The 72,089-nt window shown below is 40.9% G+C and overlaps 2 protein-coding genes, 1 long non-coding RNA gene and 2 pseudogenes across 5 annotated transcripts; 4 read left to right on the forward strand and 1 right to left on the reverse strand.

Moving 5' to 3' along the window:
• Nucleotides 1-19,715: 19,715 nt before the first annotated feature.
• LOC100714780 (HLA class II histocompatibility antigen, DP beta 1 chain-like) lies at nt 19,716-30,491 on the reverse strand. Its single transcript, XM_003473712.5, is given in 7 exon segments — nt 19,716-19,968; nt 20,257-20,280; nt 20,570-20,680; nt 21,140-21,280; nt 21,283-21,420; nt 26,876-27,139; nt 30,298-30,491. Coding segments are annotated over 6 exon segments (771 nt in total). The 5' UTR covers nt 30,395-30,491; the 3' UTR covers nt 19,716-19,968; nt 20,257-20,260.
• Nucleotides 27,138-32,494, forward strand: LOC134473734 (uncharacterized). Its single transcript, XR_010044149.1, has 2 exons — nt 27,138-27,996; nt 32,161-32,494. It is a non-coding gene; the product is annotated as an uncharacterized LOC134473734 (long non-coding RNA).
• Nucleotides 30,496-31,936, forward strand: LOC100715333 (L-lactate dehydrogenase A chain-like; annotated as a pseudogene).
• A 1,805-nt stretch (nt 32,495-34,299) lies between the features above and the next one.
• On the forward strand, nt 34,300-40,437 carry LOC100715615 (HLA class II histocompatibility antigen, DP alpha 1 chain). 3 transcript variants are annotated; one of them, XM_063239084.1, is made up of 5 exons: nt 34,300-34,510; nt 37,282-37,527; nt 37,801-38,082; nt 38,259-38,409; nt 39,165-40,088. In XM_063239084.1, exons 1-5 carry the CDS (start codon nt 34,429-34,431, stop codon nt 39,181-39,183), a joined length of 780 nt encoding a protein of 259 aa, XP_063095154.1. In that variant the 5' UTR covers nt 34,300-34,428; the 3' UTR covers nt 39,184-40,088. The 3 variants fall into 3 exon arrangements, with proteins under 3 accessions (XP_063095154.1, XP_063095156.1, XP_063095155.1); XM_063239085.1 differs by having other exon boundaries at nt 34,301-34,510; nt 40,056-40,437; XM_063239086.1 differs by lacking the exon at nt 39,165-40,088 and having other exon boundaries at nt 38,259-38,413.
• Nucleotides 40,438-50,272: 9,835 nt separating this feature from the next.
• On the forward strand, nt 50,273-50,467 carry LOC111758007 (small nucleolar RNA U3; annotated as a pseudogene).
• Nucleotides 50,468-72,089: the final 21,622 nt, after the last annotated feature.

Raw genomic sequence — 72,089 nt, forward strand, 5'->3', positions numbered from 1 at the left:
ATGGGTAGTGTGGGTGGAGTTGAAGGTGTCCCAAACTATGGGATTGACCAGAGAACAAGGGAGAGGAGGGGATGACTTTGTGGTGCACTGATGGTATTTAGAGGATGAGACTTGATGGTATTTGGGGAGCGAGAGAGTAAAGAAGTTAAGCTTTTGGTGGAGATTCTTACCTAAGAGGGGTACAGGACACATTGGTATTACCAGAAATTTATGGGTGAAGAAGAGATTCTGGAACCTGCATGGAATGGGCCCTGTTTGAAAAGGCTGTGTAGGTTTGCTGTCAACACCTACTATAGAGACTAAAGACTTAATATAATGGCCTGAAAACTCAGGAAGAACACTATACATGGCCTCTGTGTCTACAAGTACAGAGAATGTCTTACCTGAGACCTCCAGTGAGATATAAGGCTCTGAGAAGGATACCTTAATGGGAGCTGTGCGCACTGAGCTCCCTCAGTCTTCAACAGCAAGTCCAAGTAGACCAGTCAGTGACGAATCCGGTGGTGGCAAGAATTCCTGTGAAGGCAATGAATTAGAGGATAGCTTATCTCCTCTCTGGTGACTAGGATAGTTGCTCTTTCAGTGGCCCTTGAGATTGCAGAAAGGGCATTCACTTGCCCAATGTCCTTCCTTGTTACACTTGAAGCATGGTGCAGGAGGAGCTCAGGCAGCTCTACCTTGTGTCAGTTTACCTGTCTTAGAGCCCCAAATGCCACTGCTAAAGGATCAGTTTGTTATTTTTCCTCCTTTTTAGTTTTATCTCTGTTGTTGAAAACATGAAAAGCCATATTAAGAAGGCCTCCCTGTGAGGCTTGAGGGCCAAGTTTAGCCTTTTGTCTTGGGATCTGGCTCACAATGGGAAGTATCTGTCTCCTCCACAGTCACAGGACATCTAGTCCTCTGTGCTGGCCCCTTTGAGGCCCTTGCCCAGTCCAACTACCTATAATATTTTAAAATGACTCAGCTACCCTTACCATTTTTCCCTCTGAAGAAGTAACCCCAACTGCCATGAGGGCTGATGGGCAATGACTGATGTGGCTTCTTCAGGCTCAATGGGGTTGAAGTTGTTGAATGACAGTCAGGGATACTCGGCAGTTTTTAACTAGTGGCCCTCAGTAGATAGCAGGCATTTTCATCTTGGGTAGATGTACAGCTTTAGTCTAGAGGGGACAAAGGCAAAGACTTGACTAAGTATGCATGGGAAAACAGTAGAATCAATGGGATAACTATGAGTACAGTTCTGGCAATGGTTTCACATAAAGAGGATAAAGATGAAGTCCAGGGAATTTTAGAAACTGACATGTCATTGATTTCTCCTTCACACATTTAGTTTTTACAATTGCATAAGTACTTTCTGTGCTGTTAAAATGCCTAATCTCATCTGATTTTGGAGGATGGCCTGTTTTAGTAATTTTACCTTTTTTATTTAGCAGAGACATCAGCTGTGGGGTCATTTAAGGCCTGCAGGGTATAGTTAATTATGACCCCAATATGCATCATATAATCTTTTTCTGGAAAAAATCTGGTGGATTCCAGTAAATGGAATCTAAAAGGAATTTATAATTATCTACAAATTTTAGTTGTTGGGCATCCAGAAGAAAAGATTGATAACAATACATGTCTTAGTTACTTTTTACTCATCGCTGAGACAAAATACCTGAAGCTCAAAGTTGGGAAAGGAAAGGTTCATTTCTTACAGTTTTTGGAGGTTTCAATCACACTCAGTTGGCTCCAAGGCAGGTGGGCATGGCTGGGCCACAATTCATGGTGGCTGCAAAGAGCAAACAGGAACCAGCAAAGAGCAAGACACACCTTCTTCCTGCCATTACATCATATCCTGTCTCCATCCCTTTGTGGGTGCAGCACTGACACCATCAACCCAAGCACTAGGCAATGAACCAATCACAAATGCACAATGAAAACTCATGAGGCCTGGGGAACACAGACAAACCATGACAATACAGTCCTGGTTTGTCTGTATAGTAGAGACAGTAAGCTTAACATAGAACATTAAAGGAATTGCTATTTTTTGTTAACCTTGGGTGTTTTAACATTTGAGATGAAATTTTGTAACACATTTCCTTTTTTAGTATGTTGTTGAAGAAATTTGTGACATTGCTTGAATTGCTCAATATTTAAGCATCTCTAAGTATAGTAGCATATATGTACATACATATATACACACAAACACACACACATACATATATATATACATATATATATACATACATATATATATATATATATATATATATATATAAAACATATACATTACATAAATTTTTGTTTAAGAATTATTTTTTGACTGGTGACCTCATGTTGGTTTGACTTGAATCTCCTGTTTGGAGCACAAGAAAAAGGCAGATGTGTGGATCTGAAAGAAAATGTTTAACGTCATAAACAATCCCAATTTTATATTTGAAGCTGTGAATATACCATCAGCAACAATGGATTGTCTTAACCATATGAACTTTAGTTGGGGTGTCTCCCATAAGGCTATGGAGATTATTGGTGCCTCCAATTAATGATAAGAACTGGTTACAGTCACCAGGTGATCACTTTCTTATTGATCAATTGAAGTCTTGTCAAATCTCTGTTCACCCCAAAAGATTTTGTTTAACCAGTTTTAGCAACATTTTAACCAGCTGGCAACCTAGGTAGAAGCATGCTTTTCAATCTATAAGCCAAATAAATCTTGATTAAATGATCTGAAATGCAAAATGAAAAGGAAGAGAGAAAATATTGTTGAGTTCAAATAAAAAAGGAGAGCTATTTACAGAGCTGACAAATAGACAAACATGGACAGATGTTCTGTACAGTATAAGCTGGACAAACAGAAAACAGATATACAGAATGACAAACATCTTACAAAATCAGAGTGCACTTAAGCATATTTGGAAAATTTGAACTATAATAAGTAAACTAGTGTAAACCTTTTTGTAGGTCAGTCAACAGAGATCTCTTGATATAAGAACGGCAGGCCCATGCTCACTTTTAGTAGTATTAGCTTTATGCATATGATCAGCTTTTTTTTTAATTACTTGGGATACCTGAACCCACTCTTGTGAGCTAAGGGTAGTGGTTAGAATCATATAAACGTCCTTGAAATGTAAAATGCAACACTTAGTTATAAATTTAAACTATCTAAAATAATTTTGTGGGTCAACAGAAAAGGAATCTAATTTATCATTAATCTGAGAGAGGTTGGTGAGGGAAAAAGGGACATGAATATAAACTAGTCCCTCAGAATCAGCCTGTTTCTGAAAGGGAAAAGGGACTGAGGCTGAGAAGGCTGTGGAATGGGAAGTGTAGATGACCACTGAGCAGCCAACCACCCAGCAGGCGTCTGTGGCAGTTATAGAGTGATGCACCATAAAATGACTGCTTGTCACCATGTGACAGGAGAGCACAAGATGGTGACTGGTTACCATGAGACCCATAATGAGATGGCTGCTGCCAGTTACATGGTGAGGGAGCACAAGAGAGCATCTGGTCATCATGTGACCAGCAACAAGATGGCTGTTGCCAATCCCATGATGAGGGACTGCAAGATTACAGCCATTTATCCTCTGACCTATCACAAGATGATGGTACACTGTTACATGACAGAGGACCACAAGATAGTAGCTGTCCTCTATGTGAGCTGCAGCAAGATGGCTGCTGATGACCATGTGGTATGGGATTGCAAGATGGCAGTTGAATACTATGTGGCCTACTGGTGGTTGAAGTGCATGAGACCAAATGTGGTAAGCTGGCAGGGAGAATGGCAACACAGGAGCAGAGGGGAAAGAAGATGAGGGACCTTCTGATGGGATAAATGGCTTGGGTTGGGGAGTCTTAAGATTGTGGAGAGGAAGTAAAGGAAGCGTTAGAGACTGGTGGATGTGAAAAAAAGAAAAAGAATGAAACAGGGGGCTCAGAGACCTGTGGCTGAAAACGACGAGGGGTTAGGATTAGGAAGGAACAGTAAAGATAGGAGGTACATCATCTAAGGGATCTGGTGGGGAGGAAGGGAGAGTTCCTGGTGGAACAGAGTGAACCAGAAGTATCTGGGCCGCTGTAGAAGACGGAATGAGAGAAGAACACGTACTCAAAGTGAAAAATTCCTGAAAATAAGGGGTCTCTGCCAACTTGCCACCATTGTGACAAAAGTATTATTAAAAGATAAGCGTTTTGGTTTTTATAGCATTCTAGGGGCCAAGAGCACCAACGCTATGAAGCAGCAACTCCAGAGGTGTGTCTTTTGGGGAACAGGAAATGGTCCCCATGACCAAATTATAAGTGACCTGAGAGAATAACTTTGCCTTGGGACATAAGAACTCTAGTTCCATCTCCCAAGGAAAGTGAAAGCTGTCCTGGATCACAGATCAAAAGAAGTTGTCACCTGTTTTTAAAGTGTGACACAGAAAGTCCCAACACTTGTTCTCACTGGCAGTCCCTGAGAGTGTGGGGTTGGGTCCCAGAGAACAAGAAGGTAGCAGTTTTGCCTTGGGCTATTTTGCCCAAGGAATATGAAAACTGCTATCTCTGTCCAGGGGCAGCAATGGATAGGTTTTCTGATGCAAGCATGTAAATTTTCAATGTTGCAAACAGCTTTGATTCATCAGTGCAAGAAACGGAAAAGCTGTTATGCACTGAGGAACAGAAGCAGAAAATCTGAGACATCAGCTCACTTGTGATGAAGGAGGGTCGGTGTTGGATGCAGGCTAGCAGCAGCAAATAAGCAGGTCCAGGAGGCGGGAAAATTGATTTGTAGGCAGGGGAGCTTGAACTGGGAGTGACTCTCAGGAACCAAGGCACTCTGTCAGTCTAGGTCACAAGGCACCAAAATGTTACAGTTTTCTGGTGCAATAGAGAAGCAAAAAAGTAAAAAATGAAAAGAACAGGTTTATTGAGGACATGGAAAGGAGCACACAACCTGGGGCAGTTGGGCTATCTCCTGTGACTGGATACAGAGAGACAGAGTGTTATAATGGCTTCTGATCAGAAGTGGTGCATGGGACAGACATTCATGGTCTGTGAGGAACTGATTGAAACAGGAAAGGGAGTTGCAATTAGGGCTGAAGAAAAAGGAGAAAGGGATATGCATTACCACTTTGGCCTTCCACCATGTTAGACCATGCCATAATTGTACAGTAATATATACTAGGGCAAGAATCTTTCAATATATATATACATATTCAGTTCTAGCTCCCACACTGATCTGCAGCTTCTCTATCAAAATTCTAATGACAGTTTTCAAAGAAATAAAATTTCCCAAAAATTCATAGAAAACCACAAAAGGCCCTATATAGCAAAAGCAATCTTGAGCAATAAAAAAAAGCTTTCAGGATAATACCACCAACTTCTAAATATGCTACAAATCTATCATTACCCAAACAGAATGGTACTGTATAGAAACTTTCGTGTCAACCATTGGAATACAATAGAGAGCCTAGAAATAAATCCACTCATTTACATTCACTTGTTTTCTAACAATGCCAAAAACGAATGATAGAGAAAAGGCAGTCTCTTCAATAGAACCACTATCTCCATAAGCAGAAAAAGAAAAAATTTAATCTAATTCCATCCACTCAAAACAATACAAAATGGATTAAAATTAACACCTGAAGCATCTGATAGGCTGGTTTTACGGAAGCAATTTACCAAGGCACAGGGATGATAAGATGCTAGCTAATCAAGGACCGCAAGGAACCTAGAGTGTGTCTTAAAGTGTATGTACTCTTTTTGGGTTTTCTTTTGAAACTGCAGTAGCAGCTGGGAAGCTGATAACATTATTCTATGTCTGCATAGAATAATGTTTGTGAAACCTTTTTCACCTCTTCTGTAATTTGTTAACTTGTGGGGAACTATAGAGATAACTCTCCTTGGAAAGAAGAGCAACTATCTCCATTTTGGATAAACTTGGCCCTCTCTCCATGTATTGATATGCACAGAGCTGGCTGGGCTATTTCTTTGTCCTGTCAACTGGCTTTAAGCAATGTAATTTGGGCTGGCTGAAGAGCTGATGTGTAATCTCTGAAGAAAAGTGACAGGTCACTGTTAACCCACCCAGTGACTTCCCAAATATGTGATTGAGTCTAGTGGGCTGGAGAGACATGCTCCACAGCTTGAGAAAGAAGCTATGATTTCCCAGGGCAAAAAGGGTTACTCTACATGAGAACTGAAGTACCAGCCCCAGTTTATTAGATATTATCACAGTTGTTATGCATATTTCTCTCTCTCTGAATTTCTTGCCCTCTGGTTATCACTGAGGTGAACTCAGACCTGTTACCTAGCCCAGCTCACAGTAGTCATGGCAGTCGTTTATTTCCTGCCACTCTGACTATCACTCATCCCTGAGCCAAACGACTCATGAAGAATTAATGAAACCCTGGTTGGGCTATGGTTTATGCCTTTGTTCTGGTGAATGTCCATCTTGTCTGGACTTAGAGTCCCGTGGCTCCCCATAGCTGCATATATGTTTTAGTATCTTTCTTCTTGCCATGGGTTGCCCTGGAAGTGGTAGATTAGAATTAACTAATTATAGTTCAAATAAGTTCTTCTTGGGATTATAATTATAAACCTTCTGGACTGTGATGAGGATGGGAAACCATTCTCTATATTAACTTGATTGTGGACCAATGTGCTTTTGTGATGCTTAAAGCAAATCATCAGTGACTGGACAGTTAATGTCTATTCATCCTGGCTTCTCAAAATCTTTTTGCTTTCAATGTTTTTTCCAAATCTTTTTCACTATTTCAGTTTTCTAGCACTTTCTCTTGCAGGCATTTGGCCTCTTAAAATATAATCAGAGAAAGCCTGCATATTTTTAAAGACAAATTTGTAAATTTTGCCCATGTAATATGGTAACCACAAATCACATGTGGCTCCAATTGCTTAAATTTAAATAATTTAAGATAGTGCTAAAGTAATGCTTCAGTCTTTTAGTTGCTGCAACCATAGACCAATAAGGGCCCAAGAGTCACTTAAGATCAGCAGTTGCTCTACTGGACAGCCTGATAGAATGTTTCCATGACAGCAGGAATTTCTGTTGGACAGCAGCTAGCAGAACTGGCAGTCACACTCCCTGTATACAGACCAGACTCTTACCTGCAGATTCTTCTTAGGTATCACAGTATATTTCATTATCTTTACCATAGTTGTTCTTTCAATCATGTATATCAAAATAAAATGAAATACAGAAAATTATAGAACTTATCAAAACAGAATATTGGATAGAGCAGTACCATTAATCAGAATAAAGCAAAACAGTAATAAAAATATTTGCCTTCAAAGAGATGGTAGAAGGAAATCCCCCTTATTTGCCATAGTCAACCTCCCAAGATATGCTCAGATTTCTGGTTCCCACTTGCTAGTGGGGGGACAGAGGAAGAGGGGTAGGGGAATTGGATGATTGACTCTAAGCCTTGGACAAGTAGGCTCACTATTTCTTAGCAGGGAGGCTGGCTGGTTGCTTGGTTTCCCAGTGTCCTAAGTTCCAACATGGTGGAGATCTCAGAAGACAGAGGTGGTTCTCCCCCTAGAAGAGCTGCAGTCTGCCACACTGCCACCACTTATGAGGGAGGCGAGCTGCTTGCTTGGTTTCCCAGGGTCCTATGTTCCAACATGGTGTGGATCTCAGGAGACACTGGTGGTTCTCCCCCTGGAAGGGCCGCAGTTTACCTGCAGATTCTTACCCACAGTGATATTTATGGCTGAATGTCTGTCTGCTAGTGCACTTTTTAATGTTTTTATTTTATTAAATAAGATAAAATTTCATAGTCAATAATAAAAGAATAACTTTAGTTACTGCACTATGTATCATTATCTTCAAAGTAGTTACTCGAGTAGAATACAGAAGCCAGAAAAGATTCTTATAAAAATGAAATAAACAGATGATAATGCAAATCGTTCTTTTCAGCAAATGAACCTAAACTAGAAGTATAAATGAAATCATTTAGTATTATGCTGAAATTCTTTTAAAAGTATGGAAGTTGTAATTTGGGAAAATATAACATTTGATCTTTTCTCTACTTTCTATTTAATCCTCTACTGTTTGGCTCTACCGTTTGGTACAAACACGTGTTGTGTTTCTTGTATCGTAAAAGCTATTTTAATGCAGAGAAATAATTAAAACTTATATTTCTAATACTAAACAGATTTCCAACACTGCTCAAAGATGAGACTGGGAGTCCCTGCCCATTCCCATCGTTGGAAAGCTACAAACTTGATGAGCTTTGACACTGGGTGTCAACTACAGAATAAGAGATGCTCAGCCAAAAAGAAATGTTTTTCTTGTTTCTGAGTTCCAGCGAGCTGTTTCTCTTGCTTCTGAAACCTAGAGAGCTATCCCTGGAAGGACATCTCTGCCCAGTCTCAAACAACGATGGATTTTTTTCTATGTTGTTTGATAGTAACCTCACTTACTTGATTTTCTGTAAGAGTGAATTCTGCCCAGCAATTAATGACAAAGACATGTGCAACCAACCAACTGTAGGATATTATGTCATCTGTCTTTTGTACTTCCTTTTGGAAACATACACAAATGATTGGAAATATCCAATCACTGCTGATGATTTGGAACTAAGATTTGCATCAGCCCACTAGGTAGTCCCTCATGTGCCCTGTCTCCATTTGGTCTGGTCCTAAATTCCACATCAATATGACCAAAATAATGTGACGCTTGAGCTTGTGTATCAGACTCATTTCACTAACATTATGTTCTCAATTTGCATTTACCTATGATGCTTCAAGTTTATCTTTCCTTATGTCAGTGTAGTACTCTATTGGGAGATACTCTATGTATCTCCCTTATTCATTCAGCTGTTGATGGATATACATGTTTCCAAGATGTAGCTATTATAATTTGTGCTGCTGTAAACATGGGAATGTATGTATTCTTAAAATATAATGGTTTCATCTTTTTTGGGAAGATCCAAGTAATGGGATAACTTGGTGAAATGGAATTTCTGGGTCAAATTGTTTTGAAGAATCCTTACACTGCTTTCTAAAGTGGCTGTCTTACATTACACTGCTACCCACAGTGGATCAGAATTACATTTTCCCAACATTCCACCAGGATTTATTTTGATCAGATTTTTTTCACAATGGTTATTCTTTCTGGAGTAAAATGGTGCCCACTTGTAGTTTTAGTTTGTATTTCTCTGATGGCCAGAAATGATGAGCACTTTCTCATGTATTTATTGTCCATTTGTACTTCTTCTTCTGAGACGTATCTATTAATTTTTGTTGCCCATTTTTAAATGTTTCTTTTATTATGAGTGTCTAATTTTTAAAAATTCTTTGTGTATTATTTATATTAAAAACAAAAACTAATAAAAATGATGATACAGAATTTCAAAGCAAAATAATGGAAAATTAACACTTAATATATTGCGTATTATAGTAACTTCTTTGTATGTTCTTGATGTTACTCATCTTTTCAAGGAGTAGCTAGTGTATTTTTCCATTGCTTTTTCCACTCCTGTTGCTTGTCTTTTCCCTCTGTTGGTGTTTTTTCTGTACAGAAGCCTTTTAATTTGATGAGATCCCATTTGTTGATTCTCAGTGTTATTTCTTGTGCCCTTGGGGTTCTGTTCATAAAGTTTTTGCCTATGCCTATGTTTTCAAGAGTTGCACAGATTTTATCTTCTAGTAACTTAAGTATTTGTTTTAACACGTAGATCTTTGATCATTTGATTTTTATTTTAGCACGTGATGAGACGTGGGTTTAGTCTCATTCTTTGGCATGTGGATATTTTTTGTGCATTTTGGTGTGGGCCTGGATTGCTGTTATTTATCAGGTATGTTATGGATTCTCATCAGGTTACTCTTTTGTGCTCACTCTGTTTTCTTAATGTAATCATTGATTGCAGTGAGCTTCCTGCTTAGGCCTGTTTCCTTTGTTCCCGAAGTTCTAGTGAACTGCACAAATATTAACTTCCAGAAATTGAAAAATTTCTTTCCTTGATTTCTTCTGTGACCCACTGGTTGGTTAGGAATGTATTATTAATTTTTCAGGTGCTTCTATGTTTCTCATAGTTTCTTCTGTAATCAATTGCTAATTTCATTGCACAGTGGTCTGGCATGAGTTCATTTTGATTTTGATATTTATTTAGACTTTGTGAACTGTATCGGCTCTGTTTTGGAGAAAGTACCATTTGCTACAGAAAAGAATGTATGGTCTGTTGCAGTAAAGTGGATAATTCTGTGGCAATCTATTAAATTCACATGTTCCAGAATGTGATTCACTTCTGATATTTCTTTGTTGAGATTTGTTCAGTTGTTCTATTGCTTTGCAAAAGTGTGGTGTTCAGATGCCCCATTATTATTGGGTTAATATTTTTAATGGTAGCAAAGTTTTGTTAAAGGAGGAAAACAAACAGATTTTGCAGAAGGTGGGCCAAGTAAAATTAGAAAAACTGGTATACCTTATAGCATGAGGGCTGGCTATCATGCAAAAGCAATCAAACTGGCCTGCATTAGCACCTATTTGATTGTTATGTTCAGGATTATTTTGTGAGTATAGATGCTCCAGTATTTGCACATGAATGTTTATAAGTGTTATCTCTTCTTGTTGGATTTTTCCCTTAACTAGAATGTAGTGAAATTCTTTGTCTCTTCTAATCTATTTTAGCATGAAGTTTACATTGTCTGAAATTAAAGTGGTTACTCATCCTTGTTTTATGGGCCCTGGTACTTGAAATATTGCTTTATATCCTTTCATTTTTAGTCTATGAAAATCTTTTTGTATCAGCTGAATTTCTTGAATGCAACAGATTGTTGGATTCTGTAATTTTGATCCAGTTTGCAGTCTTGTCTTTAATCAGAGAATTGAGCCACTTATACTGAGTGATACTGCTGGGGTGTGTTGAGAATTTACTATTATTGTGATCTTTCTTTGTTGATGACTGCTTTATTTCCTTTTCTTGCATCTTTCCTTCTTGTATATGCATTGACCTTGTTTAGTGTTTTAATGTTGTCTGAATTTTTACCTTTATTAGTTTTTTTGTTTCTGTCTGGGATATCCTTGAATATTTTCTGGAGTGTGGGTTTCATAGCAACATATCAGCTGCATTGGTCTTTTCCATGAAATGTCCTCATTTCTACATCTATATTGAAGGAAATCTTTGCTAGGTATGTTAATCTGGGTTGGAAGTTGTTTGTTTTTATGGATTGAAATACTTCACTCCAAGCTGCTTGGACTGTAATGTTTGTGTTGAGAAGCCTGTGTAACTCCAATGGGTGTACTGAATATGTGGTTTTGTGTTTTTCTCTGACTGCTCTTCAAATTCTGGCTCTTTTGATACCTGGTAATTTAATAAGGATGTCTTAGTGATCTTCTTGTCTCCTCATAGTCATTTGGTATTCTGATAGTCTTGCTTCTTTCAATGCTCAACTCTTTTCCTATATTTGAGAAAGTTTCTGCTTTTGATTTCTGTAAATATGTTAATAATTCCATTTGTGTATCTTCTAGTTTTTTTCTAACTCCAATTAACCTTAAGTGGGTCTTCTTAGTGTTATCTAGTAGCTGCTGGATAGTTTTTTTCTTTTTGTCACTCTTTTTCTGTGGCTTCTCTGAGTACTTCTTAAGAATTGACCATTTTGTTCTCAGTTTCAGACATTGTTTCTTGTTGATCATTCCTGCAATTTCTCAATCTTTTTTTTTTGTCCTTTTGACACAGGGTCTTGCCATGCAGTTCAAGCTGGTCTTGAACTCACTGTGTAGCCCAGGCTGGTCTCAAACTCACAGAAATCCTCCTGCCTCAGCCTCTTGAGTGCTGGGATTAGAGGCATGAGCTACCATGCCCACTTGCAATTTCTTAATACTATATAGCTTTTTACTTCAGGTAATTCTGTGTACCATCTTCTTAAGGATTCTAATCTTTCATAAATTTGTTATGTTTTGAAAATACTTTGTCATTTCTTCCTGTTCTTTATTTTCTGAGTGTCGTGATTTATGTCAGTGGCCCCCAGGCTCATGCAATTATGTGTTCATGATTGGTTCATTGTTTAGCCCTCAGATTGGTGGTGTGAGTGCTCCACCTTCCTAGGATGGAGCCAGGATATGATGTAATGGTGAGAATAAGATCTCTCTCTCTCTCTCTCTCTCTCTCTCTCTCTCTCTCTCTCTCTCTGTGTGTGTGTGTGTGTGTGTGTGGGTGTGTGTCTGTCTCTCTGTCTCTCTCTGTCTCTGTCTCTCTGTCTCTGTCTCTCTGTCCCTCTCTCTCTCTCTCTTCGTTTCTGCCTTGCTTTTGCAGCTGCCATGAACTGCAGCCCTGCCATGTCACCCTGCCTCAGAGCCAACTAAATATGGACTAAAATCTCCAGAACTGTAAGAAATATACCTTTCCTCCGTTAATTTTGAGTGTCAGGTATTTTGTCTCAGTGCCAAGTAAAAAGTAACCAAGACAAAATTTGGTACCTGGGGAATGGGGTTGCTGCTGTGACTATGCCTACCCATGTGGTTTGAGAGGCTTTGGAAACGGCTCATTGGCAGAGTTTGGAAATGTTCAGAGATGTTGCCTGAATACATAGAGCTGCAACATCTTAGGCTGTTCTGTAGAGGAGATTCTGGTCAGAGCTAAGGAGACCAGAAGGCAGATAAAAAGCCTGCCAGTAAAGACCAGGCTTGGGATGTTTCTGCTGGGAAGAAAGACTGCATGAGTTGTTGGACTCCAGACTATATGTGTCATGGCTTGCCAGAAAGTCTGCATTTTGCTCGGGCCCTGAGAATTTGCCTGAGACTAAGGTTAAGGGTGGTGGACTGATTAATCTGGGAGAAGTAATTTCAAAGCAGCCAAATGTTGAGGCTGTGGTATGGCTATTGTTGGGGATTTTAGCCAGATTTGTCTCATAAATCAAGAGCAAAGAGCCCAGCAGGATAGTTTTAAAAGCTGTGAGTTTGGCCAGAAGAAAAACTCCAGTAAAGTGTGGATCGTAAAGATAGCACTGAGACTTGGATTGTTGAGAAGGAACAGAGAAATAAAAAACATGGCCAGGAGGCATCCCAGGAAACAGTGGGTCTCCATCCTTTGTAGCCTCAAAACTGCAAAAGTGAAAGTCTTTGCTCAGAATAGAAAGCTGCAGAGTGCCATGCTCCAGAAGGGTGGCAGAGGCCATTTAAGGTTCCAAAGTGTTGACAGTCATATTAGATTCCAAAATGGTGGCAGCCACACCAGGTTCCAGAATGGCAGCAACATAGAGAAGATTTTACTCACAATCAGGTTCACAGAGCTCTGTGATCCAGGCACTCATCCCATATATCCAAGAGAGAGAAAAGCCTGGCTACTGCTCCAGCTGTCAGCAAACCTCGGTGGCATCCACATGGCACTGATTTTAGATGCAAGGGCAATGTACAAATTCTGAGGGTTAGACGGCTTCCACCCTAATTGCAAAAGGCCTTGCAGGCCAAGCAGTGTGCCCCTGAAAGGGCAATTTGTAAAAATGTACGGGCGAAGCCAAAGGTGTGGTGGAGTCCCCAGAAGTTTAGAAAGGCCAGGAACATTGGATCATCCAAGGAAAGCTTCAAAAACCAAGCATAAGGCTCTTATGAGAGAAGCTGCAGGAGTTGAAATCCTTAGAAGTGCCATGGGGGTGGAATCATCCAAGCCTTTTGGAGCTTGCATCCAGATTGCTTCAAATGCTGAGCATGGAACTCTAGGACTTAATATTTACCCTGATGGATGTTGGACTTGCCTTGTTTCCAAGGGCTTTATATTCCCCTGTTTGTAACTTTTGGAAATTTAATGTTTATCTCATCCCTTTGCATTTTGGAAATGTTTAACATTGTTTTATTTGTACCAGCGTTTATAGTTAAGAGTTTGCCATAGATCTGGAGGAGACTTGGGACTTGGACTTTTCAGCAATGCTAAAATTATTAGGACTTTGGCAACTCTTGGAGATGGACTAAATGTCTTTTGTATAAAGGTTGTGTATGAGTCTTTGGGGGTCAGTTGTGGAATGTCATGGTTTATGTCAGTGGCCCCCAAGCCTCGTGCAATTATGTGTTTGTGATTGGTTAATTCCCTAGTGCTCAGATTGGTGGTGTGAGTGCTACTCCCATGTATGGGTGGAGCTAGGATGTAATGTAATGGCAGGAAGAAGGTTTGTGTCTCTCTCTTGCCTGTTTCACCTTGCTGCTTGAGGCTGCCATGAACTGTGGCCCCACCATGCCACCCTGCCTTCGAGCCAACTGAGTATAGACTGAAACCTTCAGAACTGTAAGAAACAAACCTTTCCTTCCCTAACCTTGGGCGTTAGGTATTTTGTCTCAGTGATGAGTAAAAAGCAACTAAGACACCTACTATCCACTTTGGGCAGTTTGAGTGATGTTTACTTTTGGTTTATTTCCTTTTGGAGCTCATCTTGTTTCTTCATCTTTTTTATAACTTTTCTGTAACATTGTACAAGCTGGTATTGCTTTCCTCCCAATTCGTGCCCCTTTGATCTGCCTTGCAAGAGTTGGGAGACGTGATGGGGTTTCTCCTGTTGTCCTGCTTTTCCATGTTCCTGTGTGTATGTTTATCAACTTTTCATTGTTTATGATTCCCAGGAAATCCAGATATTGCATAGAGGGAAAACCAACTGTCATACTCTACTTTGTACCTTTGGCTGCAGTAGTAAGTTCAGTGGTATCAATAACATTAGATGTCAACAAACCCAACAAAGAAATATCAAAAGTGAACCACATTCTTAAATATGTGAACTTAATAGATAGCTACAGAATAATCCATCTTACCACAGCTCATCCAAAGTGATGCTCAACTTTAGCACTGGACACTACTTATAGTGACAAAAGTGAAAATTGCATCATCCTTTTTTTTGGTACTGGGGATCAAACTCATGACCCTGCACTTGCTAGATAGATGCTTATGCCACTCAGCTAAATCCCCAGCACCCTCCCTTCTCTGTATTCTAAATATTATTAAATGTAGTGGTTCTTTATTAATTGGCTTTTTCTTTTACCTTCTAGTAACCATTATCCTCCTTATTTATCTTTTCCATGAGTTTTATTATGAATTAGAGGATTTTTGCAAGAAATACATGAAACAATGTAATGTGCAATAGAATACACAGCCAGGGAGATCAAAGGTAAACTCCATGTAACTTGTACCTGGTTCAGGAAATTGAACATGAGTCACCAGCATCCCTGAGCCCATGGGCCAACAGGTATTCTAAAAACTTTTCTAGATCAAACACTTCTGTTACTTACAACTCAAATAGTTCCTGTTAAATGGTAGCACTGATAAATGTGTATGTTATTTTGTATTTCTTATGCATTCATTGAACTTTCCACCTTTAGTGATTCCAACTGGTCACATTTGATGCCTTTTCTATAATTTGGGGCCTTTCCTTATCTCCTACACTCCCAGCTTTCCAGACGCATATATCCCTGGATCTGGGGAATAGAAACTTTAGTTCCTGAACTTTTAAAGGCACGGTCCAGAGAAGGTTCTCTCCTCTTTGGTTACTGACCAGCCCATAACATGAGATACCGTGGGTGAGGAGGGTTGAGAAAGGCTGGTAAGATATCTTTTCCAATTTTCAGTGCTTGATGGCTCTGAGGATGTAATTTATGTGCTCTGTGTCTATGGATTCAAGATTTCTCATGTTTTTTGGTCTGAATAAAGCAAGAACAAAGAGAAAATGAAAAATACACTTTACAGTGTCCTTATCACCTCACGATATCTGAAATAATGACACAGAACAAGGCAGCAATATTTTTACTGGCACATTTAATGGGAAAGATGCTGATCAGGAATGGAGGCATTTGCCCTGAAAAGGGTCACTTCTGCTGTGGGAGGACACAGCACAGTTTGGAGTGGAGCCAAGGTGGAGAGCTTATTGGCTCTCAATGAGTAGCAGCCAGAGCTGACTGTCTATGCCAGAGGAGGCTGCAGAGAGCTCCATGCATCTGGGTGCCACAGCTGGGCACCGCACAGCTTTCTGAAGAGGCGGGATGCTGATCTAGATGTGGAAAAACCACATCAAGCTAAAAGCTACCTCTGCAGAGGAAGGGAAAACACAAGTGGAGGGCTGGAGTCCTACATGCTCACTGAGACCCATCTGCACTGTGCTGGGAGTGCCGTGGAGTCAGGCGATTCAAGGTCGAGATGAAGCCACAGCCACTGATAATTGGAATTGTTGGGTCCCGAGCCCTTAGTGGGAGGATGTGGTGCAGCATGGAGTGGAGCCAAAATGGAGAACTGCATTGATTTGCAGTGAGTCCTGGGGATTGTGTCCCATGCCTACTGTCACTGACTGGAGGACATCTTGGAGTTGGGCAGAGCCCGGCACCATGGCGGCATCAGTTGGTCACTCCTGGTGCAGAGAGGACTGGTGGGCTCTGCTGGGGCTGAGCTATGCCTCTGGTTGGGGCCCAGGAGACAGGGACAAAATTGTCATGACTCTGTGATGTCCACAAGGTACAACATAAGTCCCTGAAGGAAACTATGGGTCAACTGGCTCAGAGGCTCGAGGCTAGGCTGCACTATGCCTGTATCCTTGAATGTACCTCAGATAACAGCAAATTGGGGAGGGCAGCAAAATCCCAGTCAGCATGCTTCAGAAAGACTCTAAGCAACACGAAGAGGGCCAGAGACCCCCTCCCCAGGACACACCTGTCTGGAAGAAACCACTAACATGAAAAGAGATAGAAATAAAAACCTCCAGCCACTGACCCTGGGAAAATAAGCCCAGGAGAGGTAAATACAGAAGAGAACCAGTGCAGTAATCATGCAATATTAGACACAGCATCATTGGACATAAAGAAATACCTTCATAACCTCACAGATGAATTTAAAACTGCACTTCTGATCCAAGTGAGGCAAGATATAAAAAGATTAATTAGGGGCTGGGGATTTAGCTCAGTGACATAAGAATCTGCCTTATAAGCAGGCAGTCGTGAGTTTGATTTCCAGTACTGATAAAAAAAAAAGATTAGTTAAAGAAATGATAAACCCCACCCAAAAGAACACAGATGGAAGAGTGGAGGAACTCAGAAAAGGAACAGAAACCTTTCAAGAAGAACATAAACTAAACCTAGAATACATGAAACAGATCCAAAGAGATTACCAGGAAACTAAAAACTCCATTGAAAGCTGGCAAAATGCCTTGACAGAAATGCCTTGAAACTTGAAGAGAGATTTATGGTGTGTGATCGTGAAAGAAAAGATCTCTTAAAAATAACAAGGAACCAGGATGAAACAATCCAAAGGCTAGAAGATGACAAGAGGATTTATAACTTAAGAATAAAAAATGTGAGTGAAGAAGCAGAAGTTACCACAAATGAACTACAAAGCTATTCACAGATATAATTGAGGGAAACTTCCCAACCATAGGAAAAGGAAATGATATCCAGATAAATGAAGCATACAGAACTCCAGCCACCTACAACCAAAGCAGATCTACACCCAGACATATAATAATCAAGATACCAGAAATCCACCACAAGAACAGACTATTAAAAGCAGCCAGAGAAAAGAAGCATTACCTACAATGGAAAAATTATCAAAGTAATGACAGACTTACCAACATAAACTCTCAAATCGAGAAGAGCCTGGGGGAAATAGTCTAAGCCCTAAAAGAAAATAACCTCCAACAAAGACTGATGTACCCAGAAACACTCTCTCAAAATTAATGGAGAAACAAGATATTTCCAAGACAAAAAGGAACTGTGGGAGTCCTTGGCCACCAACCCAACCCTACAAAAAAAACTGAAGGACATTCCAGAGAGGGAGAGAGGAAAAAAATACCAGGATTCCAGCAATAGTGGCAGAGAGGCCTCAATGAACAGGGCAGACAGTGGAATGAAGGAATAAAGTGGACAAATAATAGCAGAAGAATAGAATTGCACAGATGAGGCAGAGACAGTAAGCTATAATCTTTAATATAGACAGCCTTGATACACTAACAAAAAAGAAACACAACAGAGTAGATTCGGAGGCAGGATCCATCTTGATGCTCTGAATAGGAAATATACTCAACCTGAAAGAGGGTTAATAAACTGAGAGTCAAAGATGAGAAAACAATGCTATATGTGACAGGAAACCGGAGAAAAATAGGGACAACTTGTCCAGCAGCCACAGATAAATTGGTAAATTATGAGACTTTTGTGCAGTGTAGAAGTACACAGCTGGCAGGAATGAAAACCTTGTGGCTTTAATAAGTAGAGGAGTACAGCTCAAGATTAAGGTCAGGGGTAAAAAGGTTCAGCAACACTGAGATAAATAACAGGTTGATCCCCTAGTCTAAAAACTTAAGGAGCTAGTGGGACCCAAAACATACAAAGCATACTGAGAATGGGAAAGGTGAGGAATTGCCTAAAAAAGGAAGGCAGAGGACACTGTTAAAAGTGTATCAGGATTTAAAAGCCACAGTAGCCTTATTGCTCCATTTAGTTTGATTATATTTTGTTTTGGTCTATCTACTCATATTAGACCTGAGGGCACAGACAGCTAACCCAAAATTAGCAGGTTATACCACAGTAACTGTCCTTAGTTTCCTATTTACTTAAACTGAAACCCTGTATTACTTACATTGTCTTACTATGCTTGATCTTATTTGAAGCTGGTTTGTTAGACTGATATTTTGCCTTGACTGATTTTATTTGAATTTGGTATGCTTGGTAGAATCAAGTCTAAGAGTACAGACAACTATTCTGAAGATGACAAGATGTAAAAGATATCCATTCCGGTTTTGATTATTAAAACTGCTTTCAAATCCTACAATGTCTTCAAAGTTGTGTTTTAATCAAAATATCTATGTAAGGCTATGCTTAACTATATAATGCCTAATGATGTGGACAATTCTATTAAAAATAACAAGAGAAAGCATAGTAACTACTGTAGATCACCTAATATTGTGGTTTTATATGTCTTTTTCATGATTTTTGGAATTTATTTTGTTGTCTTGTTTTGATCTGTTTTTCCCTATAATACAGAAAGGATAGATATACATGTAGAGATTCACACAAGGGAAGAATTTCTAAACTATTTATGGGAACAGATTATATAATACACAATGTAATGAACAGATACTCTGGTGAAGAAGAGACATTAAGAAACCCAATGCTAATTCTGTAGCATTATGATATAAAACCTATCAATACTATTATTCACTGTTCAGAGTAATATTAGTCTAGTCTCATGTTCAATTTCAGCATATATAAAGATAAAGATGGCTACTACAAAGAGAATGAGAGACATTATGGTAGTCATTATTGACTTTCCCAAAATCAGGTCTTGAAGACCTAAAAAGCTTTCATCATCTTGTAATGGTTTGATTAGTTTTATAATGTTCAGTATATATTCAATGTGTGTGAAGATGGGGACAACTATTTGGAAGAAAACTAGAGACAATACGATAGACAGTGAAGATCTCCAGTGGACTTGCTTTGAAATCTGTGTTTTTAAAAATTATTTCCTTATGAACTGTTTTGTTCTGTTTTTTCATGTTTAATCTTACCCTCTTTAAGACAAAAAAACAAGTGTGTAGGACTGATAACCATTTTACTAAGTTTTTGTTGGATCATTGAGCAGAACTGTTTGCAGTTTCATTATTTGAATGTCACTTTGTAAGCCTTAATTTTGTAACTTGAACAACTATTTCTAAGATGACAACATGTAACTTATCAGCTAGGGATATCGTACTGTTTATTTTTCTGTATTCTGTATTATTTCTACCCTTTTTTCTCTTTAAATAAAAAACAGTGGTGGAGATAATACAGTGTATATGTTTAAAAGAAAATAAGGACATCTGATTTTATTTATAATGCAGAGGAAAAGAGAACTTGGTTGTCGAGAGAAGTACATTGAATCAAAGAGCAAAACTACAGAAACTGGTTTCAGAGCAATTACGTGGCAGCCACATCCTCTTGGGCAGGTGGGGTCTAGTGCAGAACCAACCTTCAGTCTTTTCTAGGACTAAAGAAATAGAAAATCCTTGTTCCAAGGCTCATCTAATTTTTGCTGTCAGATAGGGACCCTGTAGAGATAAAGACAAAGTTATTTGATGTTACTGACCCTGGCCCCTAAGTGTGAGGATGAGGATGAAACATGTTGGTTTTATAAAATAGCCTGATTAAAATACTGCTGATTTCAGCTTTCTTGCTCAGTGAGAAAATGTTCTTTCCTCACATTCATCCAAGGGCTGAGACTGAAGCGTTAGTCTGGGCCCGAGGACCTGCTCCCTGTAAGCCAGCATTTCAGTGAGAAGAAAGCACTCACACTCCTCCGCAACCCTCCCCTTGGGAGAAGCAAGTAGGAACATTACCTGCTCATCGAGGTCCTCGCTGCCCTGAAAGGAAACGACAACAGTGCATTAGCCATCAAGTCCTCCTCAGATGCCGAGGGAAGCCTTCCCCTCCCACCTTCCACTGCCCGCCCTGAGTCCGAGTCCCTGGAAACCTCGTGCACCTGGTGGTTTAGGCCCAGCCCAGGGATTCCTCTCTCCCTCATCTTGGCTCTGACAGTTTGATTACAGGGGCTTCTAGAACTGTGTGGCATCACTCTTCTGTCTCATCCCTTATCACAGTGAATGGAAAGTCGGGGTAGAGGCGACCTCAGCCCTGGGCAGCTTTTCCTACCTTTCATGCTCCTCACGTGCATGACGATGCCGACTGTGAGGAAGATGAACCCCAACACGAAGCCCCCGATTCCAGTCAGCTTCTTGTTCTGGGCAGAATCAGACTGAGCCGCTGAGGAAAACAAAATCCAGGGTTACTGTCACCTCCACCGGGACATCCCTGTCTCCATCCTGTCTGAGACCCTGGAGCGGGTGTGGAACATCAGCCTGAGGCAGTGGCCAGGGGACCCGCTAAGGCCCGGTTCCAGACTTGGGCTGGTGACTCCAACCACAGGACAAATGGAGACCCTGCCAGCTGCCTCTCAGTACAGGCCGAACAGTGTGAAAGCTGACAGCAGAGAGCAGCTCCTATGTGGGAGGCCAGTTCAGGAGAGTCCGCAGAGTTTCTCATCACTGAAACTCTGCAGGGGCAGGGGAGCCTCTGTTTCCTGAAGCTCAGAATTACACTCAGAAAACACAGTGTGTACCCATGACCTCAATGTTAAGACAAGAACAGTGGACCTGGGTGCTGGTGTGTTCCCTGCCTTTCAGACTGTGGGCTCTGGAAGGTCCCTGAAGGCGGGAAACTCACTCCACTCCACAGTGACAGGGCTGTCCAGGCTGGGGTGCTCCACGTGGCAAGTGTAGACGTCTCCCTGCTGGGGGGTCACTTCCAGCATCACTAGGATCTGGTAAGTCCAGTCCCCATTATGGATCAGGTTGGTGGACTCGATCCAGCTGTTTCCTCCTGTCCATTCAGGAACCATCGGACGCGAATGTTGCCTGGGTAGAAATCTGTCACGTGGCAGATGAGCTGGTTGTGGTGCTGCAGGGTGGGCTTCTTGGCAGGGGACACATGTACTGTAGGCTGGACTAGAATTGGAGGGGGAAAGGAATGATGTCAGAGATTATTGTTTCTTAAATATTTTCACTAAAGAAGTGACTTCTAGATATTAAAGGTACAAATGCCTGCATCATGTAGACAGATACTGATTGTAAATGCTGTACTGACTGTACAGTGATGGAGATAGACCCTCCAATGGAATATGCATGATCATTAATTACATAATAAGCTGAGAGTATTTGGAGCAAGACAACATCAGTACTTTCTCCAAAGAAAAGCAGTGCTTTGGTATGTATTTAGCAGAAGTTACAAGTCTAAGCCATTGACCACCAGTAATAGCCTTCTGAAAAAGAACATTTCTCTAGTTGTCAAACTACCTATTTTTTCAGTGCTATAGTCTTAGGAAAGGGATGTGAAATTGCCTATTTTTAATGTAGTAAATTAAGATACATAAAATGTCTATCACTTTATATCAGAAACATTAAAATTACTAGACACAATTGTGACAATGGTTTACTTTTAGGGTAGCCTATATATTTTATGGACCCTGAAACCTGTGATCTTCACAGTTACAGTAATACTGTGTTTCCCAGAAAAGAAGAATTCCCCAGAAACAAGTTCTAGCATGATTTTAGAAGAGACCAAAACTTATTTGGGAAAGGTTTTACTTTCAGGGCATTGGTGCACACTGAAACCTAATATTCCAAATCCCATCTGTTTGATTTTTTAGAATTCCAATCTATTGCAAATTTTCCTCTGCAGCATCTTCATTGGTTCTTTGAGAAAACTCATGTGCAGGCATTGTCTACACCTCTCCAGCTCTGTTTGATGTTCTGTGCTCTCCTCAGCTTCTTTGTTCCAGGTCACTCTTGCCTGATGCTCACATGTCAGTTTCTCTGTTGTTTGTGACTTAGGAACCCTACAGATAGCGAGTACTTCTGGGCCTCTACCGCCAAGAATTTCAATCCCTCGCGAGATCAGAAAAGATCCAGTTGCCTCAAGAGAAAGCATATTCGGTAAAATTTTTTCCCCTTCAGAGCTTCTAGTGCTTACTATCTCAGTTCTTTTCAAATTTCTGTTTCCCAGGGAACACAAATACCCCCAAGTGGGAGAGGGTCAGGTAAAAGGATGTTTCTGAACTGTACTGGGAACTACTGTTTCCTTTAGCCCAGAGCTGTCCACACTGCCAGCCTTCTTCTACTCCAGGCGACTTACATTTAGCTGCACTTTTACTGAGTTTTGTAAACTCAGTTCATCTGCCAGTTCAACTCCGGCCTGAATCATAATTTGTAAATGAAGTTAAATTTTTTTTTTCTTTTAGACTCCTTGGCCTCATGCAAATCAGAAGCTATACTGGCTTGTCTGTTTTGAAGCCCAGAACATTCCATTAAGAAATTTGCCTGCAGTATACATCTGACCTCTAGGTGGTGCTGGAATTAAGTCTACATATTCAGTGGTGTCAGCTGTCATACTCCTTAAAACACATTTCCTACTGTCTCCCTGGTATGAGAAACTGAAAGAGTAAATAAAGTCTAAAAGGTACAACAGGTATTCAGAAATGGGGAGGAAAGGCTCAAAAGGAAAAAGGAACCAGGATGGGTGAAAGGGGAAGACAGTCGGGAAAAGGGGAAAACATGCAGGTCAATTTTATTATCAGTATCTCTCAGTTCATGAAAAAGGAAGGTTTACGGTAATGCAGATAGGAGAGTTTTTACACCCACATCTTGTACCCTCAGCAAGTACTCTAAAGATAATAACATGTAATGTATTAACTATTCTTATTCTCCCATTATTTTGTTATGAAATTTTGTTTTACCTTTATTCCATAAACTAAAAGTTAAAAATTAAAAAAAATAAAAACAAAAGCCAAGTTTCACCAGGGAAAAAGATTTCTCTGGTTCTAAGACTGCCTTGTTTAATGTCCATGAAACATCTGCTCAGTTATTCTAAAACTTTGCTACACATCTACATTAGAAATCCTGCAGCTTTCATTCTTCCTCCTCAGTTCATGCCCGGACTGCTGTTCCTTAGATGGTAATAATGTTTTCTTATCTACTTCTGATACCAGTCCCTCCTCTTTCTAATCCATTTAACACTCTGAAAATACAATCTGACTTTGTCATTTCCTGTTTTACAATAACTCAGCTTCTTGTAATGCTTACCTGGTTAAATGAGAAACATGAAAGAGCTAATTACAACACAGACTGATAAATTCCTGGCCAAAGTTACTATGAAAATGGGGGTAGGGGGAAGAAAACCATACCAAATCAATTTGAAATCAAAGAAATGAAATTATGACCAATCCTGTGGGAAACTTATAATAAGAATCTACCTGAAAAAATTTATATTCTCATGATTTAAAGAACTTAGAAAAATGGAGAAATTCCTAGACACATGTAAATTTGGTAATTGATCCAAGGAGATTACAAAAGTCTGAATGGACCAATAGCAGGCAATGAAATAGAGACAGTATTAAAAACTCTGCCATCATTTGGAAGCGCAGGGGTCAGTGGATTCAATGGCTACATCTGCCAGACTCTCAGAAAGACCAAAGCCAACAAGCTGCAGACTCTTTGCCAAAAGCGAAACGGCAGGACCACTGTTAACTCATCCCTGGAGCTAGCATTACCCTGATAGCAGAACTGGATGTGGACTTCACAAAAACAGAAAATTCCAGTCCAACATCCTCAATGAACATAGCTGCAAACAGCCTTATCAGATACTTGCAAACAGCACAAGAAATAGTTAAAATCACAAATCATCAATTGGCGTCCCCTCTTGAATGCAAGATTAATTAAACATATGTAAATCAAAAAATAAATCAGTAAGTCACCTGAACAGAAGCAAGGATAAAAGCCAAATGTTCATATAAATAGGTGCCAAAAAAGCCTTTGACAATATCCAATTTCTGGTCCTGATAAAAACAAAAATAGGTATAGAAGAACTCTAATCTCAAACTGATGAAGACCATTTATGACAAATCCATTACCAATAGCATCAAACAGAGAAAAAGAGAAAGCTTTCCCTCTAAGATAAAATCATGACAAGGATGTCTACTGTCACCACTCTTTTCACTGTAGCACTTGAAACTTTAGCCAGAAGAATCAGGAGAGACAAAGAAGTAAAAATAACACACAGAGTAGGAGGAACTCAAATGTCCCTGTTCCTAGAACTCAGTGCTTGACTGTCTTCTCCTGGCTCTGCTTCCCCTAAGACCTTGTCCTGCCCAGGCCTGGCTCCCTCCAGTCTGCTGTCCTGTCCAGGAGAAAGTCCACTGTCCCTCTGTTGGACCTACTGTCTCCCATGCATGTTTCTTCTCCCAAGGTGCTGGGAGGCGCTGCCTTCCCTTTCACAGATGCCTGGATCCCTGGACAACTCACAAAATTGAACCAAAAGGTTCCTAGAAATAATAAACAAACAGCAAAAAGCAGGACACAAAACAAACACACAGAAAATCAATAGCTTTCCTGTATATCCACAAGGAACCCATTAAGAAATAAGGTAAATCATTTCATTCAAAAATTAAATATACACAAATTAACCTAATCAAAGTGAAAGATCTCTAAATCAAAGCTATAGTACTCAGAAAAGAAGATGAAAGAAGATCTCAGAAAATGCAAACGTGTCTGCTGTTCCTGCATAGGTAGCAACAATATTGTGAAAATGGCATCTAGATTTAATATAATCTCAATCAAAATACCAATGGCATTCTTCACAAAATTAGAAAAAAATTCCTACAAATTATATGGGATCATGTGAGAGCCAGAATAGACAAAGCAATCCTGGACAACAAGAGCAAAGTAGGAGGCATCACGATCCCAGATTTCAAATTATAGTGCAGATCCACAGCCACATAAATAGGATGATACTGGACCCAAAACAGAATGTGGATCAGAGGAACAGAACACAGGATGCAGAAACAATCCAGGCACATTCAGCCATCTCATCTTTTACAAAGGGGTCCAAGATGGCCTCTTTAGCAGAGGATGCTGGGAAAACTGGGCATCCACCTGCAGAAGAATGAATTCAGATCTATGTCTCTCACCGTGTACTATGATCAGTGAAAATGGATCAAAGATCTAGTTTTAAAACAGAAACACTGGCTCTACTGGAAGACAAAATGAGTTAAACTCTTGAAGACATAAGAATGGGTAACAACTTTCCACACAGAATGGCAGTTACACAAGAAACAGCACCAAATGGCAACTAAAGATAATGTATAAACTTAAAAAGCTTCAGCACAGCAAAGGAAACACTCCGTAAGTGAAGAGACAACCTATAGAATGGGAAAAACGTTTGCCAGTTACTTAGTAGAAGATCAAAACTCAGTTACATAAAACAATAAAAAAAAGTTACCCTCAGTAATGAAAGCCCCGCAGTGGGAATGGGAAGTGAGCCTTCTCAGAAGCAGCATGAACGGCAAGTACACATGAAAAGATGCTCAGCAGGGAAACAAATCTAAACCACCCTGACCTTCCCTCTTATTCCAAGAAGCATGGCTGCCCCAGAGACTCAAAAAGCGACAGGCGCTGGAGCGGCTGTGGGGGAAAGGCACCCTCCTGCACTGCTGGTGGGACCATAAACGGGCACAGCCACGTGTAAATGTGTATAGAGATTTCCTCAGAAACCTGAAAGGAGAAATTCCATTTGACCCCTCCACACGCCTTCGGGGTATCTTCCCAAATGAATTAAAAATGTCGTATTATGGTGAAACCCGAGCACCCATTGCTATGGCAGCACGCACAGTATCTAGATCTTGGAAACGGATCTATATGTCCATTAACAAAAGAACACTTAGAGAAAATGTGTACACCACGGAGTACTCCTTGGCCGTGAAGAATAAATTTTGTCACTGGTGGGAAAACGGAGGCACCCTGAGCCTGTGCTAAGTGAAACAAATGAGACCCAGAAGGTTAAGTATCACACGGTTTCTCTATTGTGAAAAACCTAAAGTATAAACAACTTAAAAAGCAAAATTAAAAAAACATAGGTGAGGGGCAGATGGGAAGGGGACCCAGGGATAGAGGGGGAGGGAAGGGAAGGAAAATAAAAAGGGTTAAAATGCAGTAAGTATAAGCGTTCATTATGTGTCACGGGGAAGTACCAGTAAATGTTTTCAAAATGAGGGAAAAAAATAAAACGATACTCTGTAGATTTATGTTCCCGTACACTAGCAGCAGGGCCCTGCCGCGGCTGCCCACCCTGTTTCCCGCTGGTGGACAAGGACGCGTTTCCCCAGTTACCAGCAGCTTCCTAAGGTCTGTCACCTCCCACAGCGACGGGGACTCGCGGCGGAGCCGGGTCAGCCTGCGGGACCCCTTCCGGTGGCCCTACCTGCGCCTGACCTGCCCCCCACCCGGCCTCGCTCCTTCCCGCCCGGGGGGACTCGCTCGGCTCCGGCTCCCGCTCCCGGTCCCGCTTGGTCCCCACTCGGGCTGCGTCTCCTCCGGGACCGCATCCTGCGCTGTCCCGGCCCGGCCTCACCTCGGCGTTTCAGGGGGAGGCCTTCGAGCAGCTCGTTGTTGTGTCTGCACACGGTGTCCACCTCGGCGCGCTTCCGCTCCATGAAGTCCTTCTGGCTGTTGAAGTTCTCGGCCCAGGACCGCCCCTGCTCGGTCACCGCGCGGAACTCGCCCACCGCGCTGTCGAAGCGCAGGAACTCCTCCTGGTTGTAGGTGTACCTTTGCACGTAACGCTGCGTCCCGTTGTGCGCGTAGCAGTCGTCCCGCAGCTGGAACAGGTAATTCTCTGCGGGGAGCAGGGGCGGCGCTGACCGGGTGCCAGGGTCCCCGGAGCCCGCGACTCCTCCCCACCGCCAACCTCCAGGCCGCTTCACGGGCTCCTGGACAAAGTGGCAGGGCAGCAGCTTTCTGTTCCTGGGCCCCGGCTGGCCCCTGACCACAGCTAAGGACTGTCCCGCCAGAACCTTCCCACTCGGGGCTGAGCCTTGAAGCACCGAGTCCCGTGGGCCTCGGCTGTCCCTGAACTCTTCGTCTCCTCCTCCACCTCCTTCTTTTGCTTTGAGACACGGTCTCAAGGAGTTCCTGCGTTGCTAAATTAGTTTCCCAGGTCCGACTAGAGCTTGCAGTCCTCCTGCATCAGCCTCCCACCGTACCGGGATTAAAGACCCACACCACGAACCTTCCTGGGTTTTCTCACCCCGACATGGGAGGTTACTAAACAGGTGACACCCTGCCCAGGAGGGGTTCAGTGGCTTGGAAAGGAGGGCCTGCTGAGGTCCACGATGGTGAGATGGTGCGATGGTGCCGGGGCTGAGGCAGCCAGAGCTACTTCCCGCGGATCCCGAAGGAGCAGGGCCTCACGGGTCCCCGGGGAAAGAAGCTGCAGGGGCAGCGGGGGCTGGGCAGGCACAGCCAGGCTGTTTCTCTGTCAGCCTGACCCACTGTGCCACACCCAGCTCAGATGTGCCCTCCTCAGGGAAGCCTTCCTGGCCTCTTTCTCTTCCCCACTGCAGTGCGCTCCCTTCTGGGTCAGTGTCTTGAATACACCGTTTACTGTGTGTTTTGCAGGCTGGGAATTAGACAGATTTCCTGCCGACCTTCTGAACGTGAATGTGAGGAAAGGCTGCCCGCCTGACGGGTAAGGTGCGTTCTCACTCACTTCGGAGCACAGCCACAGAAAGACTTGATCTCAACAAGTGCGGAAAGTAAGCAGTGAGGTCATCGCAAGCAGAGACCCCAGAGCGTCCTTACCGGAGACCCAGGTGCCCTGATCCCGGAATCCCCACACGGAGGGGTGTGACCACCTCTGCCACAGCTGTTCTCAGGGCCACAGAGTCTGGCAAGTGTAGAAGTCACAGGGGTTCCTGCATTTCTGTTAGCTTCTGCAGGGCCCCTGGGCCTGCTGTGTTCCCAACCACACTGGAAATTAAGGCAGTTGTGGTTTCTGTGCGTGTGAACTCCATCCGCACAAATGCACATCTCAACGCATATTCCTACTGGCCTCTATATCCAGTACCTGAGAGGTCTGTTTGTTTCCTCATCAGGGAAGCAAAACAAAAACCACTGGAGGGAGCTCTCACCACCTTTATAAGGTGTGTTTTTAAACAGCAATTGTCATTTCATTGAAAAAGATACCAGAAGTTTAAAGGCCAAACTGATGGATCACACAGGTTGAGACCACACAGAGTGTACAGCTGTGGAGCTTGGCAAATGCGCTGTGTATAGGATGCTCTCTGAATTCTTACTGAGCCCGGCTTTTCCTAGCTGTTTTACTTTGGGATAAAAATGACAGAAGAGCAGGTCACAGGGAAGGCTGCAATGCACAGTAAGCTTCTGCAGGAGGCAGGTGGGGTTGACAGGGGCAGGGGTGCGACCTGAAGACCTGGCAGGCTGTAAGGTGAGGGAGACCATGCTTTAGTGCATATTAAGTCTCCCACAGTCCAAGCTTGTGGCCCCAGGATTCTGGTTTCTTAGAGCCTACCAGCTGTGTGGCTTCTTCCTGGGGTGATCTCTTTACCCCCCGCCCCATAGCAGGAGAGCTCAGCCATATTCCTCCTGCTCTCTCCTACCTTTCCTGTGCTGTTTAGGGCTGGAAATCTGCACAGAGTGGAGAAGTGTGAGGGGCAGTGTAGTCCGCCCTCCCTGCTCTCCCTGCATCCCCATTGCTGTGGAAGTTTTTACTAAACATTTGTTCTGGCTGGGAAGATATCGTCACACCAGCAAGTCTGCATCCCAGTCCTAACCCTAACCCTACAAACGTTCGTCCACTCCTTGCCCCTCTCCACTCTGTCTGCGCCATCTCAGTGGCTTCCTTGCCCACTCCTGCTGCCGTTTACCCCACAGCACAACTTTCTGCATGGGACACTGGTGCTGCCCCCTCCCCTGCTGGCCTTTAGTGTCCTCCACACACCTCCAGGCTCTTTCCCCAGCTGCCCGTCTCTGTGATTCCCAGGATGTTGAAGGCACAGTTCCCGCTATGCTGATTCCTGGGGCCCACTGTCCTTTGTGCCCCCCAAGGGCAAGTGCTCCCCACCCTCCCAGCAGGTGGACCTGAGGTAGCATCAGAGGCCCTGGGGTTTGAGGAGCTGGACTCAGGAGGTTGAAATACAGTTGTCCCAGGAAAATGAGGTGAAATTAGAGTATACTAAGTGTACTTCGGAGGGGTGTGGAGGGTCTTAAAGAAGGCTCTGTGAGGGAAGGGGGAGTTTGTGGAAAACTGAGATAGTTACTTTACCGCCCTGCCTCCTGTGGTGCTGGGCACAAATTTGAAGTAGAAATGTCAGAAGCAACCTGAGAAATACACACAGCTCACAGAAGTTCTAGCCACAGTGGGGCAGCGTGAGGAAGAGTCCTTCCTTTAGTCTCACCTTCCTGATCCTCCCTCCTCAGTCCCTTTCCTCACCCCACACCCCCTCATCGCATTCTCTCTGCAAACCTGATCACTGTGGACCTGGGCAAGCTTCGGGGGGGCTGGAAGAGCCCCCTCGAGGAGAACGGAGTCAGAGCAGGACCACGGCCCGTCCATCCCTTCCTCTCCATCTCTGTCCCACGGCACAGGCTACATTTCCACCCTGGGCACTGAGTGGGCAGGGTGAGCTGAGTCCTCAGGGCTGGGATGCAGATATGAGAAGGCCCTGAAGACCATCTGGTGTCTGGAAACCCTGCCCCCCGCAAGTTATACCTGATTTCTTGGCCCATGGTCCACAAGAAGCAGGCACATCACCCCCTTGGCACCTGTCCCCTGCCCACGAGTCCCTGTCCCTGGAAAGAACCTATTAGCTGGATGGAAAGGAGGAGGTGATTTGATTCTCTAGCTGGTAAGGAAGGACTCGGGGCTGTGGCAGGAAAACCCACAGCTGTTCTCAAAGTCTGGTCCCCGAGCAGAAAGTCCCCAGCAGTGACTCCCTGAGCCTGGCCCTCCAGCAGTGGCTGCTCTGCTCTTACCTGGATGGGTCCTGCTCTGAACCACTGTGCTGCCCAGCACCAGAAGTGCCACAGTCAGAGCCAATATCCAGGGAGCCTCAGGGACCTGTGGAGCCATGCTGGGGTGGAAACTGCTGGTGAACAGAGAAAGCAGTTTTCAGGGAATGAAGGACTCACTCAGTGGAGCTCCTGTGTGAAATGTCAGAGACCATGAGTCACAGTAGTCTCCTGAGACCCTGTGATTGGACAGACTCTGAGCAAAGAGCCAATGGGCACAGCGCTTCCTGTGAGTCATCACTCACTGGGCAGAGGATTAGCTTGAAAGGTCTGGCAACTTAGTGTATATTGCCCTGAAGGTGTGAGAGAGGGGAGAGCAGTGTCACCTTAATTATGTTGCTGTTTCCTTGGTCTAAAAGTGATCTCTAGTGTTCAGTTGTGCTGGAGCCACTGCCACTGAGTCTGGACCTCACAAATGAGTGCCCCGATGCCTGCCCAACATGTGCTTTGTGTTCCTTTTGGTTCTAAGCCCAAAAGCCAGTCTAAAGGGCCGGCTGACTGTGAATCTCCTGAAGGAAGGACAGGTCCCCCAGAACAGGATCACGGTTGTCAGGGTTGGCGCTGCAGGCACGGCCCGTGCCGTCAGTACCTTAATGAAGGACAGGCAGGTGAAGTTGCCCTTGCTGACATCATGAAGACAAACTGAAGGGAGAGATGACGAATCTCCAGCACGGCAGCCTTTTCCTTAGAACATGAAAACTGTCTCTGGCAAAGACTATACTGGAACCGCAAACTCCAGGCTCATTATTATTACAGCTCGGGCACAGCAGCAGGAGAGAGAAGCCGTCTTAACTTGGTCCTGTGTAATGGGAACATCTTTGAGCTCATCATTCCTGATGTTGTAAAGCTAAGCCAAACTGCGAATTGCTTGTTGTTTCCACCCCAGTGGATCTCTTGACTTATGAGGTGACTTTCCCAAAACCTGTGATATTGGAAGTGGTTGCAATCTGGAGTCAGCCTGGTTCTGTTATCTGATGGAGGAAAGCTTGGAATTCAGCCACTGAGCTGCCACAGTGGATCCTCAAGAAGCATGGAGAGTCCCGTATGCCTGTGTGGAGTGGAATGAACGCAGCTGATGTCTTTCTGAAAAATTTGCACCCCGAGTTAGGCACTAATGGGAACAAGGAGCACTGGAAAGAGCTTCACAAACAGGTGGCTGACAGTGCTTACAAAGAGATCGAACTAAAAGGCCACATATTCTGGGCCATGGGACTGTCAGTGGCAGATTTGAAAAGTTTAATAAGCTTAGGAGGGTGCATCCAACCTCTACCATGACTAAAGGGTTCTGGGAATAGAGGATGATGTCTTCCTTAGTGTTCCTTGTGTTTTGAGACAAAATGAGATTTCCTATGTTACTCCGTAATGTAACTTCACTAAGCAAATGTAGTCTGACATTTTTCCAGTTGATGGCAAGCTGGGATCTAGTGTACAAATCCAGTATTGCATGTATTGTACGTAACTGTTTTAAAGGATTTTATTTTGTGTATTTTATATATCAGTCATGTACACTACCATATGATATACCTGTGGACAATACAATCAATGCAGAGTCATACCAACTGAAACACCAAATAAATGTTGAACGGTGCAAAGAAAAAAAAAACCTATTGCACTGATTGGTCTATAGAGATTATCATTGCCCCAACTCTGCCACCTTCTGCATACCCACAGGATCAGCTTGTGGTGTAAAAGGCCACAGAGTGGCATGACTTATAGAGACATTAGAGTGTCGATCCTAGAACTCAAAATGAGCCCCAGTATCTTTCTGCCTCTCCTCTCCTCACAGGTGGTCTGAGAACTGTCACGTATGTATTTTGTCTTCCACAGGTCCGTACATCCTAAGAGGCACAGGAGCCCCAAGGTGCCTCCACAGGATGTAGGCAGGGTGAGCAGAGCTGAGTCTGGGGACCCATGACATGTGGCAGTGTGTTCACAGCTGTGCTACCAAGTAAGGAGGCCACCTGAAGGCCATCGCACTGTTTTGGTCTTCAGTCTTTCACCATTTCTCTGGGACTGATGTAAGCTGTTTGTGCAGCCATGTTCTAACTTCAAATGAGCTAAATATATCTGAAATTGCTCTGAAATAATAAAGTCCATACAGAATGTAACTACACTAGTGAGTGAAATGAAAGACAAAATAAAAGTTCTGTCTCCTCCAAAACAGCTGATTTTGTTGTGTTCATCACGAATATCTTCACATATTTTCAAAGACTGTTACTCTCACTTTAAAACCAGTAAGTGTGATTCTGTTGGGCTACAAATTCTAATACAGAAAATATCAAACTGATGTTGTTTATTTATATAGATATCAAAATTTAAATAAAGTAGTGACTATAAAATTCACGAGAAGACAAAAATTATATAATATAAGTGATCTATTAAAAATAAGGATTCACTGTAGAATTGTAGTATAAAAGGAGAGGTTTGTGAATAAAAGGGCTTAAAACTTGAAACTTTTGTCATCTATCTGATAGGAAGGACTAGTCCAATACTTAGCTTCTTAATGTCTGTGTAACTTGTTTTTAGAATAGACATTAATAAGTTTTGAAGTGATGATTGGATCAGATAATACATACAAAACATTAAAAATATCATCTCTTGGGGCAGGGATTTAGCTCAGTGGCTCAAGCACTTGCCTGGTAAGCATGAGGTCATAATTTCAATACCCAGTACCAAACACAAAACAAAACCCCCAACAACAACAACAACAACAAAGGCATCTCTCTGTACTAAAATGTTAATATTTAATTGTTGCTTATGCAAGATACAAAACAAGATAAATATTTTTATTATTATGTTAAGGGGTAAGTGCTTTGTAATCTCATATATGAATATCAAAGAAATACTTCAAAGTAAAAATATTTCAAATAAGACAGGTAATTTCTTAAATTTGGTAAATAAAATATAAAACAAGAAAATCAATAATACTTGTAACAGGAAATCATTAGAAAAATCCCTAGTAAAACAAAACTCGGCATATAGTTCCAGCTACACAGGTGATTGAGGCAGAAGAATCACTTGAGCCTAGGAGTTCACATCCAGACACAATAGCAATCTTGTCTCAAACAACAACATAAAGATTAAAATAAAATGCCCATTATTACTGTGTATAATGCTGTATTAGGTATTCTTACATGAAAAGGAAATAAAATTACAAGTAATATAAAGACAAAAAAAAAATGTTACTTCAGATAGCTTACATACCAGGATAAAAAAGAAACCTAGCTAAAAAGAACAGTAGAAATCTTACTAACCAAGGTAAACAGGAATAGAAGACTACTTGAAGATCAACTTCATTCAAGTTAATTAAAATTCCTAAATAAAAACTATAAAACTTCTATGTAAAAAGACAAATGGAATATATCTCAGAGAGGCAGACCTAAAGATTAATTTTATTGGGTAGTGCATTTATCTGTAAAAAAAATAGCAGGATATTTTTAGAAACTTAATAAAAACCCCAGGCATGGTGGCATATGCCTGTAACCCCAGCACTCGTGAGGCTGAGGCAAGAGGCTTGTTGCAAGTTTGAGACCAGCCTGGGCTACAAAGTGAGCCCCAGGCCAGCCTGAACTACATAGCAAGAGCCTGTCTCAAAAAGACAAAAAGTAATTAATTAATTAATTAAAAATAAATTTGATAAAATAGCTAAATTGTTTAGAAAAATAGTGAACAAAATGTCAAGGACTGTTTGAATGCTTCTGGTGAGGATTAGGTATGGGGATTCATGAAGACATAAAAGCATGATACAGAACAATTGCTGCCAGAAGCATATGCGACCCAAGTCTCTCAAACTCTGAAAATGAACTATGAACTGGAGTTACTAGGCTCATGCTGGTTCCTGAAAACCCTCCTCTCTGTTCCAGCTCTCTCCAGTGTTCTGTTTACCCAGCAACAGAGAGCATCAGCTCTATTGCTTCTCTGATTGGTTAGAGCCAACCATGCTGATTCCTCCCCCCTCCTCTTTGGCTATTTTCAGGCTGTAGAAGCCTCAGTTCCAGACCTCTTTTTTGTCCCCTCCTTGCCTCTGGACCTCTTTACTGTTCCTTTTCCCACGTCGTCAACTGTAAACCCCTCACTGCGTGCTGTAAGGAGAGAATGTTTCAGAGCAAAGTGGTGATCCTATGCACTCTCTCCCTGGTTTTCCTGCTGAGTCTGCAAGGAGCTGGGGCCATTGAAGGTGAGTGCTGAGGAGGTGGGAGAGGGTCTGGGTGAGAGGTGGGGGCAGGAAACCAGCTAACTTCTTACGAGATTTAAGGGAACTTATTATTTTCCTCCAAGTCCTTTTTCTCCTTTTCCTCAGGTGTGGTTTGTCTCTGTCCCTGTTCCTCTAATGACCATCACAGAAAGAGCAGCCACAATTTCCTAGACATCCACTTCACACTTTCCACACTTATATCTTATAAGAATATTCAATGAAGATATTATTCCCTCCACTTTAGAGGTTAAAACACTAACACTCAAAACATTAGCAAAGTTGTACTACAGGTCCATAGGCGGAGGTGCAAATTCAGACCGGGTTCTGAAGCTCATGCTCTGCATCCCCAGACTTCTCTACACAGTGACTTTCTAACAGAAACCTGTGGGGACCTAACACCGTCATCTCTCCTGGACCCTCAAAGCTACTTTTTGTGGCTGCTTTTGAGGGGCCTGGAGGTGTGGGTTCCCTGTGTCAGAACTTTAGGGAGAGATCTCTAAGACAGCTTCTGTATTTGTCCCTCTCTCCCAAGTTCCTACATCTCCCCAGGATCTTTGCAGCTGGTTTTCACAACTTCTTGTCTCTAGACAGCAGCTTTTCCTTGTTTTGTTAACCTTGTAATATGGGTCTTGAGAGACACAGAGGACAGTGACTGGCACCAGAGTTCTAGACTTTGGATCATGACAGATTCAGCCAGGGCTAGTAAATCATGAAAATGCTCTTCCTTCCTGCTGTAGACATTGAAACATCAAACTATATGTGATGCTGTCATCAAAAAAATTATACTGCAGTGAAGGACTAGAGCTCATAATATAAAAGATGCACCTGGCCCTAGACAATTTAATTTAAAGTGGGGAGTCCAGGCACAAGTGGAAGAGAAGAGGAGATGGGACCACAGAGAAGCTGAAGGACCTCGTGCCCTGTTAAAGGTCCTTGGCTTTTTGCAGTGCTGTGTTATAACAAATTCCTCAGTGAACACATGCAGGTATGAAGATGTTTTAGGATTTGTGATGCACATTACAGATTAACTTGGTTCTGCCTGTATTGCCCCTCCCTCCCTGGCAACATACAAACATGTTTGTTACCTTAAAAACACAAACAGCAGCCCACCAGGAAAACCTTTTCCTTCACTTTGCTCTCTACCCTGGAGATATGTTTTCGTTTTCCTCAGCCTCATAGCTAAGCTCCTGACTTCCGTCTCCAGTGTGTCCTGAGGATGCTCCATTTTGGCCATTGGTAATGCTGTGTGAGGTTTAAACCTGGTGTGTGCTCTGCCGGCTCTCTCTCATTTGAATGACTGATAATCTTTCACTGCAATTTGCTTCTTACTTTCTGATTAGACTAATTTTTAAAGGTCTTGCAATGTACTCTGTCCTTATCTTTTACATATTTCCTCAATTCTCCTTTGAAAATGTTTCTTAATTCACTAAGAAATCTTCTTGGAGAGCTGTCTCTCTTTCCTGCATATGATTCATCTGAAATAAGAATGAATTCCTGTGACAGTGTCATTCTTGCTGACATATATTCATTGTTTGAAGCTCTCATATATTCATTGTTTTATTTAAAGATGACACTTTATTTTATTCTCTTAATTTTGTTATTTACTATAAAGTTATAAACTGAGAAACAAAAACTAAGTCTGTCAGAACTTCCAAACTCAGCAATTCTTATAGTTCTACTTAAAATAAAAATTAACAAAAGAAATTTGAAATGAATGTTAAGTTACCTGTACTATGTTTTTGGATATTATGTGCCTAAAACAAAAAATATGATAAGAGCTATGCAGGTTCACATTTATAAACAAAACAGAACTTGAAGAGTATAAAGAATTGTAAGATTTGAATAATTTTCCTTTTTGTAATACTGAGGGCTGAACACACTGAGCTACATCCCCAGTCTTTTTTATCTATTTTGAAGCAAAATCTTGATCAGTAGCTAAGTTGTCCAGACTGGACTTGAATTTTCAGTCTTCTTGCTTCAGCTTCCCAGAGTGATGGGGTTATCAGCATGCACCATCATGCTGAGCTCCTGAAGAAAATTTCCTCCTCTCTCAATCTTCCATTTTTCTCTTTTTAAAAATGAGAACAATAGTATTTTTTCTCCTCCTCTCTCAAGATTCTAAAAACAATTTTACATCTGAAGCTCTAGATGCATTGAGAGCTTCTGGAAAGAGACAAAGAGAAAGGGAGAGGGAGACACACCACAGAGAGAGAGAGAGAGAGAGAGAGAGAGAGAGAGAGAGAGAGAGAGAGAGAGAGAGAGAGAGAGACCCTCCTAACTGTTGCACAAAGCTATGTGACCTTAAGTAAGTTACTTAGCCTCTTTGCATGTCCTCATTTGAAAAACAGAACACCAAGTGTGTGCTCCAAAGTTTATGGAGACAATTGAGTAAAATACATAAGGTTTTTAGGAAGGTGCTGAGACCATAGTGTATGCTTGATCAATGCTCCTAGTCATCGCTTATTGCTCTGAATGATTGGGAAATTCACTTGTGGAGTGCCCGGGAAGCAGATGAACGGCTGGCTGATTTTCTTTTTTGGTTCTTCCTCCATTTCCTTTGCAAGGTGCTCTGGTCTCCTCTGCATTCTCTCATTTTTGGTGTTATTCTTTCTTCTTCCATGTTTCCATCCTTTGATCTCTTTCTTTCTGCCTTTTATACTGATAAATCTTTATTCATTCTCATGTCTACACTACTTACATATTATTTTTTATATTTCATCACATTTTCCTCTATTTTTTTTTTTTTTGTGCAGCGGATCATGTGTCAACATTTGCTGCATTTGTGCAGACGCAGAGACCATCAGGGGAGTATATGTTTGAGCTTGATGAGGATGAGATGTTCTATGTGGATCTGGACAAGAAGCAGACGGTCTGGCATCTGCCAGAGTTTGGTCAAGCCTTTACCTTTGATGCTCAGGGCGGGCTGACCAACATCGCCATACTGAGGGAAAACTTGAACGGAGCAATCAAGGCTTTCAACCACACCCAGGCCCCCAATGGTAATGGCCACCTTGGCTTCTTCCTGTCTGTCACCCAATTGGGAAGGGGCGGGAGGGCTCCACCACCACTCACAGAGTGGGAGACCTAGGTACTCACTGCTGAGTGGCCATGGGTTCACTCCAGTCCCTGTCACTCTGGAGAAGGGGTGACTTGAATGAGGCCCATCAGTGGAGTGAGACTCCTGGCTCTGAGCCTGAGGTAGATGACACCCAAGGTGGACTTTGAGATTCATCCTAGAACATAGACACTCACCAGGTTTGGTCCTCTCTCAGATCCTCCCGAGGTGACTGTGTTTCCTAAGGAGCCTGTGCAGCTGGGTGAGCCCAACATCCTCATTTGCCATGTGGACAAGTTCTTCCCACCTGTGCTCAGTGTCACGTGGCTGCGGAACGGGCAGCCAGTCACTGAGGGAGCTTCTGAGAGCATCTTCCTGCCTCGCACAGACTACAGTTTCCAGAAGCTCCATTACCTGACCTTCCTTCCCAACACCGAGGATGTCTATGACTGCAAGGTGGAGCACTGGGGACTGGATGAGCCGTATCTCAAGCACTGGGGTACGGAGCCTCATTTCCCCTCTGTGACCTCAGTTCCCAGGGTCTGGGGTCTCAGACTCCCTGTCCCCTTACCCTAATGTGCCATCAGATGGTCTGTGACCTTCACCCTCCACAGGCACCCAGGCCAGCCCCATCCCTAGTGCACATCCTAACCCCAAATCTTCATCTTTCCACAGAGCCCCAGGAGCCTGTCCAGGTGACAGAGACAACAGAGACTGTGGTCTGTGCCCTGGGCCTGGTGGTGGGCCTGGTGGGCATCATCGTGGGCACCGTGCTCATCATCAGGGCTCTGCGTTCCAGTCGTGATCCCCGGGCCCAGGGACCCCTGTAAGTTATTATGGAGCTAAGGATCTTAGGACACAGAGGAAAGTAAGGGGGAGGAGACCTAATATTTGCTGTATCCAAAGGAGGAAAAGCTCTATTTGATAAAGTAGACATTGATCTCTTACTGTATTAACAGCAGAGAGCTGCATAGCCATAAAAACACTGATAATTTATTGAGTACTTAATACGTTTAGGCACTATTCTGAGCATTTACATTACCTCATTTTAAACTCACAAATAATCTATGTGAGGTAGGTACTGCTACTGTCCTTTAACATGTGAGATACTTATATCTTCCTATATACCCTGTGGCATTTAGCAACTAGATCAAGGTCACACATTAGAAAGTCGTGAAGCCAGAATTCAATCCAGGAGTTTAGACCAAAGCTGTTGGCTTTGTCATTGTCCTATGCTACTTATTTTATCAATAAAATGCAAAGTCTGAACTCTGCAGGAGCCAGATCAGTGTCCACACTCAGTCACAACACGGTGTGACAGGCACCTAGTACCATTTGCTCTCCTTCCTTCAGTCACCGAGTGGCAAAGCTCACATGCATATTTATAGTTTTATGTTTCTATAGTTCTTTTCCTATTAGACAGTGATCTTTCTGTGATGATGACATCTTATTGATTATTATCATTATTACTCAAGCTGGACTCCAGGTGCAAAGGGTGAGTCAGTCAACCACTCAGTGGATGATTCTGTCATGATGAGCAGCTCCAAATACTCTCTCTTGTTTTGTTTATTCTATCTTCAGTCTTCACATGCATATCTAAGCTCATCCTCTCAACAGTAACATTCAGAAAGGTTTGATGAATTTATCTTTATTTGTGTGTACCCTGTAAAACATGTAGTATTATTCAAAATATATGCTTTTATTATTTACCAAAGCAATATATTATAGATCTAAAGTCTGCTGCTTTCTGATGTTCCATAGCCTTTTACTTTGTACACCTACCTGTCTGTTTTTCACCTGGAGAATCTGCATTATTTTGGTTCTGTGCAGTGTAAGCAAATGTTTGCATTCCCATAGGGACCTGCATTTCTGGAATGTGTTGTGCCCAGAAGACCTTGCGGGGTGACTTAAGGCAGGCACACATGGTTCACACACTAGCAAAAGAAAAGTAATCAAGGAAAAAAGAAATAACAGAGCCAAAAGAATGAGGTGAATGTTGTCACATAAGCCAAGAAGATAATTTATTTAAAGAAGAAGGATTGTGTGTGTTCAGATGTTTCACAGAGGCACTGTGAGGAAATATACATTGGTTTTGAATCTCTTTCACAGAGCAGCTTGACACAGTGTGAGCAGTGATTCTGCCTTCACAGCCATCATTTCACACTTGAGCTTCCCTGGCCTCAACAGTGTGGCTCTCTGTCCTTCTGAGGGTGTTTTGGAGACTTAAAGCATGTGGGGAATCTCTCAAGTCAGCCTGGGGTTGGGTGTGAAGTTTGATGTCAGGATGCTCCTTGACTCCTGACTGTGGCTCACCTGAAGGATCAGGGCATGTACAGGGAAAGTCACTCTCTCCATGGCCTTAAGGATGGCAGAGGAATGTGGAAACTAGATATAAAGCAGGTAGGGAAGGTGTGTCTGAGCTTGGAGACCTGAACCCAAGGGTGACATTTGTAACTGTGTGTCTTGTTGCAGGTGACAAAATTCCTAAAAGAAGATTTCAGAGAATTTGAATTCCAGATGTCCTACAAACTCTAGTCTCAGCTTAATTCTCAACTCCTGTACGCTCTATTCCACTGAGCAACTTCCTTGAAGACCCTTCAAGTCTATGGCTGTGCTACCCTGAACTTGCCTGATCTCGTCAGAAGACCCTTTAAATCTTCAGTTTTGACTTGAAAGCTTTTAATCCTTAGTAAGATTCCCAACAAATAGAAGGCAGTGGATCAGTGTTTATACTGGTGTGGAGATCACTCGTCCACTGGGGTTCATGTCCTTGGGTTTCCTCTGAAAAACTCTTCACTGATGTCTTCCTGAGAATACTGATGAATAAATAAATTCTTCAGTATTTCAGAGCCAACCGAGTCTGAGTTGTCTTTGCTAAAAATCTTGGGCTGGGTCATATGTGACCAATATTTTATAAAGGTGAGGAGGTTTCAGGTGGCTTAGGGATATAATTACCATAAGTTCTCACTTCATGAGTGTTTAAGGGTGTGAGAATTTCAATTTAGACCTGAGTTATTCACTGAGTACAAGATGGTTTGGTGAAGAGAGGATATTGGGAGAAATTTTGCTTGGATTATGATTTGATTTGATGTAGTTTGAAGACTGCAGTGATTGAATCTCTAAGTGAGAGATTTGGACTGTCTGAGCTGAGATATCAGGCTGATCTGGATCCATCTACAACTCTTGGGTTTTCTTCCCATGTCTAGGTTGTAGTGATTTTTCCATGAACATGTTTTTCAAATAATTGTGAGGAACTATAAGCTAACAAAGAAAATTAAAAAATACCTTCACTCTTTGCAATTTATACTATATATATATATATATATATATATATATCACTCTAGGAGAACTTAAATTGTAATTATCAGAGCTTAGAATTAAAGATCTGAGAAAAACAATGCTGAATATTGAATAAAAATATTGAGAGATTTTATTTCTTTAAAGAATGTTTTGTACATGCTAATATGAAAGCATAAGATATTAAATACGGAGCCAAATATAAAATGTTTTTCTATTTTCATTTTTAAAAAATTTTTAAATTTGAAAAATTAACAATTATGACAATGTTTTTCTTGTTCATAACATAACTAAGGTAAAACTAATGACAACAATACTGCATATAAGTGGGGGAATGTATAAATATCATGCCAAAAGTTTTTGCATATTATTGTTTGAATGTAGAATTATTAACTTAAAGACGAATATTTTAAACAACACAGGAACTACTAATAGCCAAGAAGATAAATGGAATATCAAGCACAACTTATCAAAAAAAAAGTGAAAGAGTGAAATCATAAGATGGTAGAGTTAAATACAATGTTAGCAACAATTGAATTAATTGTACACCAGTTAAACACTCTAGTTAAAAGGCTAAGTTTGTCAAAATACACACACAAAAAGTCTAATCCAACAGTATGCTGTCTATATAATCCCTACCTTTAAAATGACAAAAGCAGCAAAAAATAGCCTTTATGAGAGAAACAGCTCAGATGCTGGTATAATACAGCCTGAAGAGGACCAGGTGGAAGACGATGAATCCTTAGACTCAGGAAGAAAATAAAGGGAAAAGGGGAAATGTGGACGGAGGACTGTTGCCAGACACACTCTCACTGGAGCTGATCCCATTACATACAAAACGCCGCTGGAATCTGTAGATGCCTGGTTGTGGTGAGGTTAGGGGTTGGCGAGCCTGAAGGCCTTGGCAGGAGAATGGGGTCACGGAGTGGAGTGGCAGACTGGAGAATGGTGCTTGGCTCAAAGATTTGTGCCAGCTCCAGGTAAGTGCAGGGATGTCAGTCCTCCTATGGGAGTGGGCAACTGTCTGGGTGACATTTTGGAGTTGGGCAGGTTAAACCCAGAACCAGAACTGTAGCGGCTTCAGTCAGCCACTCCTAGCGCAGAGCAGATTGGTGAGAAGTGCTTGGACTGAGTGCCGCCCCTGTGCATAATCCAAGAGCCAAAGACGAGGTCTCCCTGAAATTATACCTAACCATCCCTATCCACACAGCACGTACTAACATGGTGAAGACTCTCAGTGCTTGACCAGCTCAGAAGGGAGGGGCCAGCCTGCCCTGCCCCTGCTTTACTTCAGTGGTCATCAGCAGAATGGAGTAGTCAGTGTACTTCAGAGTAATCATAGCCAACATAGGAAGTGCCGGCGCCCTCCATTATGCACTCCTCTGGAAGAAACCAGAAACATGACAAGAGGAGAAAAGAAAAGGAAGTCTCCAAACTGCAACCCAAACAATACTGGCCCAGGAGAAGAAAAGACAAAAGAGATTGGGGGTTGCACAGCGGCAGGGCCTGAAAAAGCAGCATCTGACATGAAGAATTATCCTGGTGACATTATACAAGAAATTAAAACAGAAATTCTAATACGCACACCATGTTGGAGCTTAGGACTCTGGGAAGCCAAGCCAGCATCTCCCCTCCCTGTAAGCAGAGGCAGGGTGGCAGCCTGCAGCCCTTCCAGGGGGAAAACTAGCAGTGTCTCTTGAGATCCACGCCATGTTGGAACTTAGGACTCTGGGAATCCAAGCCAGCATCTCCCCTCCCTGGTAAGCAGCAGTAGTTTAGCCCACTGCAGCCCTTCCATGGGGAAAACTAGCAGTGTCTCCTGAGATCCACGCCATGTTGGAGCTTATCTCAATCTCTCCCTTATTCTTTAAAAAAATTATTTAGTTATTTATGTTTGTTTTAATTAAGGGGAAAAATTTTTTAAAAATTAGGATATATAATAGTAACTCTTTTTGATTTCCTATTAACTTGTTTTGAACTCCTGTAATACTCCCACGATCTTGTTTTGACTGATTAGACTCTGTTCCATTCTGTATGATAGTATCAGGTTTGAGGGTATAGGCAACTACTTTGAAGGCAGTAAGATTAACTAAGATGCCCATTCTGGTTTGACTGTTGTCTCCTTTGGGAGTCCTGTAATGTTTACAATGCCTAAGTTTTATTGGTCTTGTTCTCTACTGTTTTGTCCAACTTTATAATATCTAATGAGATAGACAATTCTTTTTAAGGAAACAAGAGACAACGTTGATAACCATTGTTGATAATCTTGTACTCTGTTCTACATCATGTGCTATGTCTATCCTTGATTTTGACTGACAGCTTTGTTTTCCATATTTGACTTTATTCTCTCCCCCCTAAAAAAGTAATAAGAACTAAAGAGTAATAAAATCCAAAATGTGTAAATTTTGTTGTAAAAAAGAGAGGGGGAAAAAAAAGAGCTCTAACAGATATAACAGCAAGTGTGTTTAGGGGTGTTAAATAGCTGACTATATTAATATTTTTGGATCATTGAACACAGCTGTTTGCAGTCTCTCTGTTTGAATGTCCATTTTGTATTCTTTGATACTGTGATTTGAGCAACTATTTCCAAGATGATAATATATAATCTATTAGCAGGTGATTTCTTACTATTATGTTTTTTTTTGTAGTTCTGTATTACGTGTACCCTTACACCACTTTGTTTTGTTTTGTGTTTTTCTCTTTTTCCTCTGAAATAAAATTTAAAAAAAAAGAAATTCTAATACAGGTAAAGGAAGATATAAGAAAAATAATAAAGGAAATGCTAATTATCTTTCAAGAAGACACAGATCAAAGAATGGAGGGGCACAAAAAAAGAAGGGAAACCTTCAATGAAGAATACAAAAAAATCTAGAATACATGAAACAGACTCAAAGAGATTACCAGGAAATTAAAAACTCCATTGAAAGCTGGCAAACTGCTTGAAAGAAACTAAAGATAGACTATCAAACCTCGAAGACAGGTTTACAATGTGTGATCGTGAAAAGAACGACCTCTGAAAAATAACAAAGAACCAGGAAGTAACAATACAAAGGCTAGAAGATATCAAGAGGATCCCTAAGGTAAGAATAAAAGATGTCAGTGAAGAATCAGGGGTAAACACCAATGAAATACAAAGGCTATTTACAGAAATAATTAAAGAGAACTTTCCAAGCATAGGAAAAGGAAATGATATTCAGATATATGTGGCATACAGAACTCCAGCCAGCTATAACTGAAATAGATCTATACCCAGACATAGAATAACCAAGATCCCAGAAATTCAACACAAGAACAGAATATGAAAAGCTGTCAGAGAAAAGAAACAGATCACCTGTAAAGGAAAACCCATCAGAATCATGAGAGACTTCTAGACACAAGCCATCAAATCAAGAAGAGCTTGGAGTGAAGTATTCCAAGCACTGAAAGAAAATAACCTCCAACCCAGATTGATGTGCCCTAAAAAATTGTGTTTCAAAATTAATGGAGAAACAAGATGCTTCCATGACAAAGAGGAACTGGGGGAGTTCACGACCAACAATTCAACCCTACAAAAAATACTGAAGGACATTCTAGAAAGAGAGAAAAAAAGACCATGGCTTCAGGAACAGTGACAGAGGGGGCTCACTGAATGGGGCAGACAGTGGAATGAAGGGGAAAAGTAGATGAACAATGCCAGAAAAATAGCTGGCAGAGATGAGGCCGAGAAGGCTGGCCATAATTGCTAACATGGATGGCCTAGATACAATAATAAAAAGAAACACAGGAAGAGTGGGTCAGGAGATAGGGTCCATCCTGATGCTCTATATAAGCAATATAATCAACCTGGAGGAGGGTTTATAGACTGAAAGTGAAGGATGAGGAAATAATTCTCAATGTGACAGGGAACCAGAAAAAAGTGGAGGTGGCTTGCTCTTTAGCTGCAGATTTGTTGGAAAGATATAACACTTTTATATAATGGAGAACTACTCGACTATAAGGAAGGACACCTCGAGGATTTTATAAGTAAATGGATACAACGAGAGACCAAACTCAGGGGTAAAAAGGTTCATTTAGGCAAATAGTGTGTTGCCTCCCTAACCTAAAAACTAAAGGAGTTAATGGGATACAAAATGTACAATGCACCCTGTGAAAGGGAAAGGAGAGGAATTGTCTAAGAAGGGAAGGCAGAGGACATTGTTAATCTTGTATCATCATTTAAAACCCACATTGTTCTCATTGTTGTATTTGGTTATAATCTGTTCCAGTTTGTCTACTTGTACTAGATTTGAGGGCATAGACAACTATTCCAAAGATATACAGGATATACTACGGTAAACATTTTAAATCTCCTATTAACTTAATCTGAAACCCTGTATTGCTTTCACTGCCTTGTTTTGACTGATGTTATTTGAATCTGTCTTGTTCAATCGCTGTCTTGCCTTAACTGATTTTATCCTAATTTGTTATGTTTGATAGTGTCAAGTCAGAGAGTACAGGCAACTACTCTGAAGACAATACGACTTACTATGATACCCATTCTGGTTTGACTATGATCCTCTTTTGAAGTCCTATAATATCTTCAATGTTTTGTTTTTATTGATTTTGTTCTGTACTATGTTCAATTGTATTGTACCTGATGATATGGACAATTCTATTGAAGATAACAAGAGACACCACGGTAACCATTGTAGATCACCTTGTATTGTGATTTTAAATAATGTACTATGTCCATCCTTTTATTTTCAGTGACCCCATTTTTTTTCTTTTCTCATTTGGTTTTATTCTTTAAAAATAAAAAATAAACAAATAAATAAAATAAAGACAAAGATGAGTAAAAGTTTTTTTTTAAATGGGAAAATAATGCTAATGGTGGGAATGTTGGAAGCTGTGTTAATGTCAGAAGTATATAAATTCAGAGAAGGAATCTCATCATGGAAGAAGGACAGTTCATGAGTATAAAAAGTAATCTATCAAGAGCATATTACAATTCTAAATTGCATAGGTGCCTGATAAAAATGCTTCAAAGCATGTGACACATAAAAGAAATTCACAGGTATATTTTAATGTTCCAGCACAACTGTCTCAGTAAATAGAACAACAAACAACAAAAAATCAGTACATAGATATTTAAACACCATAATCAACCAACAAATATTATCTGATGACATCTTTTCTGTTGTTGCACATAATAACAGCAAAATATCCTTTATTGTCAAGTGGACAGAAAACATCCTGATGAGAGGCCCTATTCTGGTCATGAAAATAAATCTCAGCAAATTTAGAAGAGTTGAAACTATATACGATATGTTTTCTGATCACTGCAGAATTAAATTGAAAACCAATAACAGGAAAACATCTAGAAAATTCCCAGTATCTAGAAAATGAAAGTCAAACTTCTAATTAATACCTGCACTATATAGGAGTCACAAAACATTTTGAATTGGGTGAAAATGAAAATGTACTGTATCAAAATTTGTGTGCTACATAACTGAAGGATAACTTAGAAATTTACAAATGTAGAAAAGAGGAAAACTCTAAAAATCAATGATTTGTGGCTCATTTGTAAGAAGCTAGAAGAGAGAGAAGATGGCTGACTAGAGGAGGAGTCACATCAGAGACACTCGGAAGATCATGTTTTTACACATCTAACTGGCGAAGTGGTGAAGGGATCTAGACTATGATATAAAACATTAATTTGAAAGAAGATACATACAGATCAAGCCAAACATCTGATAGCAGTTTTAAAAAAAAAGAGGAAGCAGTTCTTCCAGGATCAGTCCACATGGTCCTGCCCTCATCAGTTCCAGGAGCAGCCATCTTGAAAACTTCCCTAGTTTTCTGATTGAACCTGCTGCCGAGACTGGTCTCCTGGGGTAGATGTTGGGTACACAGGCTTTTCCTCTCCATCATCTTCTCTTTGAACACTGAGGACACTGCACTCCTGCAGCATACTTGCCAGTGCTCACCAGGGCACGGGAACATTGTCCCCCAAACCACTCCTAGCTCTGTGCAGTGACAGACTATAGAAGTGAACAGGGACCAGAGTCCACCCATGGCCTGTGTCCACCTGACCCACTGAACAGAGCCTGGCCTGTCTGAGTCTCTCTCTGAAACGTCACATCACATCACTCCCAGGCTCAAGTGAGTCCCCATTAAGTGCCCCCAGTGCACCTGAGTCTCTGCCTGATGCCTCAAGTTGATTCCAGGCCTGCATGAGTCTCTGACTGGCATCCAGCACTGATCCCAGAGCTGTCTGAGTCTCTGCTGATTCCCTGGGCCTGCTGGACTCTCCCCTCAAGCTCCATGTGCCCCATGACCTTCCCTGGCACCAGTCATCAATCCCAGGCTCTCCTGATCCTCCTCTGAGGGTCCCAGTCAACCTGAGTCTCCTCCTAGTACTCTGAGCTGCTCTCACATCTGCTGGAGTCTCCATCTGGTACCCAGCACTGGTCCTAAGCCTGCCTGGGTCTCTACCTGGTGCCCTGGGCCCCACCTGAATCTCCACCCATTGCCCCACACCTTCCTTGTACCCACGTGAGTCTCCATCTGAAATCCCACACCCTGAATCTCAGCCTGGCACCCCATACCTGCCCAGACTGCTACAGCTCCCTGAGAGAAAAGAGTCCTTAAGCCAAGGCAGGGGTCAGGGTCAAATCCTGCCTGCTGGCTGGGGGTGAGGGATTGGGAAGAGGAGCAGTTTGCCTAATGTAAGAGGGGAACTGTTTGGACACATAGGCCACACGGCAAAAGGAGCATGTGGTAGTCACACGGATGAGCTCCTGTTGGAGCATTTGAATTGGGTCTTCACTGAGTCTTTGTTGTTACTTTGCTTTCTTTCTGTTTTCTCCTTTTTGCATTGATTTAGTAGTTTTCCTCTTCTCCTCTCCCAATCCTTACTCCAGTACTAGCATCTGTAGCACATTAATTGTTTATATTTTACTGATTTTTTCCATTTTTTAACTTTTGATCAAGTTCTTTTTGTATTCTCTGCTCCGTCTCAGTCACCTCACCCATTCTTTTGTATTCTTCTTCTGGCCTCCCATTTGCAGTCTTTTCTCTCTTTTCTACCCATCTTCCCTAGCTCGTTCTCCATCTTTTTTTAATCATAAGCATCCCTTTATTTACTGACTGCCACTACAAAATCCGACTACATTAGCAACAAAAGTGTCTTCCTGAATTGATGTCAGAGACAGCTATTCCCCTAAAGTTTTAAGTTAAACAGCGCACAATGTCAGTATTAAAATGTTAAATTTTACACTGTCTTTACCACTTTGATCTTCCAAACAACTGAAGTGACCAAAATAAGGTAAAAGATTACACATTTATTTAATCTTCAGGAATGTAAAGATACAATTATTCAAACAATTTTTATTATAAAACTAAAGTCTGAAGGTGTCTACAGAGCTGGTTTCTTTTTAAATTTTTCTGTTTAAATCAGTAGTCTAATGATTAGGAAAGACAAAACTCTGTTCAGTGTTCTGACAGTAGAAAGGGTAAAAAAATAATTAAGGTTTTATTCTCCATCTTACAGGTGCATAAATATATCAGCAGGTCCTGACAGCTTTGTAGCACCCAGAATCCCACGTTACCACCCCTGCATTTGCCCCCCCCCATATTTTCTCTGAATCCTCAACGCTAACCTTAAATCCCAGATATAAATCCCAGATATAAAAGACCTCCAGCGGAACCTGACCCCGTCCATTTTTAACCTTTCATTATTTCTCCTATCTACTTCTCCCCCTGCTGACTCACACGCCCCTTTCACCCATCCCTCCAGCTCTTCACTTTCCTTCTCCCTCCACACCTTAGGGTACTAATAGCGATATAGTATAGGTTACAAAGGGTATGAATAAAGGTAGATGTGGAAATGAGGAGTATTACATATACAAGCAGTGGATGCTTGGATTTGTTGACACTGTTATAACTGGTAGTAATTCCCTCCTCACATCACAGTGTCATGGTCCTAACCATTTAAATTAGATCGCTGAAGGAGTGATGCCCTCTAGTCAAATAAAGCAGCAAACATATCATCAAAGACAGACTCAAACTGAGAAGATCCCCGTATCAACCACAACCTCTGCTCACTCCACTAGATAGCAACCACCAGCCTCAAAGGGAAAAATGTGTCTGCATATGCACACACACAGGAGCATGGGGGAACAAGGCAGCAAAGGCCTGAGGATTGCAGCCAACCACAGGGGTGAGCTTGGACACTGATTCTCTATCCACAGTCAAACATTCAGAAAACTGTAGCCTTGATCACAAGTTTGTCCCCACCCGGTTAGTCACAGCCACTGCTGCTTAGCTGTTCCTGAGTTCCTGACCTTAGAAGCTATGTGAGGCAATAGCTATTTATCTCATAGTCTGTTAAATATGGGACAATTTTAATGGGCCCATCAACTGTCAATAAATACATCAAATTAACTAGATTCCTGTTGAACAGTCCTCTTTAAAATTTCTCCTGTAGACTCCAGTTCACACACCATTAAAACACAGTTTGTATTTGTGACCTATGTCTTATTAATCCAGGGGTCGGAAGTCCATGCTTTGGCCTTAGGCCATGCACTGTAAATGCAGGTGATTCTGTGAACTCTTCCTGAGGTCTTACAATCAAGTCACTAGGAATCTTACCTGTATTCTGGGCTGTTCTCATACCTGTCATCAGATGGGAAATGATTTTAATGTGCATTAAATGTTTTTTTTTTTTCTTTTGCACTTCAGACTGTACTTGCTGAGGAAAATCTGTTCAGTGCTGGGCTCTGGACTCTCACGTTCCTCCTGACTGTAGCTCTCAGAGCCTGTTCAGTGCCTGAGAATCACAGTGTAAGTTGGTTTCTTAGCTAAATCTACCGAGAAATGCCGTTTCCATATTTGTCTTTATAATTTAGGATTAGATAAAAAGACGATCCAGTATTCTAGTATCCTAAGTTCTACTAAACTGGAGTCTGGTTTGTTTTGTTTTGTTTTGTGGATACTGGGAATCAAATTCAGTATCTCTGGCTTGCTAGGTGGGCACTTGTGCTGTCGCTGAGCTTTATCTCTGGCCTCTGACCTGAAAACTGTTAGTGAGCTGTTTGTTCTGAGGAGCCCTAAATTACATGTTTTTATATGCAGTAAGCGATGAATGGTCCTTCCACTCCCACTGCCAGCTTCTTTCTGCCTTTTAAATGGACTCTATGAATTCTATTGTCCCCTCTAGAACTGATCTTATCAATGATAGCATTTCAAGCAAAATCCATAAGTACTGTGATCGAAGAGGTAAAATGTTTTTCAAAGAACACGGTGTCGTAACATTTATAAGGAAAAAGGAAGCAGTTACTTCTCATTTCCTGACATGAGTTGCTGGATTCTGAAATTTCTGGAAGACGACACATAAATCAGAAAGGAATGAGATTAGAGAAAGTATGTTTTTTAAGACTACACTTGCAGAAATCGTTTCTACAGTTCATTATCTGAGAAGTTTCTCTGAATGTTCTGGGAACCACAAGAAGACAGGATTCTCTCCTGGAAGCTCTCGGTGCAGCTCTGACCGCAACTGTCATTTGCTGTTGATGATTGGTTATTTTTCTCTTCTTTTAGGAGAGTTATAATAAAAGAAAATAGGTAGATAGTTTCTGTCAATTAAAAACTAATAATAATCAGCTCCTTCAGGGAAAGGCAGCAGACAATGAGAAATAGGGTAGGTATTAGGTCATTTGTACCTGATGGTGTGATTTGCGGGAAGGGTTCCAGGATGTGGGTCATATTGTAGCTGTAATAGGAACAAAATCCTACAATTTAGCTTTTATTATAGAGAAATAAAGCATAATGAAATCCTAACTTGTATGTTTTAAATATTGGGATCTTAGAATATAGAGTTTTATGCAGAAAATAAATTTACTAAAGTATTAAAATAAATGTTCCTCACCTCATAAGTACAAATAGTTTGCAAATAGGGAAAAATAATAGAGAGAAAAAAGATGGACAGAGTAAAAACCAGAAAAGAGAGATAGAGAAGAGGGAAAAAGAAAGAGCATGTAGGTGAGCTGTTCCAGTACAGAGGCTGATTTAGGAAAGCCCTAGAAAGTGGAATGCAAGCCCCTCCTTGCAGGAGTCCTTTCACAGGATCACATGCTTTCAAAAAGTTTGCAAGAACCACGATAATTAAGAGCAGAGGGTTCAGGCTACTGTCTCTCTGCTCGGACTCCTCCCTCTCCACATCATCTTTCCCTCTGGTTGTGAAGTGCCCACAGGAATCCTGCAGATGCAGACCAGGGCAAGTCAAGCTGGGGACACATACGAGCAGAGGACTAGACTCGTGATTTGATGTTCACTTTGTGTATGGTTCAGTTTTTGGTAGACACAGTTCATGGGCTTTGTCAGTGGCACAGACAGATTTAAATTAAAGTTTTCTTGATTCTAACATTAGTAATCTTAGAACTCTATGCTGTCTTCTTTTCCTCAGAACTCGGGATTGAACACAGGGCCTTGTGCATGCTGAGGAAGGGCTGTACCACTGAGCCACATCTGTAGCTCTTGTTATTACTATGATCAATTATTTTATTTTGAGACAGTGAATTTTCAAGTTGCCTAAACCCTCAGTCAGCCAAGTAACTGGGATCACAGATGTGTGACCAGTTTCTATTCCGTCTCTTATGTGTTTACTGATAACCACTAAGACTTGAGTTTTCGCCTCTAAGCCATGATGAGTGTTATTATTTGCCAGCATTTGACTCTATTTCCCACCTCCTTTCCCCACTTAAATTTGTTTCTTCAGTCATTGGTTTCTATTGCTAAATTGTACCCTACATTATACCCACCTTGAGCTTCCTACCTCTGGGGGCCAAGTACTTGCTGATTCTTTTGCCTCAGGTTGAAGTAGATAAGCACAGGTTATTGTTAATTTATTGTTGATTTTACTTGAAATATGGACAGTGATGAAAATAATCCTGAATTCCTAATTTACCTGTAACAGTGCTATCAGTGGCAACTGGTTAATGGGTGTCATTAATTCCAAGGGCACCTGTGATTAATGACTACAATATAGTACCAAAGAATAATATTTCTCTTGGTTCCAGGTATTCGGGTGTGGAGTCTGTGCTGACTATCTGCACACTCCCACCAAGAAATTGCTCTGCAGCAGCTTTCATTTTGGTCTCTGATAGAATAGTCTGGAAAACATTCATTCCACTCAAAGAGCAGTGGGTAAAAACAGAGAAAACCCAAAACACAGGTTTAAGGAAATTAGACAGCGCTCAGGGCAACCTCACCTTGAGTAGCTAAGTTCATGGCGAATTCTGCTTCTTGTTTGTCTATACTCGTAATCCATCTGTAGGATCATCAGCCTCTTGCTCTGCTGTAAAATTGAAAAATCTTTTTTTTTTTTTTAGAAACAAAGCAATCATAGAATGTTAGCTCCCTTCTCTTGTTCTCTTTCTTCAATCTTATCTCCTCAAAAGACAAGTCTCCCCAACTTTCTTTCACTCTCTCTCTGATATGACTCTGGTCACACACAGCATTACCTTAAATTCTTTTTATATTTCAAGAAACCTAAAGAGAGGGTGAAGCCATGATATATTGTTGAAACAATCTGTCAGAATCTGTTTATCTTAAAAAGCTTTCTTGGATTATTTCAAAATGCTTGTGAATAGACAACACGATCCAAATCAATAATCATTTCCCATGAGAAAGAAAATTCAGTTTAGCTGGGTGTGTTGGTGTAAGCTTGTAATTCCAGTAGTCAGGAGACAAGACAGGCAAATCTTGAGTTTGAGGCCAGCCTACTCTACTTAGCAAGACACTGGGTCAAAAACAAACCATCTTAAATTTAAACCTTAGGAAGGGCACGGGCTTTGATTTCAAGGATGGCAGCTGACCTCTAGAAATGACAGAAAAATATTTTTCAGAATTCCTACTGGTACTTAAAACTTTGAGTAGGAACAAAGAACTTGGGAAAAACAGAGCAGAAAGAATCAAATTTAAAGACAAAACAACAGCCCAGGCACACGCCATCAGTGGGCCGTGGGACCCACTGATGAAGTTATTATTACTATTTTGAGTCACGGTCTCACTATGCAGTTCAGGTCGGCCTTGAATTCACTTTGTAGCCCAGGCTGGCCTTAAACCTGTAGCGATCCTCCTGCCTCAGCCTCTCTAGTGCTGCGATTACAGGTGTGTGCTGATAGTGAAGTCATTATGGAGGCTGACAGTCAGGGGCAGGTAGATGGAAGAATTCTTTCCACTATCTTCTTCCATTTAGTAGGCAATGGCTATCATGAAGTCTGATTCCAAGCTAGAACACCAACAAGGAGAAAAGGACAGCCCTGGGACCAGACCCTGCCCCGTCCCTTCTCTGCTCCCATCAAAATCAGGCTGGAGTGCAGATGCCCTTCAGTCCTGCTCCTGTCCCCTGAGAGAGCCATGAAGCTGGGCACAGCAGACATTCCTACACAGGATCCTCACTCAACAGACAAAGCTGCTGCCAAGAAGCACTTGTAATATGACAAAAGCACCAACCTCTAAGAAACGACAAATTCATTAAATTATAGAACATGGGTGTTCCCGAGTCAGATCACGCACAGTAGACAAGGCACCCGGGCCACAGGGTGGTTTCAGGGGAATCCAAAATGTTTAGATTTATTCATAGTTAAGGTAAAAATTAACATAGCCTGCATTAAATTCCTCTTTATTCTAGTGCAGTCATATAATGTGATTTGGGGGAGGAGGACCTCTTTCTGAGCAGGATTGGGCGCAGAAGAAAATATCAGGGGAAAGGATGATTCTTCCAGGCATGCAGGGGTGTTGAAGAAGCACAGCTTCTGTGACACTCTGGAAGACTTTTCTCTCTACCCAATAAAAAGCCAGTAAAGGGCAGCGTCACTAGTTCCTGGCAGACTAGAGGCTGAGAAGGCACCGCTGAAGTGATGTGTGTCAGAGAAGCTGTGCGAGGGCGGGCGCTTGGCGTCTGTGCAGGTGGCAGGACAAGAGAAGGAGGACTGTTTAATAGCGTTAAGTGCAGAGGTGGTGGGTGGGGAAGGCAGGTTGGATGCCTGTGTTTCTCCGTACATGCCCGGAAAGTCCCTGGCTGAGTCCAAAGGGTAGAATACAGCTGAATGCTGGAGTCTGCTCTCAGAAAGTGAGAAACACTAAGGAGGCTCACGTTCAGGCTGCCTCAGCTATGAGCTGGTGGGGGTGGGGGCTGGGAAGTCCACAGGAGGAAGAGAGTCCAGGGCCAAGCTTTTATAGCCCCACAGCCTTTAAAGGAGAGGGTGCTATGCATCTCTGTACCCTTTTGCATTTCTTTTCTTTTCTCTCTCTCTCTCTCTTTTGGGTGTGGATGGAACCCTGGGCCTTGTGCATGCTGAGCATACACCCTGTCACCGAGCTACGTCCCACCCCTGTATCCATTCTTGATTAATTGCTGACACTGATTGACCACTCCTTGGATAATTTTAGTCACTGAAACTCGTGAGTGGTAGTGATGAGCAGGATCCAGCTGAGGAGTGGACTTCGGGAGATAAATACACTCGTGTAGGACATTGGAGACTGCTAAACAGGTCCTTGGGAGCCCACATTTTCCTGTTTCCTCTTAAAACCAACCTCTACTTCTCTTCCTTCCCTGCTGTGACCACAGTCCCAGCTATAACAAAATGGAGAACCACGGAAAGACCTTGTGAAAAACAGGAAGCTCATCATCCACATCAGAAATTCCATAACTCTTACCCCCTTCTCACATATGTACCCTCGTCATTGGATTGCACCAGCCTTTGACACTCTCAAACCTTCTTAAACCTGAGCGTCCAGAGGATAGACATCTGTGTCACAGCAGATATGTCAACAGGTGCTGTTTGCTGGAGCGAGCATCCTGTGTTGCATTTCCAATTGGAGCTGGACTCCATGTGAGAAATGGAAAGACGAGAGGGAACAGAGACACCTTCTCACTATTGTTGTGGATCAATGGCAGAATCTGGGGAAAACTAGCTGTTTAGAAGCAAAGGTCTGGGTTGTATAAAATGTATAAAATGATGAATGTATAAAATGATAAATGTATAAAATGATGAATTTGAGTGTGAGTGTATGAGTCACACTGGGAATATACTAAAGGGGTCAAGGTCTCTGATGAATCCGTGTTTGGTGAAGAAGAAAAGAGAAAGCTAACGTGAAGATATTAGGCCTGACAAGCATGGAAAGCCAATAGCAGAACTCAGGGTGAGGAGGTGACATTGTTCACATCTCCTTGTTGGCTTCGTGACAGCATTGGGGGCTAGAGACAGGAGAAGTGAAAATGAAACACACGCTCAGAGGCATCGCATTTCCTAAAAATAACAGAAGAAATAAAGCATGCCAGACAGTCTCAGAGAAAACGGTATCAAATATATTTGAAGTCATTGGAAAGTCCCTGCTATCTCAACCACTTTCATCCTACAGGTTTTTATGAAAAAAATCATGACAAAATAATAAGAGAAACACAATAAAAGAATACCAGTCAAGAAAAGAATACCAGTAGTCAGTGCACAGTGATACAGTGCACTGATACAGTGGTATCATTATCTTCTCATCCTATATTCCATTCAAAAGTCACTGTGTTTAATTAAAGTAACTTGTTTATTGTTACATCCTACTTTAAAATCCAACATATCTTCTCTGAACTCATGATTCACATACTTATATTCCATGCAACTACACACACTCAATGTACAAATGTCGAAGAATTACAGGAATGAAGGTGATGTGTGGATCATTGAAATCCGAGAAAACTAGAAGAATTTAGGTCTTTCAGAGGGGTCTGTATTCCAGCCCTAGCACTCAGGCTCAATCAAATCTAGTTATTAAAGTGAGTTAAATGAATGAATAGATGAATAAGCAAGAATGGGTTTTGTTTTGAAGGATAGAAAGAATTAGAAAAGTCAGGGGTAATGAAGTAAAAGTAAAGACTTTTCAAAGAGTAGACCTGCAAATACTGATTCTTGATTTGGTTCTTTCTGAGCACTCCTGTAGCTGTCTACTTTCTACTTATTCATACAATGAATGTATAGGATAAATGGAGATTCATTAATAAATACTATGTTTCATGCACTAGAACAAGCACCAGGGGCATAATGTTGAAGGAAGAACTGGGCTTTGATCTATTTCTCCCTTTAACTAAATAGAATTTATCCATTGTGTTCAGGTATCTTTCTCCTAAATCTATGTTGGATTCAGTCATATTTATTGTGTCTCCTTGTCTTTCCCAATTTTTAAATGAATCTACCTTATTTCTTTAAGATTTTTAAAGGCTTTAAAGGTTCTTAAGGCCTCAAAACTTCAGGTAAAGTTACAGGAGAATTATCAAAAGAACATGTACATGTTTTAGAAACAGGAAACTATCCTAAAACTTTATATGCATTCTCAAGGAATCATAAATAGTAAACTACTTAATTAAAATATCTTAAACATTCACACATCTTCATTTCAGACATCTTACAAAGCTACACTAAGAAAAATAATGCGGGGCTGGGGATTTAGCTCAGCGGCATAAGCGCCTGCCTTGTAAAGCAGGCAGTCGTGAGTTCGATCCCCGGTACCGATAAAAAGGAAAAAGACAAAAAAATAAATAAATAAATAAAAGAAAAATAATGCAACACTGGCATAAGAAGATGCAGCCAGACCATTGGAACAGAAGACAGGGCCCAGAAACAGATGTAGCCAAAAACATACAGTGGGGAAAAAAAAACAGTCTCTTTAGCAGATGGTGCTGGGAAGACTAGATGTAAATATGCAAAATAATGAAGCTGAATAAGTTTATATCTTATATAAAAATAAACTCAAAATAGATAAAAACTAAAAGCATAAAACCCCAAGAAGAAAATGAGAAAGTCTTTGTGACACTGGATTTCTCGGATATGATGTCAGACGTATATATTACAAATAAAAGATAGACAAATTTCAACTTCATAAAGCTCAAATGTCAATGAAAAATACATTAAAACATTACCTATGGCATGAGAAAAAATACTGGCAAATTATTCTAATGTTAACAATCAGAATGTATAAGAAGTTTCTACAGCTCAACAATAAAACAAAACAAATAACTTGAATAAAACTTCAAAATTACTGGTAAACTGAATTCTGCAGCACAATGAAAGGATTATTCAGCATAATTACTTGTGATTTGTTCCAAGGATGCAAGATAATTTAACATATTCAGATCTGTAAGTGTGGCATACCACATTAACAAGATGAAGGACAAGAATCATGTGATCATCTCAATAGGTGAAGAAAAAGCATTTCACAAAAACTAATAATGCTTTGTGGTAAAAAAAAAACTTATTAAATGAGCTATGAAAAGTGTTTAGCTCAACACAGTAAAGGTTACGCATGACAAAACCACAACAAACATCCTAGGATGTGGTGAAAAGTTTTTTCTAATATTGCATAAGGCAAGGGTGCTCACCCTCGCCGTCTCTATCCAATTTAGTAGAAGAGATCCTAGCCAGAGCAATTAGGCATGAAAAAGAATTAAAAGGCATCCAGGTTGAACAGAGAAAAGTTCAATTCTTATATTTTGGATAAACATGATCTTTCATACAGAAACCCCAAAGACAGTACCAAAAAAGTGTAAATGTATAAAGTAATTCAAAAAAGTTATAGGATACAAAAATCACACTCAAAAATCAGTAGCATTTCTATGCACTGAAAACAAATTATCTTTGAAAAAATCAAAGGGCTAGGGATATTAGAGCACCTGCTCAGCATGCATGATGCACTAAGTTCAATCCCTTTTACTGTTAAAACAAAGACAAGAAATCATCTCATATACAATAGATATAAATCAATAAAATCTTTAGGAAAACATTTAAACCAAGTAGTAAAAAAACCAATTCACAGAAAACTATAAAATATTGATAAAAAATGAAAAAAGGCAAAAATAAATGGGAAGACACCTCATGTTCATGAATTGAAAGAATAAAAATTGCTAAAATGTTTGTACTGCCTAACTCAGTCTGCAGGTTCAATATGATCTTTGTCAAAATTCATTGACAATTTTCAAAGAAATAAAAAAAACTCTAAATCTGTATGGAAGTACATAAAAGACTATGAGTAGAGAAAGTTTTCTTAAGCAAGAACAAAGCTGGAAGCCAGGTGTAATGGCACGTGCCTGTACTCCCAGTAGTTGAGAGGCTGAGGCTAGTTGGATTGCTGTGAGTTTGAGGCCAACCTAGACTACAAAGTGAGTTCAAGGCAGAGTTAAAGATGGCAGATCAATAAGTGGCAAAATACAGAGCCTCCCTGAGAGAAACAACTCAGATGCTGGAATAAACCATCCTGGAGAGGAGCAGGCAGAGGGAGATGGATCCTCTCAACTCAGGAAGAAACTAAAGGGAAAAGAGCTGGTCAAATGCAGTCACAGGGCTACCATCAGAGCAGCTCAGATTTGAGGCGACAGTGCTCTTGCTGGAGCTGCCCAAACTCACACTCACAGCTCGCTTGCCTCCAGAGCCATGGTTGTGCTGAAGTCAGGGACCGGTGAGTCCAACAGAGAATGGAACTGGTGTGGGAACCCACACTAACCCACAGTGAGTGCTCGGAATAAGACCCTCGCATGGAAAAAGGGTGACCAACTGGATGATGTGTTGGAATCGGGCAGGATGGGCATGAATAAGAAATGGCAGTGACCTCACTTGGTTTCTCCCTACCCAGAGCAGTTTGGTGGAATCTGCTTGGCCTGGGTTACACCCCTGGCTAGAACCCAATAAGTTGTCCCAAACCAATTCCATATGCATAGCACACACCAATGTGGTGAAGGCCCCCACTGGTCGACTGGCTTGGAGGGGAGGAGCCAGCATACACCACCTGTGCTTGCACCTCAATGACCAACAGCAAACTGAAGAGGGCAGAAATCCCTAGCCAGTGTGCTTTGGAAGAACCATAATCAACAAGGAAAGGGGCTGGGACCTCCACTATACAGCTATAAGGAAGAAACCAAAAACATGACAAGAGAAAGAAATAAGAAAAGGTCCCCAGCCCCCAACCCTGTGAATATTGGCCCAGGAGAGGTAAATACAGAAGAGATTGAGGGCAGCAAACATGCAATGTCAGACACAGCATCAGTGGACATAAAGAGATATCTTTGTGACATCAGAGGTGAGCTCAAAACTGAAATATTAATTCAAGTAAAGCAAGATATAAGAAGATTAATAAAAGAAATGCTAAGCACCTCTCAAGAAGAAACAGAAGGAAGAATGGAGGAACACACAAAAAAAGGAGAGAAATGTTCAATGAAGAATATAGAAAAAACCTAGAATACAAGAAACAGATTCAAAGAGATTACCAGGAAATTAAAAACTCCATCAAAAGGTGGAAAAATTCCCTGACAGAAACTAGAGATAGATTAACAAAACTTGAAGATAGGTTTGCAATGTCTGATAATGAGAGGGAAGATTTCTTAAAAATAACAAGGAAACAGGCAGTAACAATACAAAGGCTAGAAGATGACAAAAGGAATCTATAACATAAGATTAAAAAATGTGAGTGAAGGAGCAGGGGTAAGCACAAAGGAAATACAAAGACTATTCAAAGAAATAATTAAGGAAAACTTCCCAAACATAGAAAAAGGAAATGACATTCAGATGTATGAGGCCTACAGAACTCCAGCCAACCATAACCAAACAGAGTTACACTCAGACATGTAATAATTCAGATCCCAGAAATTCATCACAAGAACAGAATATTAAAAGCCATCAGAGAAAAGAAACAGATCACCTATAAAGGAAAACCCATCAAAATCATGGCAAACTTCTGGACACAAATCATCAAATGAAGAAGAGCTTGGATCAAAGTATTCCAAGCCCTGAAAAAAAATAACGTCCAACCCAGATTGATGTACCCAAAAAATTGTCCCTCAAAATTAATGGAGAAACAAGATGCTTCCATAAAAAAAGGAACTGGGGGAATTCATGACCATCCATTCAAGCCTACCAAAAATCCTGAAGGATATTCTAGAGAGAGAAGAAAAAAATACCAGGATTTCAGTGGCAGAGAGGCCTCAGTGAACAGGGCAGACAGTGGAATGCAGAAGAAAATTAGACAAGCAATGGCAGAAAAATAGCATAGCAGAAATGAGGAAGAGAAGATTTGCTATACTCTCTAACATAAATGGCCTTGATACACTAACAAAAAGAAACACAGGCAGAGTAGATCAGGAGATAGGGTCCATCGAGATGCTCTGTATAGGAAATATAATTAACCTGAAATGGGGTTTATGGACTGAAAATCAAATATAAGAAAAAAATGCTCTATGTGACAAGGAACCAGAGAGAAATAGGAGCAACTTGACCAGTAACTGCACATAGGTTGGAAAGACAGGACACTTTTGTGCAGTAGAGAACTACTCAGCTATAAGGAAGGCAAATCTTGAGGCTTTTGTAGGTAAAGGAATACAACTTGAGATCAAGTCCAGGAGTGAGAAGGTTCAGAACTACTTAGGTAAATAGCAGGTTGCCCCTAATCTGAAAACTAAGGGAGCTGGTGGGACCCAAAATGTACAGTGCACACTGCGGGAGTAAAAGGGGAGGAACTGTCCCACAAGGAAGGCAGATGATATTGTTAACAGCATATCAGGATTTAAAATCCACATTACTCTCACTGCTCTGTTTAGATGGATTATATTCTGCTCCAGTTTGTCTACTCATACTACATTTCAGGGCACAGACAGCTATCCCCAAAGTAGCAGGATATAGTATGGTAATCATTCTTAATTTCTTTTCTTAAATTTTTTAATTTATTTAAAGAGAAAGAAACAAAAAATGGAGAAAAGGGGGTAGAAATAATACAGAATTACAGAAAAATAGAGTAAGAAATCATCCGTTGACAAGTTACATATTGTCATCTTAGAAATAGTTGTTGAGGTTACAAAATTAAAGTATCTACAGTGACATTCAAATAGTGACACTGCCAACAGTTCTGCTCAATGATCCAACAAAAACTTAGTAATATGGTTATCAGTCCTAATATCTTTTTATCTTAAAGAGGGATTAAACATATCAAAACAATAAAACAGTTCAAAAAGAAACAATTTGAAGAAATACAGATTTCAAAGCAAGTCCACCGGAGATCTTCACTGTCTATCTTATTGTCTCTAGGTTTCTTCCAAATAGTTGCCCGATCTTTGCACACATTGAATACATACTGCATATTATAGAACTAATCAAATCATTACAGGATGATGAAGGTTCTTAGGTCTTAAATATCTGATATTGGGGAAGCCAATAATGACTACCATAGTGTCTCTCATAGTAGTAGCTCTCCTTATCTTTATGTATGCTGAAATTGAACATAAGAGACTAGACTAATATCACTCTGAACAGTGAATGAGAGTATTGCTAGATTTTATATCATAATGCTATAGAATTAGCATTGGGTTTCTTAGTGTCTCTTCTTCTTCAGAGTATCTGTTCATTACATCTTGCATTGTATAATCTGTTCCCGTAAATAGTTTAAAAATTCTTCCCTTGTGTGAATTTCTAAATGTATATCTATCCTCTCTGTATTATAGGGAAAAACAAATCATAACAAGACAGCAAAACAAATTCCTAGAAAAACATGCAATGAAAAAGACACATAAGACCACAATATTAGGTGATCTACAGTAGTTACTATGCTTTCTCTTGTTATTTTCAATAGAATTGTCCACATCATCAGGCTTAATATAGCTAAGCATAGTATTACATAGCTATTTTTATAAAAACAAGACTTTGAAAACATTGTAGGACTTGAGAGTGGTTAATAATCAAAACCAGTGTGGAATCTTTTACATCTTGTCATCTTCAGAGTAGTTGCCTCTACTTTTAGACTTGATACTATCAAGCATAACAAATTCGAATAAAATCAGCCAAGGCAAAATTGCGGTCTAACAAACCAGCTTCAAATAAATCAGTCATAATAAGACAATCTAAGTAATACAGGGTTTCAGGGTAAGTTAATAGGAAATTAAGGATAGTTACCATGGTATAACCTGATATTTTTGGGTTAGATGTCAGTGCCCTCAAATCTGATATGAGTGGACAGACTGGAACAAAATAAAATCAAACTAAACAGAGCGATAAGACTACTGTGACTTTTAAATCCTGATACACTATTAACAATGACCTCTGCTTTCCCTTTTTAGGCTATTTTTCACCTTTCTCCTTCTCAGGATGCTTTGAATGTATTGGGTTTCACTAGCCCCTTTAATTTTTAGATTAGGGGGCCAGCCCGTTGTCTATCTGAGTGTTGCTGAACTTTTCTACCCCTGAGCTTGATCTTGAGCTGTACTCCTTTACTTACTAAAGTCATAGGTTTTTCCTTCCTTCTAGCTGTGTAGTTCTACACTGCCCAAAAGTGTCATAGCTTTCCAATCTATCTGTGGCTGCTGGATGAGTTGTCCCTATTTCTCTCTGGTTTCCTGTCACATATAGCTTTGCTTTCTCATCTTTGACTTTCAGTTTATTAACCCTCCTTCAGGTTGAGTGTATTTCCCATTCAGAGCATCTCAATGGAGCCTGCCTCCTATTCTACTCTTCCTGGTTTTTTTTTTAATGTATCAAGGCTATCTATATTAAAGATTACAGCTTCCTGTCTCTGCCTCATGTCTGCTACTCCACTTTACTGCTATAATTTGTCCATCTTACTCCCTCACTCCACTGTCTGCCCTGTTCATTGAGGCCTCTCTGCCACTGTTGCTGGAATCCTGGTATCCCTTCTGCTCTCTCTCTGGAATGTCCTTCAGCACTCTCTGTAGGGTTGGGTTGGTGGCCATGAACTCCCACAGTTCCTCCTTATCTTGGGAATATCTTGTTTCTCCATTAATTTTGAGAGAGAGTTTTTCTGGGAACATCATTCTTGGTTGTAAATTATTTTCTTTCAGGGCTTGGATAATTTCCCCCCAGGCTCTTCTCAATTTGAGAGCTTGTGTTGATAAGTCTGTTGTTATTTTGATAATTTTCCCATTGTAAGTAATCTGCTTCTTTTCCCTGACTGCTTTTAGTATTCTGTTCTTTTGGTGAATTTCTGGAATCTTGATTATTATATGTCTGGGTGTAGATCTGTTTTGGTTGTAGGTTGCTGGAGTTCTGTATGCCTCATTTACCTGGATATCATTTCTTTTTCCTATGCTTGGAAAGTTTTCCTTTAATATATCTGTGAATATTCTTTGTAGTTCATTTTTGGTTACTCCTGCTTCCTGGCTCACATGCTTTATTCTTAAGTTACCTATCCTTATATCATCTGCTAACCTTTAAATTGTTTCTTTCTGGTTCCTCATTATTTTTAAGCAATCTTTCTTTTTGCAATCATATATCATAAATCTCTCTTCAAGTTTCAAAAGGCTAACTAGTTTCTGTCAATGCATTTTTCCAGTTTTCAATAGAGTTTTTAGTTTCCTGGTAATCTCTTTGGATCTGTTTCATGTATTCTAGGTTATGTTTAAATTCTTCATCAGAGATTTCTGTTTCTTTTCTGATTTTCTCCATTCTTCCATCTGTGTTCTCTTGGGAGTGGCTTGTCATTTCTTTAATTAATCTTTTTATATGTTTCCTACATGGGTCAGAAGTACAGTTTTAAATTTGTCTATGAGGTCATGAAGGTATTTCTTTATATCCACTGATGCTGTGCCTAGTATTGGATGGTTACTGGGCTAGTTCTCTTCTGTATTTACTTCTCCTGGGCTTATTTTCCCAGGTTCAGCAGCTAGAGATTTTTTTTAAATTTCTATCTCTTGTCATGTTTCTGGTTTCTTTCAGACTGGTGTGTCCTGGGGTCTCTGGCCCTCTCCATATTGCTTAGGGTCTTTCCAAAGCATGCTTCCTGGAGTTTTTGCTGCCTTCCCCAATTTGTTGTTATCTGAGGTACATGCAGGGATGCAGGGCCAGTGCAGGCTAGCCTCGAGCCTCTGTGCCAGTCAATCCGCAAGTTAGGCTGTACCTTGTGGGTGTCACAGACAATTTTGTATCTGCTTATTGGGTCCCAACCAGAGGCATAGTTCAGCCCCAGCAGACCCTGCCAGTTCTGTCTGCACAAAGGGTGGCTGACTGGTGTCACTGCAGTGCCGAGCTCTGCCCAATTCCAAGATGTCCTCCAGCCAGTGACAGCAGCTGTGGGACCCAGTCCCTAGCACTCACTGGGCATCAAGCAGATCTTCCTCTTGGATCCACTGCATACTGCACCATGTGTTTTCATTGCGTTCTCAGCACAGCATGGATTGGTCAGAAAACTGTGCAGTGTCCGGCTTTGGAGCCCAGGAGCTTCTTGCAGCCTCCTCCGGTGTGGCCAGGTAGCTGTGGCTGCTTCGTGGGGCCCCAGGTCTCAATTTCCAGCAGTCAACGAGAGCCAATACAGCTCTTCCCCTTGGATCCACTGCTCACTGTGCTGTGTCCTCCCATTAAGGGTCTGGGATTCACCCACTCCTGTTATCGGCAGCCATGGTCTCAGTGCGACCTTGATTGTCCAGGCGCACCTCGAACAGCACAGAATGGGCCTCAGTGAGTACGTCAGGCTTCAGCTCTCCACCCACACTTTTCCTTCCTCTTCCCTTCGGTTACCGCCTTGGTTAATAAGAATTGTTATCCATTTGTCTGGCCTTCTCCATGTTGTCATATTCTAGTATCTTATCATCCTTAATTTCCTATTAACTTAATCTGAAGCCCTGTATAACTTACACTGTCTTATTATGACTGATCTTATTTGGATCTGGTTTGTTAGATTGCTGTTTTGAATCAACTGATTTTATTTAAATCTATTATGATTGATAATATCAAGTCTGAGAGTATAGGCAAGTACATTGAAGACGACAAGGTTCACTAGGATACCCACTCTGGTTTGATTATTACCTGCTTTTGAAGTCTTATAATGTCTCCAATGTTTCATATAGTATAATTGAATTATGCTATATTCAATTATACTATACCTGATGATATAGACAATTCTATTGAAGATAACAAGAGACATCTTAGTAACTATTGTAGTGGCATAAGCACCTGCCTGGCAAGCACAAGGTTGTGAGTTTGATCCTCAGTACCAAAAAAAAAAATTGATAGATTCCTAGATACATATGAATTACCAAAGCTGAATCAAAAAAGTATAAAATCTTAAATATTTATTAATATTGTTGTATACTGCTATATTCAATTATACTATACCTGATGATATAGACAATTCTATTGAAGATAACAAGAGACATCTTAGTAACTATTGTAGATCACCTTGTATTGTGGTTTTATATGACTTTTTTGTTTTAGGTTTTTTTTAGAGTTTGTTCTGTTTTGTCTTGCTTTGTTTTGTTTTTCCCTCTAATACAGAAAGGATAGATATACATATGGAGACTCATGCATGCATAGAACTTATAAACAGTTTATGAGAACTGATTATATAATACATGATGAAATGAACAATTACTTTGAAGAAAAAGACACTAAGGTACCCAGTACTGATTCCATAGCATCATGATGTGAAATCCAGAAATACTATTATTCTTTGTTTAGAGTGATTTTAGTCTGTTTTGTTTTATTTATTTATTTTCACTTACTTTTTTTATTTTGAAAGTAGTAAAATACAACAGAACAAGACATAATAAAGTCAACTGAGACTGTGTAGTGAAATTGGTACAGAACTTCACAGCAGGTTACCGGGATAACAGTAATAGGTAGTATATTTCATTATCTTTACCATAGCTGTTCTTTCAATCATGTATATCAAAATAAAATGAAATACAGAACATTATAGAACTTATCAAAACAGAATATTGAATAGAGCAGTACCATTAATCAGTATAGAGCAAAGCATTAATAAAAATATTTGCCTTCAAAGAGATGGTAGAAGGAAATCCCCCTTATTTGCTATGGTCAGCCTCCCAGGAGATGCTCAGATTTCTGGTTCCCATTTGCTAACGGGGTGGGGGGGGGTGGGCAGGAGAAGAGGGGTAGGGGAAGTGGGATGTTTGGCTCTAGGCCGTGCACTGGTAGGCTCACTATTACTTAGCAGGGAGGCAGGCTGATTGCTTGGTTTCCCAGCGTCCTAAGTTCCACCATGGCACAGATCTCAGGAGATGCTGATGGTTCTCCTCCTGGAAGGGCCGCAGTCTGCCTACTTTATTTCAACATACAGGAAGGTATGGACAACTATTGTGAAGAGAATGAGAGACACTATGACAGCCATTGTTGACTTCCCTATTGTCTGGCCTTGAAGACCTAAAACACCTACATCATCCTGTTTGGATCAGCTTTATACTATGTCTCTTAAATTGCTTCCTTATGTTTTGTTTTTGTGTATTTAATTTTACCCTCTTTAAAATAAAAACAACAACAATAAATGAGTTCAAGACCAACCTGCTAAGATTACCCACTATTCCACCATAAAACCATTGCTGGCCTGCTGGGATAGATCGGCATGATTTGGGACTTTGTCTCCACAATTGTCTACTAGTGAACCCAAAGAGAGCCCTGGAAGTGGACTCCTTGCTTTTCTTTTTCTTGTTTGTTTTTGTTTTTTCTTATCTCTTTCTCTTTCATTGTTTATATATGAATGTGAAAGTGGCTCCTAACCTCTTTGTGGCTGTGGTTCTATTCTGTTCTTTTGTTTCTTCCATCTCTCTTTTACTTCAGCCTTCCTTCTGCACCAGTTTCCCCAAGTTGGTGTGGTCCCCTTTGTCCTCTAACCTTACTTCTAATCTCTTTCTCTCCTTCCACTTCTCTATTTTCTCCTTAATCTGCTGCAACCCATGGGCTCCTGAGGTTCTTGGGGTTAAGGACCACAAGAAGATGAGAAATAAAGGAAAGCCGCAAAAAGTGAGCAGAGAGGATTTAAGAGAAAAGCTGCAGAAGCTGAAATCCCTGAAAGTGCCATGGGGGTGGAGTCACTCAAATCTTTTGGAGCTTGCAACCTGATTGCTTTAGATGATGAGCATGGAACTCCAGGACTTAATGTTTAATCCAGTAAATGTTACTGGATTTTGGATTTACTTTGGTTCTGATGCTTTGTAGTCCCATTTGTAATTTTGGAATGGTAATGTTTATCTTGTGCCATTGTATGTTGGAAATAATTAACTTTGCTTTCATTTGTGCAGGGGCTTGCAGCTAAGCGTTTGCCTTAAATCTTGGAGAAGACCTGAGTTTTGGACTTTTCAACAATGCTGAAACTAGTAGGGACTTTGGCAACTCTTGGAGATGAACTAAATAAAGGATGTACATGAGTCTTTGGGAGACCAGAGGTGGAATGTTATGATTCATGTTCAGATATCCCCCCATGCCTCATGTAATCATGGATGTGGCCAAATCTAGCATTTGTGACTGGTTCATTGTCTACTGCTCAGATTTATAGTATGAGTGGTACACCCACCCCGGGTTGGAGACAGCACACAGTGTAATGACAAGAAGAAACTGTGTCTCACTTTTTTGCCATTTGTGTTTGCTGTTTATGGCAGCCTCACCATGCCATCCTGCTGCTTGGAGCCAGCTGAGTATGGACTAAAGCCTCCAAAATTGTAAGAAATAAACCTTCCATTCTCTGTCTTTGGGCTTCAGGTGTTTCTTTTTAACAGTGAGAGAAAAGTAACTAAAACACAAACTTATCCAGAAAAAAAGGAAAGACTCAAGTCTACAAAATTAGGAATGAAAAAGGTCAAATCACAACATACCCTGCAGAAATCTAGAAAATCACTTATACCTACTTTAAAAACTTGTATTCTGATAAGATGGAAAATACAGAAGAAATTGATAGGGCTGGAGATTTAGCTTAGTGGCATAAGCACCTGACTGGCAAGCACAAGGTTGTGAATTTGATCCTCAGTACCAAAAAAAAAAATTTGATAGATTCCTAGATACATATGAATTACCAAAGTTGAATCAAAAAAGTATAAAATCGTAAATAAACCAATATCAATAAATGAACTTAATGATGTAATTAAAAACCTATCAATGAAGAAAAGTCCTGGCCCTGACAGATTCATTGCTGAATTGTACAAGAAATTTAGTGAAGACCTAACACCACTACTTATCAAACTCCTTAATGAAATTGAAAGGGAAGCAAGCATTATCCTGATACCAAAACCAGAGAAGGACCCAACTGAGAAAGAGCATTACAGGCCAATCTCCCTAATGAACATTAGTGCAAAATCCTGAATATGATACTAGCAAATAGATGGCAGAAAATTGTACACATGATTAAGTAGGATTGATCCCAGGGATGAAGGCATGGTTCAACATACATAAATCCATAATTGTAGTACACCATTTGACAGAGCCAAGGACCAAAATCAGGATCATCTCAATAGATGCAGAGAAAATTTTTGATAAAGTTCAGAATTCATTCACAATAAACCTCTACAGAATATTGGGATAGATGGTCTTTCTCCCAATCTGATAGAAGCCATATAGGACAGACTAATAGTCAACATCATACTAAATATACAAAAACCTGAAAGCTTTCACTCTAAAATCAGGATAAAGACAAGGATGTCCACTATTGCCACTGTTATTCAACATAGTCCTGGAAACTTTAGCTGAAACAATTAGACAAGAGAAAGAAATAAAAGGAATACAGATAGGAAAGGAAGAAGTTAAACTATTGTTATTTGAAGATGACATGATATTCTACTTAGAAGATCTCAAAAATTCCACCAAGAGACTGTTAGATTTAGTAAGCAAATTTAGTAACATAGCTGGATACAAAGTCAGTACCAAAAAATTAATATCCTTCCTATGCTTGCATAACAAACATACTGAGAGAGAAATCAGGAAAAGAATGTCTTTCATAATAGCATCCAAAAAAAAAGTCAGTCTAACAAAGGATGAAAAAACCTCTACATTGAAAACTACTCTAAAAAATACTCTAAAAAAGAAGACTGAAGAGGATCTTAGAAAATGGAGAGCTCTCCTATGATCTTGGGTAGGAAGAACCAATATAATGCAAATGGCTATACTTCCAAAACTCTTACACAGATTCAGTGCAATCCCAATCAAAATTTCAGTAGCGTATCTCACAGGATTAGAGAAGACAATCCTAAAATTCACCTGGAACCAGAAGAGATTTAGAATAGCAAAGGTAATCCTGGGCAACAAAGACAAGACAGGGGGCATCACAATCCCTGACTTGAAATTATACTATAAAGCTACTATAATAAAAACAGTGTGGTACTGGCAAAAAAAAGCAGACCCAAAGATCAATGGAGCAGATTAGAAGATGCAGAAACAACTCCAGAAATACTAAGCCACCTTATCTTTAAAAAGTGCCAAACACGTTCCCTGGAAAAAAGACAACCTCTTTAATAAATAGTGCTGGAAAAACTGACTCTACACATGCCAAAGATTAAAAATGGACCCATATCTTTCACCATGTACTAAGCTAAAATCAGAATGTATCAAAGACCTTAATATTAAAACAGAAACATTAAATCTTTGGTAATGTAGAGTAGGTAAAACTCTTGAAGACATTGGTATAGATAAAGACTTTATGAACAAAACCCCAGTCACATAGGAACTATCACAATGAATCAACAACTGGGATCTCATCTTACTAAAAAACTTTTGCATAGCAAGAGAAACCACCAACAGAATGAAGAGACAACCCACAATATGGAAAAAATATTTTCCAGCTGTTCCTTAGATAAAAAATTACTGTCAAGAGCATACAAAGAACTAAAAAAATCAGTCTTCCAAGACTTAAAGACCCAGTCCAAAAGTGGGAATCTGAGATGAACATGCACCTCTCAGATGAAGAAATACAAACAACAAATAAATAAATGAATAAATATTCAGCATCTTGAGCCATTCAAGAGATGCAAATTAAAACAACATTGAGATTCCATCTCACTGCAGAAACAATGGCTATCATCAAAAACTCAAGCAATGACAAATGCTGGAGAAGCTGTGAGGAAAAAGGAGCCCTTCTCCACTGTTGGTGGGAGTGCAGACTGGTGCAACCCCTGTGGATATCAATGTGGAGATTCCTCAAAAAACCAGGATTAAAGGTTCCATTCAACCCAGCTATTCTCCTTCTCTGTATCTTCCTAAAAGAATTAAAGGCATCATACCACAGTGATATATGTGCACCCATGCTTATAGCAGCACAGTTTGTAATAGCTAAATCTTGAAAATGACCTAGATGCCCATCAACTGAGGAATGGACTTAAAAGATGTGGTATTTTTATACAATGAAGTACTACTCAGCCATAAAGCAGGATAAACTAGAGGCTTTCATAGGTAAATAGATGCAGCTTGAGAACATGCTCTTTAATGAGATAAATGAGACATACATGTATAAACATCATATTGTCTCAGTGTGAGAAGTTGAAAGAAAAACACACGTATATGTGTGTGTGTATATATATGTATATAAAAATGAAGATGGTCATACTACTGATTTCTCTGAGTTTACTGAAAAGAAAGCTTTGTGCTGATATTGTTCAGACACTTGAATGCTGATGTCTTATGCTTGGGTGAATGATTTGAGGATGACAGTATGCAATGTTTATAGCATGATTGGCTTGTTATGAATTTCCATTGTGCTTTTTTCTTTTCTTCTTCTTTTTTCTTTTTATCCTTTAGATAAAATGAATTTGGAAAAAAAAGACTGCATGTATCTGTGAACATAATGAATCCTTGAACTGTATACTTTAAGTGGATGGATTGTATGGTATTTGAATTACATCTCAGTTAAATCTGTTTGTTTGTTTGTTTTTTGGTACCAGGGATTGAACTTATGACTGCGCTTGCAAAGCAGGCACTTATGCTGCTGAGCTAAATCCCTAGCCCAGTTAAATCTGTTTTTAAAAGAAACAATATGAAATTGCTGTTTTAAAACCTTATGGAGTCTTACATAGGAATTGCTTGAGTTTTCTGTGATACAAAGGAGGGAGTATTCGATCTCTTATTTTACTCTCACTCTTTCCTGCCCTCTTTTTAAAAATTCAGATGCGATCATTTGTTGCTCAGCTAGTGCTCTGCCCACTGCAGTCAGATAGATTGCATTTCTTGCTGTTGGAACTCAACTCCTCCTGTGATGAGCACTGAAGGGTAGCATTTTGGAAACGTGGGGGTTTGTTTCCCTCAGCCCATCTACCAGCCCCATGGTTGCTTATCTGGCTCCAATTCCCCAAATCCTTTCCTTCGGTCCACTCCAGTTTCTTTCCATCAAGATAAAGACATTCGGCCAGCAAACAGCCCCATCCCTGGGAAAACTGCTTGAACAAATGACAGTGACAGCAACACAAAAGACATTGAGAGCAAGTCCTTAAAGATGGAGGAGATATTCTGCAAAAACCTTATTTAGCAGAATATCTTTAGATAGCTTTCCCTCCAGCCAATGGAAAGTTAGTAAGAAACAGCATCACCGGTTTCTAGCAGAGGGATGTGTGATACAGAGACGTTTCCAGCCCTGAGTTCTGGAGGAGGAAGGGAAGCTTAGACTGCTGGGTTCTAGGAGAGAGCTGACCTGGGTCTGAATGGAAAATCTCTTGGATTTGGGGAAAATAGAACCTGAGGCTACAGAGTTAAGGTCTTTTTCCTGCAGGCACCAAGATGGGGAGAGATGAAGGCCTGATGAGTGTTCTCGGGAAGACTCTGAATGGGTCCAATGGGAAGGACGTAGCTTCTATTTGGGGAAAAGATTGCAGCAGACCTAGGCATCGAGCTTCTGAACCATGTCAGATTATGGTCAGCGGAGCCAGTGTCAGAGCAGAGCTGTGGAAACACCACAGCACACTGTCAGAGAACAATAAACAGTAAACTCAGTGCCACAGCTCTTGGATGGGTGTGTGCTGCACCATCTAGATTTCCATGGACACTCAGTGAGTGAAAAACACCTGAGAGGTGAGAGATAGTGTATTAGTCTGCCAAGGCCACCAGACCAGAATATCACAGGCTTAAACCTCCTGCCTCCCCCCACTACACACACACAACTTGATGATCATAAATGTCTGCAGACATTGCTAAACACCCCCTCTAAGGAAAATCACCCCAGTTGATTTTGCTCTAAGCACAGAGTACCACTCATCTTTAAGCATAGACAAGGTACAGGAGGGTAGATTTTCCTGAACAACTTCTGTAAATTGAGGCTTGCGTCAGCTTTTGGAATTATTCTGTTTGGCTCTTCTTGGTGCCTTGACTCAGAATTTTCACACCTGGTGCAAGTTTCTCAGACCTGTTCTGGCTGCGGGCAGGGAGAGGAGAGGCAGGACACCAACTCAACAGTCCAAGCAGATTGTTTGACAAACCTGAGAGGGACTGCTCTGGCCTGGTGGGCAGA

This window comes from Cavia porcellus, unplaced genomic scaffold (genome assembly GCF_034190915.1).
Source record: "Cavia porcellus strain 051 isolate PalLab524CR breed Dunkin Hartley unplaced genomic scaffold, mCavPor4.1 scaffold_28, whole genome shotgun sequence".
Lineage (NCBI taxonomy): Eukaryota > Metazoa > Chordata > Mammalia > Rodentia > Caviidae > Cavia > Cavia porcellus.

What these genes read in the sequence shown, in the direction of transcription:
- LOC100715615 (XM_063239084.1), top strand. Translation starts at nt 34,429, where the DNA reads ATGTTTCAGAGCAAAGTGGTGATCCTATGCACTCTCTCCCTGGTTTTC. An exon ending in CCACACCCAGGCCCCCAATG is followed by an intron (nt 37,528 to 37,800) that starts GTAATGGCCACC and finishes GTCCTCTCTCAG; the next exon opens with ATCCTCCCGAGGTGACTGTG. An exon ending in GCCGTATCTCAAGCACTGGG is followed by an intron (nt 38,083 to 38,258) that starts GTACGGAGCCTC and finishes ATCTTTCCACAG; the next exon opens with AGCCCCAGGAGCCTGTCCAG.